The sequence below is a fragment of the Carassius gibelio genome, chromosome B25 (assembly GCF_023724105.1).
Source record: "Carassius gibelio isolate Cgi1373 ecotype wild population from Czech Republic chromosome B25, carGib1.2-hapl.c, whole genome shotgun sequence".
Classification (NCBI taxonomy): domain Eukaryota; kingdom Metazoa; phylum Chordata; class Actinopteri; order Cypriniformes; family Cyprinidae; genus Carassius; species Carassius gibelio.
The window spans coordinates 7,882,904-7,954,992 of NC_068420.1; the positions used below are offsets into that span (position 1 = coordinate 7,882,904).

General features: G+C 37.6%; 3 protein-coding genes across 4 annotated transcripts; 2 read left to right on the forward strand and 1 right to left on the reverse strand.

The window, feature by feature from the left end:
* Positions 1–524: 524 nt before the first annotated feature.
* Positions 525–7,287, forward strand: rag1 (recombination activating 1). 2 transcript variants are annotated; one of them, XM_052597086.1, is made up of 4 exons: positions 525–673; positions 1,807–2,133; positions 2,239–3,374; positions 4,254–7,287. In XM_052597086.1, the coding sequence occupies exons 2-4, from the start codon at positions 1,826–1,828 to the stop codon at positions 5,999–6,001; spliced, it is 3,192 nt and encodes a 1,063-aa protein (XP_052453046.1). In that variant the 5' UTR covers positions 525–673; positions 1,807–1,825; the 3' UTR covers positions 6,002–7,287. The 2 variants fall into 2 exon arrangements, with proteins under 2 accessions (XP_052453046.1, XP_052453047.1); XM_052597087.1 differs by lacking the exon at positions 525–673 and adding an exon at positions 717–867.
* A 203-nt stretch (positions 7,288–7,490) lies between these two features.
* rag2 (recombination activating gene 2) lies at positions 7,491–10,235 on the reverse strand. Its single transcript, XM_052596851.1, has 2 exons — positions 10,088–10,235; positions 7,491–9,357 (listed from the first exon to the last, which is right to left on the reverse strand). The coding sequence occupies exon 2, from the start codon at positions 9,340–9,342 to the stop codon at positions 7,750–7,752; it is 1,593 nt and encodes a 530-aa protein (XP_052452811.1). The 5' UTR covers positions 9,343–9,357; positions 10,088–10,235; the 3' UTR covers positions 7,491–7,749.
* On the forward strand, positions 9,584–20,490 carry iftap (intraflagellar transport associated protein). Its single transcript, XM_052596852.1, has 7 exons — positions 9,584–9,736; positions 14,228–14,370; positions 14,461–14,636; positions 15,762–15,836; positions 16,744–16,798; positions 19,406–19,545; positions 19,668–20,490. The coding sequence occupies exons 2-7, from the start codon at positions 14,238–14,240 to the stop codon at positions 19,776–19,778; spliced, it is 690 nt and encodes a 229-aa protein (XP_052452812.1). The 5' UTR covers positions 9,584–9,736; positions 14,228–14,237; the 3' UTR covers positions 19,779–20,490.
* Positions 20,491–72,089: the final 51,599 nt, after the last annotated feature.

Below are 72,089 nucleotides of genomic sequence, written 5' to 3' on the forward strand. Positions count from 1 at the left end.
TTTAGATATATATATTTTAGTGGTTGGGGTTCGTCTGAATGCTAATTATAATTAAAACAATAGGATTAAACTATATTTTGATGGCCCCTTTTAGAAATTCTGTTTTCTAAAGGTAACTACGTCAACTAACTCTTAGTAGAGTATTAGCAGACTGTTAAGTTATTGTTAGCCAACATGTAATCGCTAAATTACTTATTTTCAGTAGGATTTCTATAGTGCAAGCAGGTATTATGTAGACAGTCTACTAATACTCTAATGACTGGTAGTTGGACATGTAAAGTTACTTACATTCAACAGAATGTCTACAGAGGACCATAAAACTAAAATGTCATCAACAATAGAAGTCTATGTTCTCATTAGGTATCTTAGTAAAAGTGTGTGTGTGTGTGTATGTGTGCTTGTGTGTGACTGTGGTTAGCATTACCCCCCACCCCCCTTTCCCGAGACCTACCATCTCAGGTGCTAAAATGTGGCGGTTAAGGACCCCACAGAGAGGTATATATATGGAGAGACACAGTGTTTTATAGGAGCCCCAATTGACTGAGATCCAGCCAGGCACTCTTAGATAGAGAGCCTGGAAGACATCCGCACTCAAAAACGCACCAGGCCTCCCCTGTGCCCCCATGCGGAAAGGCCCCAGGAGAGAATTTGCCAGCTGAGACTCAAAAACAAGGTAGGACAACCCAGCTGACTGACAGACTGAATGCTCTCAGCTGTTTCTATGTATGCGTGTCTCAATAGTTCACTTCAGAGTTCATAGCTGGAGAGACCCAGGGTGCAAACACAAGCTGAGAGGGAGAAAAAGAAAAAGAGAGAGAGAGAGAAAGAGAGAAAATGCCAGCATGTACTCACCATGGGAGTGTTATGGTAAGCGTTTGTTGATTTATTGATCAGGAAAGAAAACCGTTTTATGTCCTCGCGGATGGGATGAGAGCGGAGCTTTACATCTTGACACAGTTGTTTTGAGAGTCTGCAAGGGTTTGACAGCTACTATTAGTCCGAGTGATATGACTTCTGAGGTAGTCCTTGTTTTTATTTGTATGTTTATGCAGATAACCACACTTTGGAGAGTGACATAGTTGAAACACAGGATAGAATCTGATTCATAGGGAATGGCTGGCATTACAATTCCCCTTCATCAGACTTCAGTCAGTGGCTATGCATCATAAGACTTGCCTTTCTCTCTTTCTCTCGAGTAATCCATTAAATGCCAGCTTGCTCCTCCATGGACTTAAACTTTGGGTTCAGCACAGTAAATGCCTATTATAACTGATTGACAGCCCTAGAGGTGTCCATTTAGCAAACTCTTGGTACCTGAGAAAGATAAGGGACAAAAAATTAAACGAAAGATGAGGGATAGAAAAAAGGCCATGGTGGGTCCCTGAGCAGGAGTGTTGGGGAGGAGAGAAATAAGTTTTCGGCAGCAGATCGATTTCTGAATGCTTGTCTCATGCATTTTACAGAGGTGCTAAATGCCACTTATGGTATAATGCTGTATTCTGGGTCAGATCAAAGCTCTCCCGTTTGGGCTTGGATTTCAAGGCTGCTTTTAATAAACTAGACTTGTAGACCTAAGTAAATCTTCCTGATTGTGTCTGAACCTTGGAAATAATGTTGTTTTGCTCTTCTTTTGTGGATTTGTATGCCTGAACCCCCCCCCATCCCCCCCAACATTTTCTATTATATAGAAAAATATTTATAATATTCCTTGGCAGCACCAAGCTAATCTCATAGTCTCATGAACTCTTGATTCATAAAGAATTAATCTTATTCCTTCTCACTTTCTTTTCTCGTTCTTGAAAGCAGCTGAGACTAAGCTGACGCCATGGAGAAGGGGAGGTGGAGTTCTGAAGATGCCCCCAGAGCCTCCATGCCTGATGAACTGTCTCATCCTAAGTTTTCGGAATGGAAATTTAAGCTATTTCGGGTCAAGTCAATGGAGAAGGCCCCTCTGCCTAACGAAACACCGGTGGAGAAGGAAAACCAGCCTGAGGTAGCAATTGAGGTGGCAGGCTCTCCAGGCAGTGTTATGAAGCTCTGTTTTGGAGGGAAGAGTAAGGAAAACATGGAGAGTGCTCGAGGGAGAGTGGACCTTAAGCTGCAGGAAATTGACACACATATGAATCTTCTCAGGTGAGTCTAATAATAATATTGAGTCAACTGTGTGAATTCTGAGTGTTGTTTTAACTTGCGCACATTTGAAACATGACACGATTAATTTACTTGTGTGTTTTGCAGATGCCTGTGTCGGCTTTGTGGTCTTTCAATACGGAAGACTAAAGGTCCGTCACATGAAGTCCAGGGAGACTTGGAAGTGTCCAGTCGGTGTGCCTTGCGTAGGATGGGCTGCAAGTTTCTGACCTGGCCGGAAGTGATCTTGAAGGTCTTCAAGGTGGATGTGACAACCGACATGGAGACGGTGCATCCATCTTTGTTTTGTCACAGATGCTGGACTGCTGCCATGAGGGGAGGAGGTTTCTGTTCTTTCACTAGGACCCAGATCCCAGACTGGAAGCCCCACACCTCCAACTGCGACCTCTGCTTCCCCAAGAAGAGCTCTTTTCAGCGAATAGGAAGGAAGCGGGCTAAACCACTTAAAAGTGCACACAGCCTTCCAAAGAGAATCAAAAGGGACTCCTCAGAATTCTCAGGGGCCAATAGAGTGTGGAGACAGACCACAGATAATACTGTGGGATCTGGTGGGAAAGAATGGTTAAAACTATCAGTTCAGAGAGGACAGTGGGTAAAGAATATCACACAGTGCCAGAAGGACCATCTGAGCACTAAGCTCATCCCCACCGAAGTCCCAGCAGACTTCATACATGCTGTTACTTGCCAAGTATGTGATCATCTGCTTTCTGACCCTGTCCAGTCACCATGTAGACACCTGTTCTGTCGGGTCTGCATCCTGAGATACAGTCGTACTTTGGGCCCAAACTGTCCCACTTGTAACCAACATCTAAATCCATCCCACCTGACCAGGCCAGCCAAATTCTTCCTTGCCACCCTCAACTCTCTCCCTCTGCTCTGCCCCAGAGAAGGATGCAGTGACTGGGTCCGTTTAGACTCCTTTAGAGAACACTGCCTTAACCACTACCATGAAAAAGAGTCTCAAGAAGAACAAACACCTTCAGACCAGAACATCGATGGTTACTTGCCGGTCAACAAAGGTGGGCGTCCTCGACAGCACCTTTTGTCACTGACCCGTCGGGCTCAAAAGCACAGGCTGAGAGACTTGAAGAACCAGGTGAAGGTTTTTGCTGAAAAGGAAGAAGGAGGGGATGTGAAGTCGGTCTGTTTGACGCTCTTCCTTCTGGCGTTGAGAGCTGGGAATGAACACAAACAAGCAGATGAACTGGAAGCTATGATGCAAGGTACTGCCAAGAAACATATCACCCACAATATGTGACTGTCAAAGCAGTCGTTGTCAGACAAATACAACTAGAATGAACAGATAATGCATTATTGACTTACTCACATAAGCTTGGGAGCCACCAAGAATAAGAATATATACAATTTTTACAATCTAATATATGGCATCATTATTTGTTTTCTAGAATGAACTAGTCTAATTTTCACCGCCTGACTGCAGATAATTGTACTCATTTTTCACAGAACAACAGCTTTAACGTGTAATTTTACACAATTATGTTCACATTTACTACCTGCAATAGATGCACAAAATGAATTGAACACGTCCACAAGGTTATCTACGAAACAAAAATTAATGAATTCTTTTCTTACATGCATCACTGTCAATTTAAATAGAATAATCACCACTTTACTGAATGTGTGTGTGTGTGTGTATGTGCACATGTGAGACTCAATACACAATAACAATTCTTGTAAAGAGCCTGTTAGGATGAAAACAACATCAGTAGCCCTTGTATCTGCAAATGACATAGATGCTGTCTTCGGCCCCAGGGGAACAGGGCCCAGCTGGTGTTTTCATCATCAGCCAATAGATCAGTATTTCCAGCCCAGCTGAGTCACCTCTCTTCTAACTTAAACATTAATAATCTTGCTTATCTAGAACAATTAAGACATATCACAATCTGCAATTACAATCAGAATTCCAGATATGCTGGCGCTCATTTGATAGTTCTCTGAAATCAGTCCACAAACACACATAGGCACATAATCACACATTCAGGCTCACGCTCTTTGAGTTTATTCTGGATAAACAGTTATATGAATTCAATCTTCTGATTCTATCTCACACAGTTTTGTTTTCCCTCTGTATTTTCTTTCAGGCAGGGGATTTGGGCTGCATCCTGCAGTGTGTTTGGCTATAAGGGTAAACACCTTCCTCAGCTGCAGTCAGTACCACAAGATGTACCGCACTGTAAAGGCCACTAGTGGTCGCCAGATATTCCAGCCCCTCCACACTCTACGTAATGCTGAGAAAGAGCTTCTCCCTGGGTTCCACCAGTTTGAGTGGCAGCCAGCTTTAAAAAGTGTTTCCAGCTCCTGGGATGTGGGCATCATTGATGGTCTCTCTGGTTGGACAACCTCTGTTGACGATGTCCCTGCGGACACGATCTCCAGAAGATTCCGTTACGATGTGGCACTGGTTTCTGCATTAAAAGATTTGGAGGAGGACATAATGGAAGGACTGAGAGAGAGGGAGCTGGATGACAGCATATGCACCTCTGGTTTTACCGTTGTGGTGAAAGAATCATGTGACGGTATGGGAGATGTCAGCGAGAAGCATGGAGGTGGTCCAGCGGTTCCTGAGAAGGCGGTGAGGTTTTCCTTCACAATCATGTCCATCTCCATCAGAGCTGAGGGTGAAGATGATGGCATCACCATCTTTCAGGAACAAAAGCCAAACTCTGAGCTCTCCTGCAGACCTTTGTGTCTCATGTTTGTGGATGAGTCCGACCATGAGACCCTGACGGCCATCTTGGGACCTGTGGTAGCAGAGCGGAAAGCCATGATGGAAAGTCGGCTTATTTTATCAGTTGGTGGTCTGCTACGATCCTTTAGGTTCTTCTTCCGAGGCACAGGCTACGATGAGAAGATGGTTCGTGAAATGGAAGGCCTAGAAGCATCAGGCTCCACTTATATATGCACACTCTGCGACTCAACCCGAGCTGAAGCGTCTCAGAACATGGTGCTACATTCCATCACACGTAGCCACGATGAAAATCTTGAGCGCTATGAGATCTGGAGGAAAAATCCTTTCTCAGAGTCTGCTGATGAGCTTCGTGACCGGGTCAAAGGTGTTTCTGCCAAGCCATTCATGGAGACCCAGCCTACTCTAGATGCCCTGCATTGTGACATTGGCAATGCTACTGAATTCTACAAGATCTTTCAGGATGAGATTGGCGAAGTCTACCAGAAGAGCAATCCGAGTCGAGAGGAACGCCGCCGTTGGCGGTCAGCCCTGGACAAACAGCTGAGAAAGAAGCTGAAACTCAAACCTGTGATGAGGATGAATGGAAACTATGCTCGTCGGCTGATGACACGTGAAGCTGTGGAGGTGGTCTGTGAGCTGGTTCCTTCTGAGGAACGGCGTGAGGCACTACAAAAACTGATGGACCTCTACCTCCAGATGAAGCCTGTGTGGCGTTCCACCTGTCCCTCCCGAGACTGCCCTGTCCAACTCTGTCAATATAGCTACAACTCTCAGCAATTTGCTGATCTGCTTTCCACCACATTTAAGTACCGCTATGATGGAAAAATCACCAACTACCTCCACAAGACTCTGGCCCATGTTCCTGAGATTGTTGAGAGAGATGGGTCTATTGGAGCGTGGGCCAGTGAAGGCAATGAGTCTGGGAACAAGCTGTTCAGGCGTTTTCGGAAGATGAATGCAAGGCAGTCCAAAACGTTTGAACTTGAAGATGTACTTAAACACCACTGGCTGTACACCTCCAAATATCTTCAGAAGTTTATGGAGGCTCACAAGAATTCAGCAAAAGCAATGCAGGCCACAATCAACCCAGAAGAGACCCCAGATGAAGTTGATATGCCTCTTGAAGTCCCAGATTTTTGAGTGTTTCTTTGATTGACTTTCTTTAATGGACCCTTTTTCTTGTTAATGAAAATATTGTTAAGTAATTGATTTTATTTCTTGAGATGAGATTTAATATCACATATAATGGCTTTATTATTCACTTCATTATTTTTTTTTTTTTTAAGCCAGTGCATAAACGTGGGATAAATTGTTTTATGGCAGAGATAAAATTGTATGGGCAGTCTTTTTTTCTCCCCAGCTTTTGGAGGCAAATTGTCTGTGTTTTATCTCTTGCTGCTTGTGAAATATGAGGGATTTTATTGTATTGCCAGGTTGTGACACCTTCACGAATTCATACAGAAGGGTTATTTATGAAAACGTATGAGGGAGTTGTAAGTCACTGAAATTGTGTTACAGGAGCCCCACATTTACGATGGCTATATTAATATATCACACAGGACAAAGACAAAATGCAATTAGAAAACTCAAATTGTCTCCTTTGCAGAAGGTCTTAAGAAAAAGGGGTTATTTTAGCAGTGCAGTATTTTGATGGTTTTCAACTGGTCCACAACTGACTATAAACACCCATAGACACTATGCTACAGCATTTGCACATTTACATACATTTACCCCATAATCTACCTCAGTCTTCAATCTTACAGGTCCCACAGGACATTTGCACCATGCAGCTCACACAAACACATTTTCAAATATTCTGGAAGAAATTAGCATGCGTTTTACGCCATAGCATCTATTGACTATTGTTGGAACTTCTTTATTGCTACTGTATATGTTACAGTTTAGAGATGTGTTGGCTATTGACTTAAACTTGTACCTCATTTTATTAATTACATTTCTCTTATTTTGTTGAATAGTATCACTGTGTTTATTATGCTCTCTTAAACTGAGAGGTTTTTGGTGATTTACTTTACAAATGTATTTAATTTTCTTTTTCAGCTGATTGGTTTCTTTGTGAATTGATTTTACTGGTTTCTTTGTCTTTTTTTTTTTTTGCTTTCTTTGATTCATCATACAACAATTTCAGATGCTAAGTTGTCATGTAATCTCAAGTGACTATTTAAATTGTACTTAAATTTCTTTATGTTCTTTTTTTATTTGAAATAAAAATGTTCTGTAGACTTGCACAAAGGCACTGGTAATGTTCTTGACCCATCATTAATTTTTTCTTTCATTTTGCAAGAGCATTACAGTGATTGTTGTAATCCATGAATTCATACTTTGTCTTTTTAAAAGATCGAGTATAAATGTTTTGTAATTAATTACATTTGATTTCTTTTCCTTTTGGGAAATAATAAAAATAAATAATCCAAAAAACTTTTTGTCCTATTTCATTTATCTATTTTTTGTAATATGTCATATAACAATATAATGTGTGTATGTATTGATATATACTGTATGTATATATAAATATATATATATATATATATATATATATATATATATATATATATATATATATATATATATATATATATATAGCATAAAAACACAGTTACAATATTTTCCATTAAAATTATTTCTCTTTATTTATGAAGAAAAAAGAACCACAAGCTTCCCCCATTTTAAAAAAGACATAAATCATCAGTTTAACAATATCAAACAAGTCTGGTAAAAAATGCTTTTAGTTTCTTAATACTGCTGTAAGCAAATTCATTCAATTAACGATAAATTTCTGTTATTTCTGTGAAAAAACGAAACCATCCAATTTCTGTTAATATAAAACAATTAAAACACATTTTTATGATATAACAGAACAGAACAACATTTCAGTCAAAAAGTCTCCGCAAAAAGCTCTTCTTAGCTGGGGTCATTTTCATTGAAACAGGAGCTTTGCGATGGGTCATTTTCATTGGGACTCTCTTCACTGGCATTATCTGGCGTGGTGGAGTCATCTCCTGCATGGGCAGGACTCTGTGATCCAAGCAGAAGTACTTGCAGTTGTCTTGAGAAAGGCGAAGCAAAAGGCTTTCAGGGAGCTCCATGCACTGGGCATGGACCCAGTGTCCACCTTCGCCTCTAGAGCAGAAGATCATGGCAGGTCTGGTGAGCTCAGTAGAGTAGTATGGCTCCCAGGTGTTAGGGTTCACCTGGCAGGTTAGACAGCACTTGATCCAATAGCCTGTCTGAGATTCATCCTCCTCGTCTTCCTCGTTGTAGGTGTCACCCTCTCCATCACTGCTATTCTCCAGCTCATGAGGTTCTCTTCCAAAGTATAGCTCCTCAGAGTCTTCCAAAGGTGCAGAGTCCTCAAAATCAGTGGACTCCTGGCTGCATCCCTGAGCTGATGTTTCTCCATCTTGTTCCTTCTGGAAGTTCACCTGATAGAAATGGTAAGCATCTGGTGGAGCTGGGTTTCCTTCAGAGGGGATTGCAATCAAGGCACTTCCTTTGCCCAGGCTGCCACCAAACCAAGTACGGCTGTGGGTTACCTCACTGGTCCACTGAGGAGGTTCACGAGGCTCCATGTGGACTCCGACATCATCCAGGCCAATGTATGTGCACTCCATGCGCTTCTGAGTCTCAGACTGGTAGCCGCCCAAAACTATGTACTCATGATAGCCAACAGGAGCAACTATGGCACTGGTAATGGTGAGACCTTCATGAAGAACAGTACAGGTGAGGATAGGGCTTCCTAAGAGAAGCTCTACACGTAGGCGGATCAAACGAGGTGGTCGGCAATCAGAGTTGAGAATGTGACCGCCAAGGAAGTAGACACAGTCCTCTCTCGCAAGAGCTACGTGAAAAGACTGGCCGTCCGTGAGCTCGGGGAGGGTGTGGGCCGTACAGCAACCAAACTCTAGGTCGATAAGAAAGACTTGTGGTGGACAGTCCACCACGCTGTTCCAGTTTTCCGTGGTCCTTTCGGTGGGGGGCATGTAGGACCTGCCGCCAAACAAAACGCAGGCGGTCTTCCCTCGGCTAAGGATCACGCTGAGGGTGTGGCCGTATCGAGCACTAGGAACATCTCCAACCAGCTCTTTTTCTTGACAGCACAGTGTGACTTTGCGATTACATCCTCTGCTGTCTACACTTAACATGTAGAGACTTGAGGACAGCTCATTGTTGGGTGTTCGGCCACCATGAATGAGGTAACACTCAGGACTGCCATCATGAGGCTCAACATGAGCTATCGCAGGACATCGGAGGGGAGGGAGATAACAAGAGTTGTTTGAAAATGAAATGGCACGCAGCTTAAGTTCTCCGTTTTTTATGCGTACACCAAATATTCCAGTTGGACATGAGCGTTTTGGCCAGCCCTTTTGACCAAAGAGGTAAACGTCACCATCCAGCTCTAATAAGGAGAAGCCTGGTTGCATAAGGCCAGCACAGTTCACAGCAGTCAGAGGCTGTAAGGTCATCTTTTTTGCAAAGAACTGTGTAAAATATAAATGAAAAACTAAAATTAATTATTATTCATTTTAGCAGTTGCAGAATATAAACATTTTGTAAAATTTACTGTAAAATGCATAGCGTGACTGTATTAAGACTAGCATCATATTAAGAGTCATATGATACGTTTTTTATTATTATTATTATCATAATTAATCAAAGTGATAAAGACAAGAAAAAAAACGCGGAACTATATATCCCTTTCCCTGTTTCCCTGATAACATAGAAACGTCCCCACAGGAAACTGGTTGTAGTTTTCCTTATTCCCGCTTCCCTAAGAGAATCCCGTTCATCTTACAATAAAACGACTACATTACCCAGCATTCAGCGCGAAACTGGCGTTTCTCGTACTACGTTTAAACGGTACGTCTGAGATGTTTCTATAAACTCTGAACGCTGTTATCCTCTTATTTGCTTCAAACTATTATCAGCGTTTCTCAGTTTTACACTTTTTTAGATTCGTTTTAATGTCTTTGTATAATCAATTTCGCAAGAAAAATCTTGTTAAACTAGAAAGCTAAGCTGTGACCATTAGCGCTAAAAATTGCCTAAAAATAAAGATACGTTTTTAAATCACTATATATTTATAATAATATTAGAAAAATCGTTATACCTAGCTGTTTATTTTCTATAAGGCACAACAATTTCATATACATTTCTAAATATTTAATTCATAGTCGTAGAATATTGATCTTAATAATATGTGTTTCTTACCTTTTGGTCAATGCACTCCGAAAACTGAGAGCTGTGTGGTGCTGCTAACTTTTATTTGAGATATTAAAGCAAATGGCTTAGTGACTGTGGAAGAGGTTCAGTGTTTGTGAAGGTTGACTAGCTCATCTTGAGGTTAACTGCCTGTAACTGCTGCTAACAACAGGTGTCTGAGCACAACTCGCACAAGTTTGAATGAAAACAAGCACAAACTCAGTGCATCATTGGTCTGTGTATTAATACAGACTTCATATTGGTGTTTTACAACTGATGATTTATTTGCCTAAAAGATGAATCCAAAAAAATCATACAAGAATTCACATGGATGGTCTTTCTTCCCAAATTAACACCAGACACAAACTTTATTATTTATATTTTGAAGGATTTTAAGAAAACCGTATTATGAATGCATTTAATTAATTTAAAGTGAAAAAAAGACAAACATTTATATTTCAAATAAATGCCATTAGTTAAAAACTTTGAAATAATAATCAATATTGCCGTTTTTCTTTTCTTTTTTCAGTAATTTTGATACTGATAGCACGGGTGATAGCACACATACATCACGGAGATGTCTGCATTTACATCTGCAAGATGTATTTGTATTTTTTTAGATTGTTTGGACATTTCCAATATTTCAAACAGATATCCAGAAAATGTATTTAAGATGTTTATGATTTAGAATGCATGTAAAACTGACATCTTAAAGACATCATCTTAGATTCTTAGATGCTTTCCAGATTGAGCGATCTTTAACAGACATCTTGCAGCATATTTTAGTTAAACCTCACATATCTAAAATAGCTAAATATCAAATATCTTTTAATGGGCTGTAAATGTGTCATGTTGCACAGATTTGTTTGATTAGGCCATGGTGCCATGGTGCAATCCCACAGATTTTTTTCATGACCTGCATTCGACACTATAATCACAGTCTTCATAATGCACCAGTGGCAGTGTGGCAAGTCTGTGTGTAATGTGCTGTTAAAATAGTCTCCTCTGTGTATCTGAGTGGTCTGTGGCGAGGAGCAGAATGATTCACTCTCATTACACCGAATACCGAATGCGTGAGTCACACATCAAATTTTGGCAGGAGGGGTAGCTCGGATTTGTAAAATACTCCTCATTTCCCGCAGGCTTATATTTGCATTAACTGTATGCTTGGCGGCTCTTTAAAGGAACGGGAGAAATTAGACGACTGTTGTTGAAAGAAAGAAAGAAAGAGAAGGAGGGAGGGAGAAGAAGGGAACAGCTGTGTCTGCCTCATTAGCATAATGTTTTTGTGTTTCGGGGCCCTGTGCTCGAGCCCTCGTGCAGTTGTGTGTTTGTTTTGGAGGCCAAAAGATGTGTGTGTGAGAGCACAAAACACAGACACGTAACCACGAGTGCCTGGAAGAACAGTGACAAACATAAACAGCAGAGCACCTGTGTCTGAAGAGCAGGGCCACGAAGAAGAGACTCAGCGGCTCCCCAGAGGCGCCACACAAAATAAAGAATTCAATCGGTGTTTCCAAGCGCACTGGAGAGCTTTATTCTACCGTTCAAGCGCACTTACACGCCGGTGTTCACACCTAGCAAAATAAACCTGTTGAGTCCTGAAACGGATTTGCATACGGTGGCGGCGAATGAATGCAGATGTTTTCCAGCTCTGTCACAATGTAACAGATGCGAGGAAATGGAGAGGGAGACTGAAACGCAACAAACAACAAAACTTAAATGCTTGCATTGTAATGGACGAAGATATTACTTTCAGACTCCTTAGCTGTTTTTTCAATGCAGAAGTAAGCTTTTTTCTGTGTGAGACTTCAGTTAATTAGGCGCAAAGTGCAGTAGCTAAACGGTAAAACGTTTACCACTACAAACCAGTGTGTTTATAATTAAAACAACAGGCATACATTAGAATAATATGCTAAGAAACACCAGTTAGCAATGTCATCAGCAAAACGCGCTGTTTTGTACAACTAAAAATAGCTGAAAGCGCATGACACATTCAATTTAAAAATTGCCGCGTCCACTTTTACCGAAAAATAAGGTGGATAGTAGACCCATAGACGAGTAGACCATGTAGTGTCTGATTGACGAATCAGTTTGTTCAGATTGCTAACATAACATGAACTTTGACCCTTTTCTTAATGCACATTCCTTTTACAAAATTGAAAAGGAAAACAATGTTTGTCTTTACAAACTTCCATTTCTGCTGATGTCACACAGGCCATGCATGCTATTGGTTACATAACTAAATATCTACTTGGGCAATGTTTTAGAAAAGTCACGGTCGGTATGTGACTTTTTGGATTGAATAGCCTATAAAAAGGCTAACCACATTCACTGATTTGAGTCATCCATCCAAAGTCTTTCCAGAAGTCCCTGCAAAAGTACAGCATTTTGTTTCAAATAATAATAATAGTTTTTTTTTTTGCATTTTGATTGCAGTGTCTATATTTGAATACAGTAGTTCTTACAGTCTGCTAGCGATTATTTTTGTTCATGTTCAAAAGAAGGATTCATTTACATATGAGACATCACTGCACCACTAGAGATACTGTATATTTTGAATAGAGTACTTGAGTACTGCATAGTGTGCATTTAGTGATGACAATTTCATGATAAGTATAGAGAAGCTCATTTCTCATACTGGAAATGTAAGGTCAGGTCAAATGTCATATACTACACTTCAGGGTAAATCTGATTGTTTTGTACAAATAGAAAATATGCATACTGTCCACAGTCTATATAGTACATACTGCAGAAATAGTAGTATGGTAGTATTCCAAGAGAGAAGGAATGGTGGGCCATCAGTACAGCTGAGGCCTGAAGCCATGCAAGGATTTGCGCTGTATTATTGATAGAGGAGAGTAATTAAACGCTAGTGTAGCACCTGTTTCTGTCCCCACTAATGTTGTGCCACCTGAAGACGTCTCTCCCTAGGGCATGTTCGTGATGAATGACATAGCAACAGCTCAGAGTTTCTCACGATCATCACGCCATTCTTCATTATATTTTAATGTCACGGCAATCACTGCCTGCCCCCCTTCCCAGCCATCATTGATTGTAATTGAGCTGAACTTCAAAAATGATAATTACATTCCAATCAGGGCTAATGCAGCTATAATGCATATCGCGAGTGATAAGTGACCTGTAAAAAAAGTGCACCCTAGCAGGACCTCTTCATCATTTATTTTTTATTTTTATTTTGTTATACCAGTACTTCCTCTTCGTTTCGTCTGGTGCAGGCTCTCTGGGTTTGCATGGTGTATGCAAATGTCTCTTTTAAACAAAATTTGCTTTATGTCGGTGGTAAAGCCCAAAGTATACTTAATTTTTTTGTATGTGTATGCAAGCGAACATGCACAGCTGAACACATAGCCTTTAAGTGTTTCCTCCATTTGATAGTGTTCTCAAATGCATGCGCTCTAGAAAGCTCATCAAATCCACGTTCATTAGTAGTAACCGCTGCTCTATGGGAAATCATGCACCTGATGGAATTTACCACTGCTTAGAGAACTGGCTTTACTGACGAGATGTGCATTAATTATCGGCCGATATTTATCGTGCACCCCTAGTAACCATATGTTGTTGTTTTTTTGTATTGATTAATATTTGTATAACCACAGTTTTACCACAAATACCCTGGTTAAACTATGGTTAGTGTAGCAAAGCCATGGTTAATTCATGGTTAACATGATTTTGCTATACTAATCATGTTTTTTTGGGGGGTTTTATTTGTAGTAAAGCTGTTACTACATAAATAACTGTTGGTTATTTTTCGTAAGGGCTCACACAAGCACTTGTCAATGCAGCCATCTATTGTTGCTGCTATTTTGTTGCTGTTGTTATTATTATTTTTTTTTTTGGAGTTTTGTTTTGTACTGTTAAACAACGGTCTGGGCCAGTGTTGCCACCTTGTGGATCAACTGATTAATGCAAAATAAGTTAGCTGCGCATATATGACCTACGCATACAAAGCATGTGTGGTTACTGTGTGTGCAGTACGAGCATACCATTCTGGTGACAAAATTTGTGTTTTGCACTGTACGCAAACCCTTGCATATGCGTAAAAACCGAAGTACACTTAATCGTGTAATGTTTATTGCACCAGGCAAATCTCTCTTTCTGTATCTATTTCTTTCTGAATGTGGATAGCTTTGACAGGATGCCAGGTTTAGTCAACGATTCAGATGTGGACGACCATGACCAAGCCATAACTGAAGCTCTGGAGCAATTCTGCAACTCCCCGGAGCAAACATATGAGCAGTTCCTTTCCACCTTCACGTATTTGACCCCAGGTGAGCATACTGAATGCCACATACATCTTCTTTTCTCTGATATGTGTGAGATCCTTCACCAGTGGTCTTTACTGTCGTATCCCATTGCAGAGAATGTGAGGGATCCAGGATTGACTGCTCCTGGAGGACATGAAGACCCGTCCCAGAGAGAGATGGACAGCAGCCGAGAGCGACAAAAAGACGATGAAGAGACAGAGATGGAGGAGAGCATATGCCGAAGGATGGGACAGGCGAATCGCTGCTCACCGACTGCTGATCAGGAAGAGGTCAGTACCTTATGGATCCGAACCACTCAAACTGAGCACGTTTTTACTGAGAGAGGTTCAGACAGGTCCTCTCCTTCAATCCTCTTCAATCAAAGTTAAAGTTTTCTGCATTAGCTCCTTCTCTGTTTATCAAACTTACACGTACAGGTCCTTCTTATGTATATTTGGCTCTTTTTTCCATCTGTCATTTTTGTCTTGCCTTTTTAAGTGGTGTTTCCCAAGGCTAACATCACTACTGCTCATACTCAGGATTAAGGGTAAGCACTATTTGTGAAAATAGGTGGGGGAAAAAATCCCATAGACTTGTATAAACCAACATTTAGACAAAAAGGTTATTTATGGAACCATCTAGACAAAAAAAGTTATTTTATAGCATTGTGAAACGCATATATTTTTAAGAGTGTAGTGCTAGCCCTTCTTGAACTCATAAAGATTGCATTGCAGTGCCTTTGTTGGGAAGTCAATGAGAACTGTCTGAAATTTAGTAAAATTGTCCAGAAAGGGTTGGATTGTCCACAATTTTGTGGAATTGTCCACAAAATGTGACTTGACACTGATTGTACTAAATATCCAGAGGCAGAAAAAAGTGTCTGGAAAGGTGACAATTGTGGTTTAATGTTATAGAAAAAATAAAAAATGGCATGGAAACCCTTAACAACTTAGCATTGTAGTGGTGTCTTTAGTATAAGCAAGCACCACTCAAAATACGACTCCCCATTTTTCTTTATGTTCTGTCTTGATATGTTTCTTCCTCAATTCCTTTGGAATTCTCCTCTCAGTGTATTGGATGGCTTCATTGCAATGTGTGTTTTGCTTATCTGTCTGTCTGTGTGAATGGTGCTTAAGATTCCCGCCTGGCTTGTGTATTGATCTCAATGGGGCTCTGGCGAGCCACAGCACTGGTTACTGTCAATAACGCAAAGCACATCAGCTAACATCCCAGGCTATTCGATGCTAAAAAAAGGCCTCTGCATTATTTAGCCCTGCCACCAGGAGAGAAAAACAGCTGTATTGATTATAATGTTGTTTTGATTGTAATCACACCGATTCGCATGGCTGCTGTCATTTCAGAGCATCATTAAATGAAATGAGATGGTGAGTTGATGAGTTTGTGTGTTTGTATAGGTGCTGCTGGATGGCGGCTGTGTTGCAGGAAGACTGGGCGGCCCATCAAACTCTGTTCCAGACAGACCTGTGAAGGTAAACCGTTACAGATGCCTAAAAATTGATCTGAGATGACTATAAATGTGCTTTTATTACATTCAAAACCAAAACCAAGCCTGCTTAATAATTATTTATAAGCTCATTACAGTATGCTAAGCTAACGCCAACATTATTTGGATCAACTGAGTTCAGTCTAAAAAATAAATAAAAAAATATTGCTATTGTATTTTAAGTTCATTAGAGTAATGTTAAACTGTTGGAGTCTAGACTTCAATTTAATAAAAGAATGACTATTTTACTCTACATTACTGAGCTGACGTTAACTTTAAACTCCGCAGTCAAGACTTCAGTCTAATAAAAACGAACTATTTTACTTATTGTGTGCTATGTATTTTTATGCTAAGTAAGGGTATGCTAAGTTAACATTAACTTTAAACTGTTTGAATCAATTGAGTCAGCACTTCAGTATAATAAAAATGAATGTTTTTCTTAATATTTTTGTGCTAATTATAGTATGCTAAGCTAGTGTTAACATTAAACTGTTGAAGTCAATTGTCTATTTTGCTTTTTTTTGTATGTTTTGGAATGTTACGCTAATTAGAACATGCTAAGCTAACATTAAACTGTTGGAGTTACTCGAGTCAGGATTTCAAGTTAATAAAAACGTTCATGTTATATCTACCTGTGCTATGCATTTTTAAGGTCAAGAGTATGCTAAGCTAGAAACATTCTGTAGTAATAGCTTAGACACATGTTAACATTAAACTTTATGGGAGTGTTGTTAGCTTAGCAAAGTGGTAACATCTAACTGCATTGTATAAAGCAGTTGTGAATGAAATTTGTTTGTGAAGGACAATGTTTTGTTGAGGACTAATTCGATAATTCTAATCAACTGTAATTGTAAAATAACTGTTCAAAAAATATATTTTCCCCCTCTTGGCAGTTTGATAATTATCTTGGAGATTCAGAGGATGAAGAGGAAAAGTCTGACACTACAGGTATTTATTACTCTAAAATATAACAACTGCAAATACTTGACACTTAACACAGTTTATGTAGATAACAGACTTTTCTCACGTAAAGCACATCATTTTTTTCATGTTTGACAGAATTGGAGCTATCACAAATTCATATACAATTCGCATAATACACATTGACATGTTGGCAACACCTATATGGGAGTGTTTTAAAATTGGCAATAGCGAGGAATACTGGCATAAATATTCTTTTCATGTGCATATGTAAAGATTGCATGGGCTCACCTTACCTTTAATAGGGTTTAGTGGATATCATGTGCATGCCATTTTTTGTAATTAGAGCTGTCATACAGCTTGATTTAAATATATTACCATTTATTACACATATTCAATGCATGCAAATTCCAAACCGCTCCCTCGTCATTAGAGCCGGGGGCAAGTGCTCGCTTGGCGAGGCTTAACGCTTGCTGTGCAGGCTTGTAATGAGTTGCTCTTTTCTGTAGTGCCAGAGAGGCTCATTTAAACTCCAATGACCAGTTTAATACAAAAATAAATAAAATAGTTGGAGGAATGAAAGCCTCTTTTGATTGGAGAGGCTTAACTGTTCAGAGCAGGGCTTCTGTGTTTTTTGGTGTGTTTGTCTGTGATCAGAGTGTTAATTCAGAGGAAAGGGTGTATGTAAAAGTCATTAGGTGGCGTGTTTATAATGGCAGGCTTATCCACTGAATAACAACAAGATGCATGCTGAACGTGAAGTTAATTAGCATGAATAATCATGCCACTGCTTCTTGGTGATGGTAAAAATATCCTTTGCCGTGAGTTGGAAGGTCGCTGTTGGCATTCTTATCTTAATGTTGTAGGTATTTGGTGTTATAACTTCTGTTAAATAATTGATTAATTTAATAATAAAAAAAAAACCATATATATATATATATATATATATATATATATATATATATATATATATATATATATATATATATATTATAAATGCAAAAAATTAGGCTAAATAAATAGACAAATAAATCCTTCCAAATGTTTGGTGCTACAACTTTGCCAATTGAACGAATATGTAAATTGAAGTGAAGGCCTGTAACTTATCCTTTGTTACCGTTAAAGGGATAGTTCACCCAAAAAGGAAAATTCTGTCATGAATTACCCAGCCTCATTTAGTTCCAAACCCGTAAGACCTTATGTTCATCTTTGAAATAAAAACTGAAGATATTTTTGATGAAATCCAAGAGCTTTCTGACCTTCCATAGACACCAACGCAACTACCACGTTCATGGCCAAGAAAGATAGCAAGGACATTATTAAAACAGTCCATGTGACATCAGTGGTTGTTATGAGACTACGAGAATATTTTGTGCACAAACAAAACAAAAATGTACTTTATTCAACAGTTTCTTCTCTTCTTGTTTTCACAAGAGTACCTACGATCTTACGAGTTTGGAACAACATGAGAGTGAGTGATTATTGACAGAATTTTATTTATGGGTGAACTATCCCTTTAAGAATTGCCTTTCCTGATTAACCTTAAAGTGGGTTGAGAGGAAGGCAGTTTTGGTCAAAGCAGATCAAGTCTCGAGCTACCGGGTATCTAGAGTTCAGCATTCAGATTCATTAGCGGCCTGAATCTTCTTCCCATGTTTCTTTAGCCAGCTGGTTAATTGTCTTGTTTTTTAAGACCACCTTGTTCTGAAGATTGTGGGTGTGTGGGGATTCTTCACTCACACTCACATATGTTGTTTGCATACACGCAAATAAACATGCAGAAATGCACGCTACACCCTCCGAAGCCTGGTCCTCACCCAGCAGCTGAGACTATGACTTTCACTGTGCCAGTAATGAGCTGTTTAATTAAGATCAGCATCAGCTGAGCTCTTGCCAGGCCTGATGTCTTTCTCTCACATACACATACACTACTGCAAAAAATCCACTGAGAGACATGTAAACAGCTTATTAGCACATCAGTCCTTCCAAAAGTGTAAGTTCATTCAAAATTGACTTATTCTGATGTTGTTTTAAACTTTATTTCTCTGTTGAACGCAGATGATGTTTTGCTAAATGTCAGAGTTGCTTTTTTCCAAATTAGGCTTTAATATATACAGAACAGAACATATGAACTCCTTCCAATCAGGGACATTTATATATATATATATATATATATATATATATATATATATATATATATATATATATATATATATAAATTATATATATATAAGTGAGTCAATAATAATGTATTTTTATTTTTAAAGAGACAGTGTTCATTAATCAACAGTCAAGCACTGTAAATAAGCCAGAACTAGACAAATTAATAAATTTTCATCGGTTGCCTCTTGTCAGACTTTAAGGTGGCAATCTAAAATGGATCACAAATGAAAATTAGAGTTGTTTACAGTTTATAAAACATGCATCAACACAGTAAAACTGTAGAGAAGACGAAAAGAAATGTACATATTTAAATGTACATTAGAACAGTATAATACCAAATACCAAAAAAACAGATGAATTCATAAACACTACCAAAGATAATAATGAGAGCGTCAGAGATAAGAAAAGTTCACACACAATCACTGTCAAAGAAAAAACAGTTTTTAAATGAATGTTGTTGTGTGTTGCCAGGCACATGTACGCTGCCAGGTGAGATTGAAGAAGATCTGATAGCTGTCTCCTCTTCATCGCTCTGTCACCACACACTGCTGGAGAGCTCCTCTACTTTCACAGACCAGAGGACACACACTCCCAGTGCAGCTGAGAACCAGGTACACACACACACACACACACACACACACACTCTCTCTCTCTGAGAGCAGTCAAGCTTGGGAAGAAACCCAGGGACTGATACTCTGTAAAATCCTTTATTAACTGTTTTTTGTCATTCTAGGATGAAAGCGAGGAGGTTGTTCCTTTCCATCTGGATGAGAACTTTGATTACGATAATGTTGTGCTGTCTTGCAAATACTCCATCCAGGAGCAGAGAGGCAGACCCTCTTGAGCTGTAAATGAGTGTAACTCTGGCAAATGCTTTTTAAAAACTCAGATTTTTACAGAGAAAATCCTTGTTAACATGATAGAAAGGTTTTGATTTCGCCAAAGAACCAGAGGGAAGACAGATCGGCTGTTTTGAGTGATAATTCTGCAATTTGTAGCATCTGTACTTCTTAATAAAGCATGTTGGTGTTTTCAAACACACTATTAAATTGAATAAACTCAGTCCAATTATAAATTTTACTGACCATTAGATGAGCAGGATAGAAATAAGCATGAAACGGTGTCCACAAACCATTTTTTCTTCCTTAAAGGGACTTCAGAGAGAAGACATGGTTGCTTTGAAGAATCCTTTATAGAAAGTAAATAGTCCATTTTAATTTTATTTTGACTTTAAAAGTACTTTAATTTGCATAAACAAACCAAAAGCTGCATATTTGTCTTTTAGTCCAAATCAAATGTCATTTATGAATATTAATGTTGTTATTATTTTACAACTAGCTAGGCTTAGACGTTTTAATTTTCTGACTCAACAGCTCAAATTGGTGACCTGTGGTGCAATTCTTTTTCTTATGTACTTGGAATAGAAATTAATTGCTCGTCCTGACTTATGCTGTTTTATTCACCGGAACATAACGCTCAGGGACGTTTTTTTCTGTTCTCTGTAAAAACCTCATAACCTGAATAAAAGGCCAAAACACTGTGGTCTTTGAAAAGAATTCGCCCCCCCTTTTTCTTGCCTTGATCGTTTATTTTGACATCTCAGAGAATGTCCATGTGTACCATAAAAGAGTTTCCCAGCATGTTTCCTCTCGTTACCTTGCCTTCATTTCCAACTTTTTTTGTCTTTTTTCTTGGTACTCTGTGACCCAGAGTTTCCAAAGAAAAAAAGAAAGAAAAATAAGTACTTTTACCTTTTTTTTTTAACATTTATTTTTTATTTAATTTATCTTTTTTTGGAAATGTTATTTCCCCAAACTTTAGTGAGCTGCCTGTGGAGGGAGTGTTGTAAGGCGCTTAAATGATTTTATACTTAAATACATTTAAAGGTATTTTTATGACTATTAATGAAATCTTATGAAATATATACTGATAATGGGCTATTAGAAAAATAAAGAACATTTATCATTTTCATTATTAATATTAGATTTTTCATTACGTTTTTGTAAATATATAAAAAAAAATATATAATTTATAATTGAAATGTAAAAAGCCTCTAAAATTATTATTTTAAAGATTAAAAAGTTAGCCTGTGATATTGGCTAATATTTGGCATATATATATATATATATATATATATATATATATATATATATATATATATATATATATCAGTCTCAATTTAAACATAAGGAACACGTCTGTAGTCCAAAACATTATTTGTTAGTGGATCTCATTTCAGATCATTCATGTATGAGATGCTGTGACTGTTAGAAGGAAGCTGTTTGTAGCGGACAGTAAGGCAGCTCGCTAGGATTTCGAACAGAGCTAAAGTAGGCATAGTGTCCTCTGTCTTTGCAGCCATGCATTTTTAATGTCTGCTTCTGTCACAGTAAGTAATTGGTGGACAGAGGGGTTGAATCGAGACACCAGAGACCTTTTCAGTGCACTTTAAAGAGCTTAACTGTTTTTAAAAGTTAACACGATTGTCAAAATATTTACCGACGGACAGCGGCGTCGGACTGGGGGTAAAACCAGTACTGATTACCAGGGCCCCAAAGGAAGAGAGGGCCCTTGAAAAGTCTGGAATATATATTTCCGGGCCCATTGGGAATGCCTATGCATATGATCTTGTGAAGCACCCCTGCCGACAGAGAAGCTTTTTCACGGTTTTAGGGTTTCAAAAAGACACTTTCTCCACATGCGATTCAATAGGTTTTCACAGAATGTCTTTATAAAGATTTTTCTTTTCCTTATTAATATTACGTGATCATGTTCACGCCTTTACAAACCCGTATTTTTCTATAAAATAGCGATGTTTGCTAAAATGGCTAATGTTCACCCACAAATCAAATGATCCATGCAAATTATTATGCATAACTCAATTCAATGTTGAGGCTGTTGACCTCCAGTAACCTTACACGGAGAAAAAAAATTAATAAATAATAATAATAATAATAATAATAATAATATATATATATATATATATATATATATACACACACACATACATGCATACATACAGTATATATATATATATATATATATATATATATATATATATAAAAATATGGAAAAGTTAGGCTTTGATATTTGATATTAATTGCCAAATATTTCATATTTAATTAAAATACTAAAGTAAACAATAAAATGATGTGCTGACACACACACACACACACACACACACACACACACACACACACATATATATATATATATATATATATATATATATATATATATATATATATATATATGAAAAAAAATCTGAAGTCATTTTGTTGTGTTGACTTAATATTAGTGGATAAATATTATTTTTAATTCATTTATTTATTTGGGAATTTATGGACTTTTGAATTTTTTTTATTTTTTAGATACAATAAAGCTATGATGAAGAACTTTTTTCTTTAGAGTTCCACAAAAAAATAACAGCACTGAACATCATAAGAGTTAAACAATTTACGGATGAACTTTCCCTTTAAAGACTTTAAACGCTCAGTTTCTACTTCAGTCTCGAACAATATGTAATCAAATAAATGTTTTATACACTGACACTGGAAAATAAGTGTTTATTGCGCACTTTGTCTTATTTTCCGTCCCTTGATTTGTGAAATCAGCTTAAAGCAGTTTCTGTGACTTGTCCTCCTTGTTGCTAAGCGATAGCAGAGCAGTGAAAATGAGCGTTTGGAAGATCGCAGACCACTGCGACGGCAGCACTTTATCTCGGCTCAAACCATGCCTGCAGCTCTGCATCTGTTCACGATTCGTTTCAGTTGCGCTCAGACCTCGTCCAAAAAGATTTCTGATGTGTGTGTGTGTGTGTGAGAGACTTTTTCCAGGCAGGGTTCGAGTGGCCTACCAGGTGGATGCTCCTGTTTGCCAGGTGGGGTTCCCACTGTCTCAACCTCAACTCTTTCAGTTAGAGAAACCAGAGAGATAGCTTGAGCGATAAAGAGGGCAACCCCGATCCCTCCCCCGCAATACAAGACAGGTGCGTGAGAACCAGAAAAAGAGGGTTTTGTGGGGCAGCAACAGTCTCTTCCAGGTGATAAAGTTAAGAAAGCGGTTAAGAAGATGTTTCTTCAAACTGTTGCTGAGCTCTAGGCTGCTTGCCAGATTCACAGGGCTTTTGAAGGCCTGTTCTACATCTTCAAAAATGCTAAACTCAATCATATGCCTAATAGCACATTAATAGGCTGTTTAAGTTTTGATTATCCATTAATTAAATTAAGGATTTATCAAGGACATGCTGATCAATGCATAATAAGGGATTGAGGCGAATAAAAAATAGAAAGTTTCGTTTGGATGTAGTAACTTGGCATTATCCAGTGCTAGCTGTACACATCAAATAATGGCTGAGTTTAAGATGTCAGAGTTTATATATATAAGATATATATATATATATCTGGGAATTTGATTGAATGTGATTTTATTGTATAAAAATAAAAATAAATAAATATTCAAATGAATTTTTGCTCAGAAATCTCCAGTTAATTTCCAATTCTAGTTAAATGTGGGAATGTAGAAAAAAATAAAATTTGTATGTGTGTGTGTGTGTGTATATAGTGTGTATAATGTCTCTATTTCATTATTATTACTATTATTATTTATTTATTATTATTTTTGGATAACTGATATGATATAATATGCATCTCTAGACTTGACTTAATACAAAGATATCTAAATATATAATGAAAATAATGAAGTTAAAAATAATATTATACAATAATATAAAATTACAAAATCAGTGTTATTAAATTCTATCTGTCTGTGTGTATTTTTTATTTTTTATTTTTTTTGAAGGCTCTTCACAAAATTTACAATGAATGAAAATTTAGGCTATATTATTGTGATGAATGTTACGATGATACAAAATAATTTGTTTCAGTTGCGCTCATCAATGCATGTTTTATATCTATCTATCTATCTATCTATCTATCTATCTATCTATCTATCTATCTATCTATATATATATATATATATATATATATATATATATATATATATATATATATATATATATATATATATTAAAACATTTCTTAAAATAGTAAATAGGCCAATTTTACTTCGACATTGTCTTTAAATCTATTTCTTTTTAACAAGGGTGAGAAGAACTAAGTGTGACATTACCTTCCGAGACCCCTCAGTGATTGATTTTCCCGAATCATTGAGCATATGCTAATTTACTGGCTTGTCCGGTCAGTATCAAAAGCAGCGTCCAGTAACTGTTGCTTTAATTGAACATGCCAATCATTTCTAAATTGCTCGAGCGAATCGGACCCAGCGAGCCTTTCTGCACTCTGCCTTTTCTTCCTTTTTTAACTTTTATTTCTGAGTGCTTGTGTTCTCCTCCTGATTAAAGCTGTCGTTCAGCATCCTCTTGAGTGTTCTTGGCAGCCATATGTGTTTTTGAGTGAGATGTGGGTTATATTCTTTCAGCGTTTCTCTCCTGAGGGTGTCACTGTTGTGTTGCTAGTTGGTCTCAAGACTGTTCTTGTCTGTCTTCCTGGAGCCTGGTAACCCACTGCAACACACATTGAATCTTTATATAGATATATATAAAGATAACATATATACTTGCTTTCTACTCACGAAATGAACAATAATTTGTAATGAAACCATTTTTTATTCAATTAAAAAAAAAAAAAAACTACTACAGCAAGATTTTTGTACTTCTACGTTTAGTTTTCTTGCCTTACAGGTGTTTTCCAAGGTCTATACCATTCAAAAAAATGTTTAAAAAAACGTTAAATAAAATAAAGGTTATTGGAGTAGGCCTAGCTACATTTAAAAATAAAATGCTATTTTAGCTTTTCTCCTTCTGAAATAAATTCAGTGTGTTACTTGCCATTTTTTGGTAATTGTGAAATTTACTAGCATTTTCTGAGTGAAATATGTTTCTACACCCGATTATTATTTTTTTGACAATATTATTTGTGAAAGTAAGCTATTTCCTGTAAATGCACAATACTTTTAGACTGTTTGATAACTAAAATAATATCAAAGTGCAGTAAACAGGCTACAAACTAGGGTATTTATGATTACTGTAATAAATGTAAATAAATGTATAACAAATAGTTTGCACTATCAAGCACCATAACAGACTAATAGCTAATAGCAGGAAGCAGCTTACGCTTCATTAAAGCACTCACTCTTACATTCAAATAAAGTGGATAATAGCTACAGCTACAAAAACCTAATCGTTAGCATTCCCATTCATCTCAATGGAAGCTGGTCAACTAGCGCAAAATACACGACTTAAAAACTCTGACATCTGGCGACTTTGACCCTTTAACCTCTTGTTTTCAGTACATATGATGCAACAAACCCCACTGCTACTACAAGGAGACGCTAAGTAGCTAACAACGCTTGCTACTGCTTCAGCTAGATGCTAACTACCAAAAACATGCTGTGTTTCTAAATGAGGTGATTACTGTAGATATTGTATTCTATTTTAAAAGTATTTGTTAATGAACCTAGCAAAATAAAATGGCTCTTAAAATGTTGGCTTTCATTTGAAAAATAAATTAATTAATAAAAATAAGATGGCTAAAATAAGCTAGCCTAGCCACAAATAGAAATGATTAGTAAATGTGAGGGATTTGTTTTGTGTGTCATTGAGTACTACTGTTCTTTGACCAGATAAATGTTAATATGGCTAAATGGCAAGCACCCCTTACAGAAATTATATGGTTGGATTATAATATAATTGTAGTAACCATGGTGAAGTTATTTTGACGTATTGATTACCATTTGTATTTTACTACAAAGTTTTACAAATACCATGGTTAAACTATGGTTAGCGTAGCAAAGCCATGGTTAATTTATGGTTACCATGGTTTAATTATACTAACCATGTTTTTTTTTGTTTTTTTTTATTTGCAATAAAGCCATGGTTAATTTTCGTAAGGGATGAAACGAATCAGTATTTTTATTTTTCAGTTTTTGGCACCAGAAGTTGTGTATGATGTTCCATTGAAAATGAACTGGAGCCCCGCAGTCATCACGTAGCATGTAAAACAACCTTAACTTTAAACACGCAAAACTACTGTAAAATGTTGCTTTTCTGGTCTTAGTTTTGCTAAGCTGCTGAAAATCAACCATCCAAGGCTAATCAGGTCAGTACAGAAGGCTTTAAAATTTGTGCCGCCCAATAAATCCATATAACGTATAAATGCTTCCTCTGGGGCCTTGACTAGCGTTCAGTGCCCTTGATGAATCATACCATTGCTGAACATACGGAGTACACCTCAGGAAAATCTGCTGGCAGGAGCTTATTCGCCTGAAAATTCACTCCGATAAGGCGGCCGACTAGTGGGCAGCCCGGTAGCACTGCTGGAACATTAATTCAGACAGATGCAGACACCAAAGGTTCAATCCCCTTCCATTTTCTCCCTTATTCTTCCACACAGCTTAAGTATGTGGAGCCTGCTGGGTATGGAATGGACGCCATTTGCATCCATGCACCGGATGAAATCACATTTAGATGCTAATTACTTACATACCAAAGGGTGCTGGTTGTCTGTACATGTGTATGCCACTGTTGAGGAGTTACAAACTTAAAGGAATAGTTCATTCCAAACTGAATATTCAGAATCATGTTGCTCTAAACGGGTATATTCATTTTGGTTTAAGTACATTTGAATTGTGTGGCAATATATGTTATGTCACTTTTTTTAGTAAAAGACCAGAAACTTATCAGATGACAATAGCTGTCTAAATATCATACACTGGACAGTTGTACATAGTTTGAGTTTAACTGTAATATACTATGTTATTTTGGGACATAACTTCTGTTTTAGTGAATTGAATTAATCTCCATAAACTGGGTTAAAGAGATTCATAGATTCACATTCAAGCTTTTTAGCCACCATTAGCACGTTAGCTTGTTTATTTTGATTCCATTCTGGCATGCCCAATTTTCATCGAATCAATTCATGATATGTAAAATCAGGTTCCACAGGCTGTTCCACTCATAAATATGTAACATGATAAAGTGGGTTGCAAATGTCTAATTGTTCTGCTATTTAACAAATGCTAGCAAATAGCTGGCAATGTAGTTAGCTACATTTTTAGTAGCATTTAGTATCTTGTAGAGTTTAAGTACTTTAAAGTGTAGCTTAGCTAGATACAATTTTATATTGTTTTCCCAAAGGAGTGGAGGAAACAAGGAAGAGTCATAAAACCCAAAATTAGCATTAGTTAACATTTCTGAACCTCAGGTTCCATTGTACCAATTCAGTGTTTTTCTTTTTCAGATGGGTTTTTAGTTAAATGCACAAGCTCAAGATATTTTCATGTTTTATTCTACAACATAAAACATGTCAATAGTAGCCCTTGTATGTGTGTGAAGCATTAACATTAATTAACTTGTCTTGAAAATGGTGTTTGCAAACAAGTGGATAAATGATATTACAGAGGTTTTCAGCCACATTATATGTCATCACATTAAACAGGTAAACTCATGATTTCACAGCCTGGTTTTGTTTACAGTCACTCTCTTACAAACTGTTATAAAACAGTGTGTGTAGTTTGTTTATCATGCAAATTTAGCTTTTTACTTCAGCTGATTGTATTTAGGCTTCAGAGCTCTAAATTGTTAACTTGTTAAGATTATCTTGATGAACATAACATTTTGTTGGCCAGAGTGCTTATTTTCTGCAACAGTCCTAAAGCCAGTGGAAAAATTCTATTGGCATTTTCTTGAAGAAACCAGGGTGATGCTAAACCTGGGTGACCTTCCGGGTTGGCCTACAAAAATACATCATCCCTGCAGCACTCTACTAGTGTGAACAAGAGCAACGTGTCTTGTGCTAAGACCTAAGCATCTTGAAAAGTAAGAAAAGTATCAGCGCACAGGGATTGTGTACTGTCATGACTTTCACGCCTTTGCCAATCTGCCACCATGAATAAATAATCTTCCAGGAACGTCAGGGAAGACAAAACTCGGCTGGCTCAAGGTTGAGTGCACTCCTGAACGGCGATATTGAGGGTCTTGGAAGAACAATGACTAAATTAACAGTGCAGCCTTTGAGTATTCTATTTTTTTCATCTTCTCCTCACTGCATTATTGAAGTAATGGCTCTTGGTGCCAAAGCCCTTGATGGATTCCTGTGGGAGAGCTTGGATTAATGGAATGGCGGTGCTGAGATTTATGCCGGTTTCCTTTCATCAGGTTTTACAGTGGAGAAAAACAGGAGTTAACACTGTTTGTGTGTTATTCGATTGTATTCCACCATACGCGATTCCATGCCTGTGTCCGGCGCTCAGGTTGCATTGATTTACAACAGGCGAAATCACGGTGCAATAAAAGCCTTTGATAATAAAGCATCATGCCGCAGGGGAGAGAGAGAGAGAGCGAAAGACAGTCAAGAGATAGAGGAGGGGAAGGGCTGATGATCTCCAAAGCAGTTTATGTAAATTCTCTCTCATCCCCCTCGGGGGCGGCAGTCACCTTGCCAAGGCCCAGTTAGGCGACGTTGGCCTGGCCGCCTTTACACGGCCGCCCTCCACAGTTGGAAAGAGAGCGACATGGGGGCTCAGCACCTCCATGAGCTGGGATTTGGTGCCGGATCAGTCCTTGTGAGCTGGGGGAATGCGTCACGCAGTATGTGGCGAACTTCCGAAACTCTCTCCCCCATTCTCGCCACTTCCCCGCAGTCTCAATGTGAAAGGAGGACTTTGGGGAAACTGTAGAGTTTGGAAACCTTTGAGTTCGGGGTAAAAACAGACAATGTAATCTTGAAGAACCATACAAAAGCACATCAAAATAAATCCGGTAAAAGATAAAGTCTCGGTGGCATTTGCTCAGCGGCTACGGGACAGTCTCTCATCTCTATCCTGAAGACAACACAACCTGCTTTTTGGTTTTTCATTGGTTTGTTGACCTGTTTCGACCAAACTGAAGTTTTATGATGAAGTAAGACCAGTGAAATATGGACTAAAGGGTTTGTAGCTTCTGAAGTGTATTAGCATTTCATTTTACATCTGAAGAGATGAGTACTTTGACAAATGTTTAAAAATGATGTAATCATAAAATGAAGACATTTTGAAGATGTCATAAAATGAAGAGTCGTATCAGTGTCCTAGATAAAGCCATTTCATTTTATATTGTGGAATAACTTCATAATTACCACAATTAAATATTAGCTTATATAATAGTGGATGTTTTACCGTGTGCACAATTTCAAAAGGTTAATAAAGTTTTATGCATTTTATACATGTGTGTGTACATGTATATATACACCTTAATATTTCATTTATATTATTCTTGTGTTAATTAATAGTTTTCTTGCAAAACATAGCATGCATTTAAACATAAACTTGTTTTTAGTAAATGAGAGCTAGATAAACATCTTATATACCTCTTTCTATATCATCTTTCTATAGACCTGTATTCTTTCATTTTCTTCAAGCAGATGCTAACGTCTCGCTGTTTCAGGGTCACACATCCCACTTATTCGTGTCACAATTATAAACAGCATATTTTCTCTTATGGACCTCATGAAAGCAAAGCGCAGAAAAATTGCATCCAGTTTAGTGATTTGTATCAGCTGCATATATAATCTCCCGGGTCCCTAACGGTGAGTCGAGGGGCGCCGTAGCGCACAGGAAATGAGAGCAGATACTTTTTCATTTCCCTACTTCAGCAGTCCCCTCCTCCAAACTCAATACAGCCCATGTTCAGGCCGGCATTTTGGTTAGATTTCGCTGTTCTGGTCCCATCGAGTTTGGACCGACTCTGTAATCACATATCTAATTTGTGTCATATATGTTATATGTGTATGTAATATCTGTTGGTAAATGCCAGGCACGCAGACTGCATGATTGATATCCCGGATGGGGGATTTATTCCTGCCCTCGCTATGGCTACTGAATAAATGGATGAGATGATTGACAGTTGACGGGTTTTAAAAGGGCTGGACCTGAATGATGGGAGAATGGGAGAGATGAAATTGCGTCATGCTGAGAGAAAGAGAAAGAGAGAATCATAATACATACTCTCCTCTTTGTGCTTATATTATTCACCCCCACCCTTTCCTTAATTAACTGGCTGTATCTGTCATTCTCCCACATGGTATCCGATAGTGCGGAGGCTGAGATGTTCCTCATCTAGTTAAGTAAATATAGAGTCCTCAAGTCCCCCGTCCATTGATTCCTCCTGATATCACATGACAAATCCCCTCCGACCCTTAACAGCCGCTTACATCCCTCAGAAAGGGGACTGAGGTGGAAAATGAAATATTACCAATTTTCATATCTTAATTTATCATGCAAACACATATCTGTGTGTGTGCGGAGAGCCAGAGACGCTTATCTTCAGTCTCTTTCTTGCTCTATGTTGGTCTGTGAAACTCAATTTAGCTTCATTAGCATTGCATACTTAGACTGGGGTCAAAAAGGAGATAGGGTGTTTCAAGCCTTTCATCAGCACTTGGGCACAGGCCTCCCATCAAAAATATCTGTACATTTTTAGATAGTTTTTGGATATAAAACAAAGTTCTGTCATGAAACACTAGGTGGCGCAGGCTATTTCTAATATAATCACATCTTCATTCACATCAGCAGCCAATGAGTTTGCGGCTCAACATTCAAATACTTGGCTAAGTGCTTGCAGCATGCTTCAGAGATCCCCCACCTCCCCAGCTCCACCTGTATGGATCTGCTGCAGGTTAATGCCAGAGTAGCACATCTATTCTGCCAAGACCAAACACATTAAAACCGTCATGTACTGTACATTACCATGCTAAACTCTCCAAGAGTTGTTGTGACAGAAATTAACATAAATGATCTTTACCTACAGCACAGAGTTGTCCACAAACTGCACACGCAATAAATAGCTGCTTCGTCGTTGACAAAAGTTAGAAGATATTTGTAATTTTTATTCATTTGCAAATCTGGCATCACTAGTTCTCATTATAAACGTCATTTTTATTTTTCATTTTAAAAGTTATTGCTGTTTCCATGGTACCCAATACAATTAAATCAAATGGAACTCTAACAAAATCTAAATGAATAACAGACAAAACAGTTCTTCACCGTTTGTGTGTGTGAAAGAGAGAGAGAGAAATTACACACATTTGCAGAGATTCTGTCATTTCTATATCTCATATATATATATATATATATATATATATATATATATATATATATATATATATATATATATATATATATATATATATATATATATAAATTGTACAAATATAACATTCATATTTTAATATATGCTTAATTTTTTTGTATCAAATTTATGTCTCTGATTGATACGTGTCAAAGGATAAGGTGATATTTTGAATTAGGAAATAGTCTGAGAGGTAAAGAGACGGGGAAGAAAAGCTGTCAGGCAGACAAAGAAAGAAAAGAAGCTGGACCCTCTTAAGAACCTGATTGAGAACAGGAGAAAATCAATCAACTGAGCCCCTGTGATTGACAGGCTGGCAAGGTGTTTTCTGCAGAGGTGTCAAATGCTGCACAATTGCGATTTCTCTCCCCCCTCCTTCGCTCTCTCCGTCTCTTTAGTGTCCGTCACCCTTTTATTCACATATCATCATTCCGTCCATCTCACCCAAATTACTCTTCTATCTCCTCCACAATGTCTCCACTCTCTGCACTTCTCGCTCACACTTCTCTGCATCCGCCCTTTGCAATCTCTCTCCTCTCTTGTTTCTGGAGAAAGACTCTCGCATTTAGGGGTGCTGACTGACACTCCTTTAATCTTGTTGCTCTGCAACCTTCATGGGAGAGGAAGAGATGCGTTCTTCACACATATGCACGAACAAAGCAGCAATCCTCCCCTCCTTTCTGCTTTCCGAGTCTATTTGTTTTCTGTAATATCACACTGCACCGAGGAACAGAGAAGGAAATTGCATCGTATCTCGAGATTCTGCCCTTAATCTTGAAATAACACCTAAAGAAATGTGATGGAAGATATGGACATTTTAATTTAACATATTCCATTTCCACCTTTCCTTCTGTGAGGCCACTTTGTAGTACACTTTGTACTTTAAGAAACTTTTCTCTCTCCCATTTTGGCCTAAAACCCCTGCATGCTTTCATCCTCGCCTAGAGCAATAACTGAGTGACATCGTTCAGGTTATGTGTTACATGATTTTGTCAAAAGCCTTAGCTTTCACGCTTTGACATACTGTAGTATTTGAGCTTTTATTGAAGTTAGCTTCCAAAGGCTTCTGATATCACACACGTAATTGTCATTTATCTGACTCTCTGATCTAAAGTGACTTATATATTAGTACAATTAAATATTAAAAGATATCTTTGACATTTCAAATGATCAAAAGAAACCAATTTTGAGAATGCATTTTTTAAATATGTCAAACAAATTGTGCCTCCTGCCACCAATTTGAATGATAAATCCTTACCTGATGACATAGCGATGACATACAGTGGGTATCGAAAGTTTGGGCACCCCTTGCAGAATCTGGGAAAATATGAGTCATTTTCAAAAAATAAGAGAGATCATACTAAATGCATGTTATTTTTTATTTAGTACTGTACTGAGTAAGATATTGTACATAAAATATTTTAACATTTATTCCACAAGACAAAAAAAAAATGCTGAAATTATTAAAATAACCCCAATCAAAAGTTTGGGAACCCTTGGTTCTTAGTACTGTGTGTGGTCACCTGATGATCCTCGACTGTCTTTCTGTTTTGTGATGGTTGTGCATGAGTCCCTTGTTTGTTCTGAACAGTTAAACTGAGCAGCGTTCTTCAGAAAAATCTTTAAGGTCCTGCAGATTCTTCAGTTTTCCAGCAGTGACTTTATGATTTTGAGATACACCTTGTCACACTGAGGACATTTGAGGGACTCAAACACAACTATTTAAAAAGATTCAAACATTCACTGATGCTCCAGAAGGAAACAAGATGCATTAAGAGCTGGGGGGTGAAAACTTTTGGAATTTGAAGATCAAGGTAAATTGTACTTAATTTGTGTACCGGGAAACATACAAGTATCTTCTGTTGCTTACGAAGGGCAGACCTAAATGGAAAAAATTATATTTCAACAAAATAAGACAAATTTGGCCATCTTCATTGTATTCAACAGTTTTCACCCCCCAGCTCTTAATGCATCTTGTTTCCTTCTGGAGCATCAGTGAATGTTTGAATCTTTTTAAATAGTTGTGTTTGAGTCCCTCAAATGTCCTCAGTGTGATAAGGTGTATTCCAAAATCATAAAGTCACTGCCGGAAAGGGTTCAAATATGCAAAGATGCTGGAAAACTGAAGAATCTGCAGGACCTTAAAGATTTTTCTGAAGAACGCTGCTCAGTTTAACTGTGCAGAACAAACAAGGGACTCATGCTCAACCATCACAAAACAGAAAGACAGTCGAGGATCATCAGGTAACAGAACACAGAACTAAGAACCAAGGGTTCCCAAACTTTTGAGTAGGGTTATTTTAATAATTTCAGCATTTTTTTTTTGTCTTGTGGAATAAATGTTCAAATATTTTATGTACAATATCTTACTCAGGACAGTACTAAATAAAATATAACATGCATTTAGTATGATCTCTCTTATTTTTTGAAAATTACTCATATTTTCACAGATTCTGCAAGGGGTGCCCAAACTTTCGATCCCCACTGTATATATTATATAATATTTAAAAAGTAAAAAAAAAAAAAAAAGATTTGACTAATTTTTTTTTTTTTTTTTTGTGACAATCTCAAGATAAATGGATGCCATGGCACATTAATAATAATAATGATTGGTATGTGGAATATTTTTAGGATGCATCTGAAAATGTATTATTTAGTAATAATAATTCTTTACCAGTCTTTTCTACTATCAAACAATTGTCAGTTTTTAATAATTTAACATATAATCCAATTTAGTATGACCTCTTATTCTATTATAAATTTGAAGTATGTTGCTTTATTTTTACATAAATATATTGGTTATTTCACCCATATCATGACATTTTATTTTCACAAACGTTATTTGAAAAATTTACGCATATATATATATATATATATTCAAATGTGTTTTATTTAATTTTTTTAATATGTTAACATAAATACAAAATTAAAACGTGTTTTGAACCTGTGCCTTGTTAGTAACTACCCCAGATCTGTTAAATTGGAACATAAACAAGAATGAAACTGCCAATTCTTCCCACTGAACTTTTTGGAATTATTGATGTCATTTCAATGCTAATTGAGACATCTGCCCTTCGTCTCCATCTAAGTGGGCCTGAAGCGTGTCCACATGCCAATCTGCAACTCATGATGCTTGTAATATGGCTTAAGTATATGTGTAAAACCCCATCGCTCTTTCTGTTGTCTTTTCTTTTTGCATCGGCGAGACACAAAGTGAATGCACAGTGGCTTTTGCAGTGCATTTATCCTGTCAGCCGCTAATGGCAGAGTCCTCTGAGCGGCTGCTTTTGAAACCGAAGGACGTTGCGGCGTCTCAGTTGTTATTGCCAGACTTCCTTTCCAGCTGCCTTTGCTCTGTTTAGAACGGGATGGAAAGGGCTTCTGGCAGCTGTTCCGATTGTATCGCTTGCATGAGAGACCTCTGAGCTTGGCATCCGAGGATAACATCTGTCACTCATCCAGCACTTTAAGACAATGAGTACAAAGAAAATGTATTGATTCTGAACGTGGGGTGCCCTTGCTGGCTGGACCCATGACGGAGGAAAAGTTTGCGGGACTTATGGCATGTATCATTTTTCCATTTAAAGCTAACGTAGAGACGTTATCCTGCAGAGACCTGAAACCATTGAATTTTGAGTTGAGGGCTGAATGCAAAGCGATATAACTAGGCCACCGATGCTGTTTTGTTTCAGAACGTGGCTTAAATACTGCATCGGGAAAAAGAATCTGCTTCCTGTAAGGGCTATATTTGTTTTTCTTAAACCTCTGAAGCCCATTTGACATTTCGATAAAGTTTTGATAAATGCTTAGGGGTGCGGATGGTACTAAGCTGACATCTTCCTTCCTAAAATGGATCAAAGCAGGAAAGTTTGCCTTATGAGCTTCCTGTGGATTTGTGTTTTAGATTTTTTGTTAAGAGCCTTGTGAAACCAAAGAAATTATATATGAGAGGTGACTTAGTCTTTGGTTTTTTAAAGTTGTAAACACCAACAAAAACATCCAACCCACCAGTATGACTGTACTTGGCCCTATTGCTTTCCTTGATAAATGAAACTCTTTGTTTAAGTTTTTTTTTTTTTGCATGTGTTTTTGCATCATCCTCAAGAGAATGAGAATGATAAGAGAATGTCCTTTCGCCCGTGTGCGGTGGCACTTCGCTGTGAAATTGGAATGAGTCACTCCTTTGCATTTACCAGATGTCACAGCTCAGTGGTGATGTGACTATAGCACAGTCCAACTTGTTTAAAAAAATAGTTCAGTAGTGGAACAGACACAAAAGAAGAGCTTTGGCAGGATGTTAGCACTGCACATTGTGCTACATGTACTTCATATTCAACATTTGAACACTTGTGAAGCTATAACCAATACAGTGTGGTCTCCAAGTGGTAAACCAACCTTACATTTGTTTGATCAAAAATACAGCAAAAACAGTTATATTGTAAAATATTGTTGCAATTTTAAAACAACCGTTCTCTGTTTTAATAGATGCTACAGCATCATTACTATAAAATTACATGTAAAGTCCAATACAGTTTTTCACCGTATATAGTAGGGGATTTTACCGTAAACCATTTAACAGGTTTTTACTGTGGCATTTTTACAGTGTTTTTCCGTTAAATTCACAGTCATTATTTTACAGTGCAGCCTTCAGTATCACAAGATCCTTCAGAAATCATTGCTGTTAATAGTGTTCATCGTCTGTTTGATGACATCTTTAATAGATTTTTATGATACATTTCTTCCATATGTACATCAACTTGACATTACTACTACTAAATATACTGTAATTATAACGTAGTTTTCTGTAAACCTGCTTTCGCAACGATCTGTAATGTGAAAAGCGCTGTACAAATAAACTTAAATAGTTTTTTTTTTTCAGGATCAATAGAAATTACAAAAGACCAGCAGACAATTGAAAATAATTTTTGTTGTTTTTTTTTTCTGTCACTTTTGATCTATATATATATATATATATATATATATATATATATATATATATATATATATATATACTGTAAATGCATATGTTGTGCTGCCTAAATTTTACGCCATTGATTGGTTTAAAGTGAAATTATTTTTCTTTGTTTAGACAAAATAGTATTGAATTTTAAGGAAAGTCATTTATCATTTATCAGGCATAAAATAATTAGTATTGAGTTGTAAAGCTTGGAATTTACATTTAAGGTTTTTAAATCTCCATTTGTGTTTCTTTTTTCTTGTCAAGAAAAAGCGGATTGGAATGACATGAGTAAATAATAACAGAATTTGAATTTTGTCTAAACTATTCATTCATGTTAAAGGGAAAAGGGACAAACAAGATGACAAAATGATGAATGTCACCAATTTAAGTGACCCATTTAACTATTAACTCCTATTTTTGCACAAGATTCCGTAAACAAAATTTCTCCCTTGTATTCATGACAAATGCTCTCGATTGATTGCAGATTTCAGCACACAGATTCAAATGCATTGTCCTAGGTCTTGTCTTTGGACAGGGCTCCTATTAAATACCTATTTTGTGGAGCCTGAAAAGTGTCATACACTGATAACATGCTCTGAAAAGACAAAGGCCTTGAACAAAAGACGGTCGCATTTCCCGCTGATTTGAGTTCCTCGGGTTGGAAAAAGCAGGCGCGCTGAATGTTGCCGCATTGACAGAGAAAGCGAGTGCGAGGGACAGAGCTGTAATTTTGGAACGTCGTAGCTCTTTTCACACAACCCCAGAGTAACAACAATGACGAAAGGCTATCTGACGCTGAGGGTGCCCATGCTGACAGAGACGCACATTCGGGTTCTGCACATTTTCAAAGGGTTTGCAATATAAAATAAATGACACTGCTGAGGTCAGTTTTAAGGAGGCAGATCATGCAGAGAAGAAAGGGAAAGAGAAAATGTTTGTATAAAGGAGAGTGTACTGTGATTATTGCAAAATGAACCCAGACAGGCTGATGCAAGGGTTCAAATCATGTTACTATGGGAATAAAGAGCCAGTGAGTCACTTATTATGACATTTTGTGATAATACACAATATATATAAAGAGCAAACTGGACTAAACTCTCTTGTGTGAGACATGAAAGGAGCACAACTACCAAAAAAAAAAAAAAAAAAGTCATAGCCTATGTAATACTTTAGCTGCCATTACCCCAGCATGCACACAACATCATAAGATGTTCATATTTGGTAAAATTTTGGTTGGGAGGTTGGGTCACCAAAATTCAATGTCAATTCAATGTTTAATGTCAATGTTAATTCGATGTCCAGTACTGACGTCAGCTGACATTGATGTTTGTTGTTTTTAGGTTGTGCAACCAAAATCCAACGTTAAGTCAAAGTCAAATTGGCGTCAAAAATGACGTCAACCCGATTTTCGTTCTCAACCATAATGCAACATCTGTCCGACCAGCCAAAATCAATTATTCCAGTTGCTCATGTAAGTGAGTTTAAAGCATTAAGAGTCCATTTGTGACCAGGGGCGTTGTACAAGATCCCGGGCCCTATGCATAGGCACCCCTGATGGGCCCCCCCACGAAAATATACAGGTAAAATAAAATATATTCCAGACTTTTCAAGTCCCCTGTCTTCCTTTGGGGCCATGGTAATCAGTACTGGTTTTACCCCCAGTCCGACGCCCCTGTTTGTGACTGCTTTAAAACTGCAGCTGCTCGCAATAAAAAGGGGAAATTAAAAAAACGCTAGCATAACAAGAAATAACCATCATTTTCCTTCTAGAAATCACACATGTGGTTTTCATTTTCACTGTCTCTGTGTTAATAACAGCAGGTGGTCTGCTTTGGCTCTATAGCTGATTAAGTTACTCATTGCAATAATCCGATACTGTGTGTACACTATTCATCATGTGAATTTACTACGTTTGCCTGTCGACGGCGGGCGTTTATGGTAATCTGTCATTCTCTGAGATGGCTCGTGCTTGTTTGCTGGAGTTGTGATGTGTTTGTGTGTGAGCTTTCACCGTGTGCAGTCGCCGAACCTTCATCATCGAACCTTCATTTTCTCAGACCGTCAGCCAATTACATGATGCATGTCAGCGTCTTCATCTGTGCTTTGGTGAGCTTTTGCTGGCGGGTGAGAAGAACATACTATTTTGTCGTAATTTTCCCCCCCTTCATCTCAAATACAAATTCCACTGTTGCAAATGACATTTATTTAAATAGCGGTAATCTCGTTTTCTGCACCTTACAGTGGGAAAGAACTGTATACGGTCAAGATATGGACGTAGCTTAGGTGAAAAATTTGCATATTAGTATTAAATTATGGGTGGACTAAAAAAGCAAACAGTTAAATGTCTGAACTTAAAAGGCAAAACATATCCATACCTGAAAATTGCATATTGACTTCTAAACAAGTCGAGCAAATACTGGAGAGTGGCTGTAGAGAGAGAGCGATGTGAATGTTTTTCATTATTTATGCTCCTGCTTTCACCTTGACATTGTCACCAATGACATGTTGGTCCTGTGATTTGCAGACATCAGCGTGGGTTGAATGTTCTCTCTTTCTGAGAGGGTTTTGACTCTGTACAGTGAGGGCAGATCTATTTAAAGATCTATGAAAGATCTTTAAATAGTTGTCTTTCATGCCTTTCTAGTCAAATCACTCCAAATTTGCAGTCAAGGGATGTGACAATACATCATTCATTGCTACTATAATGGGATTTGTAGGTTGCTCAAAGAAAGTCTGCCTGGCTGCCTCTATTTCTGTCTGCCAGTTTCTGTTTAGTTTTTTGGTCCTATTTTGGCTTTAGTTCAAATTTATAAATGTATTATTTATATATTAAAATTTCTAAATGTATACAATACTGATCAAACGTTTTAAAAGAAGTCTTTTTCTCACTAAAGCTACATTCATTTGATTAAAAATACAGTAAAAACGGTAATATTGTTAAATATTGCTACAATTTAAAAATTGTCAATAGAAAATTGTTAAAAACACAATCCTTTATAAATCATTTTAATATTCTGATTTACTGCTCAAGCAACATTTCTTATCAATTTTTACAATATTAATAAAGCTAAATGAAACAATTAAGTAGCTTTTACAAGAACATACTATTTCAACCCTTTTTCTTCAAAATTTATTTTTTTTATTTAATGCGTTACTTGGCATTTCTTTGTAATTACTGGTTAAATTTACCACAATTTCTGGAAATAGTTTCTAAGGTCTTTTTTTTAATCATTATTTTAGATTTTTTCTCAGTGCACTAACTGCACTTTGACAGCGTGATGCATATTTTTTGTAGGATTCTTTAAAGAAAAAGTTCCAAAGGCGAGAGTTTATTTAGGAAAAATAAATAAACAAGTAAATAAATACAAATTGTATGTATTCAGTTTCATAAGATTAATCTACACATATTAATATATAATAAATAATACATTTGATAATTCAATATTATATTATTAAGTATGCAAAGTGTTTAAGTAAGTAATCTAAAATCACGGTAGTGTGAAGTAATTCAAAGAATACCTTCGTATTAGCATGATGCATTTTGAATTATGTGGTACTTTGAAGGATAGAGTGAATTGGTGAAGAAGCGTTTCTTCAGTGGGCGTGTCCAGTGAGAAGGACAGTCTCTTGACCACTGCTGTGGGCGGAGTCTGCTCTGACAGCCCTCCCCCCACCTGAGTGAGTGACATTAAGATCACATTGTGGCTCTTAATGTAATTTATACATTTCATCAACTAATGCAGTGCAAATCCACTTTCCCTTCTCAATCCTGAAGGGCCACATACATTAACTTGATGGTGAGGCAGAGTCACAGAGTCCAGCTAATGAGGCTAAATGTAATTAGAAGTTGTCTCTCCCCTTAACCCTCCTCGACAAACACCACAGCTCGGCTTCTCCACTCAGATAGAGGACTAACGTGAAATGAAACTTCAACTAAGACTTACCTCTAGACTTACCTTTATATATATATGGTGACCCCAGAGAATATGTAGAGTAGGCTATATAGAGAATAATAGTTTACATAAAATAAATTGCATTGCAAACTTTGTTCTGTAGATTAAAAAGTAGAAATTGTGATTAATGTACCTGCAGTTTTTCCCCCTACAAAACTGAACCTTAGAGGTTTCAAAAAGGATATAAAAGGAACCGGATATTCCTTGATGTCCTTGGCACTTTCATCATGAGAAGAGTAAGGATGTCTGATGTGAGAATGAATCATGATCATCAGCTGAACTGATTCAGTCCACTCAAATGTAGCTCACTGACTCGATGACGTGGTCGTAGTGGTTAACAAACAACATTATCAGTGAATAACTTCTGACTATACACAGTAAATAATGCCAACATATGAACTATTAAAAATTATAAAACTTTTCGATTGCTTTTGCATAATTTTTTTTAAAGCTTTGAAAGCTCCAGACCGTATGTATTTCACAGAAGAAGAAGAAAGAAGAAGAAAGGTTTGGAGCAGCAACATGTGACTGATAAATTATAGAAATTTTATCATAGCTGAACTGTCCCTTTAAATTAGACTTAATATATGATTGTTTTTGTATTAAAAAATGGATCTATCTATCTATCTATCTATCTATCTATCTATCTATCTATCTATCTATCTATCTATCTATCTATCTATCTATCTATCTATCTGTCTATCTGTCTGTCTGTCTGTCTGTCTGTCTGTCTGTCTCTATGTATTAATTCTGAAATGATAAAACAATTGTAATACTGTTCAAAATGACACCAGCTGATTAAAAGTAAATGCAAAAATGGTTAGTTTGAAAAAAGTTATCTCTGACTAAAGCTTGTCCATATCTGTTTGCAGATGCCACTTGCTTTGATATTTTTTTTCTTTTAATGCTATGACCTTCATACTTTTTGGAGTGTAATTTAAGTGTCCAAATACTTTTTGGGGTCATTGTAAGTTATAAGAATTCTGGCTAAAAAGCCCCTCCACAGCTGTTTCTCAATGGCAATATGTTCCTAAGTCTCTCTGCAGAGCGAATTGGTAAGGCTCATTGGGAACATGTTGTACAGAAGCCCCCAACCATCAGGAGGGAGGCTGACTGCAGCTTGGCTCTGGGGGTAGATGCTGAACATTAGCCTCAGCTGGAGCCAAATTCTTAATTTAGACTTTTTTGTGTTTTATATTTAATTTTTGCCAGTTTTTTAATGTTATGTGCTCCAATGGTCCCTTATCTCTTCGTTTAAGAAATCACTTGGGAAAGAACGACCGGAGACACTGAGTTTGAGATCTTTAAATAATTATTTATGTTTTGGGTAATGAATTATTAAAATACTTTGTTTATTTATGGTAGATGTCAAGTACAGATTTTTTTTTTTTCCACGCAGTGGACAGTTCATGCAAAATGAAAAATACTTATGGGTGAAAACTAATGCATGATTAATAAGCTAATGTGAATGTATAACTCAGCTGATTCAGTAATCTTATCACATTACACAGGCATGGAGTTGCTTCTACCATTCTCTGATCCAGACGAATCCAGCAGAAGAGTGTAATTACTGTCTGAAGGAGAAAGGGGAGGACGGGGCGCTCTTTATCAGAACAGACACTGGTGCCTCAGGTGACTTTTGATTCCCAAATTCTTTGTTTGATCTTTCAAGGAGGCAACATGCAGTTTCCAATTACCCCCCCCCCCCCCCCAACCTATTTCCAAAAACAGCAACTGTAATGCAACTTCTTCCTGTGCTATCTAACTTGAAATTGATGTTTATTCCTGAAATAAACGATTTAAGACTTAAACCTCTGACTTCCTCTGAAGTTTAATGAGGCAAAATATACAGCCTTGTTGTTCCCTGAATGCAACCTTAAGTTCCCACTTCTATTCATCACACAGAGGAATTTATGTGGCCCGACAAATGCAATATCTCCACACAGAGCAGAAGCCTTGTTCTATTCCCCGTGTGCTGCCTCTGAAAACAAAGCGTCCACTTGCTAAACTTTTATGTGAAGTTTCTGATCTTTTTCACACAGCGGTATTTGGCCTACTTAACAATGCACTTGTCTAATAGCAGACACCAGACAAAGGCAACAAGAAAGAGGAAAAATACACAAGAGCAACCAGCTGATTTGGAGTTGTGTTCTCAGATGCAGGCAGAATGTGGCTATTACTGAGGCCGGTTATTCATATATATATATATATATATATATATATATATATATATATATATATATATATATAACTTCAAAAAAATTAATATATATTTAAATTTATCTTCTTATCAAGGCTGCATGCATTTATTTAATCAAAAATACATTAAAAATTGTGAAATATCATTACATTATTATTTTAAATACCTATTTTCCTACTTTTCTATTTTAATATTGTTTAAAGTTTAATTTATTCCTGTCATGCAAAGCTGAACACAGTGTCACATGATTCTTCAGAAATCATTATAATAAGCTTATTTGGTTCTCAAGAAACATTTATGATTATTATCAATGTTGAAACCAGTTGTTGTGCTTTTTTTCCATAGTTTTATCAAATAAATGCTGCCTTGGTGAGCAGAAAAGATGTTGAGAAGTTTTAACCGGTATATATGAAAAAGCATTTTCAGACCGTTTTATATGTATATCTACATTTATTTTCACAGAGAAAAAAGGAAAAATATTATATTCTAAATACATTTTTCAAATATTTTATAAATAGGATATTTAATAAATTTAGGATTAAAGCCATCCTGACAGAAGTGTGATTGAACGTTAGGCCGGTCTCTTATACTTTAAAAAAAACGGATATTCATCCACCCGTTCTTTTATATATATATAAATATATATATGTGAAAGAAAAGGTGGATGGATATCAGTAGACACACACACACACACACACATTGCACACACAAAACATGTTGTTTTCATTTTTCATTAATGCATTGGGTTTAAATGCATTGCATTCAGTAAGAATAGTGTTTTTAAACAATATATATTTTTTTTATTTAAAATGTGTTTAATGCAAAATAGATAGATAGATAGATAGATAGATAGATAGATAGATAGATAGATAGATAGATAGATAGATAGATAGATAGAGGAAAGAAGATTTTGATTTCATAAAAAAAAAAATACTTGCAATAACTCCCAAAAAATCAGTGTGTCCTCCCTCCCCACTCATTTGAGTCTCTTTTTTCTTCTCCTTTGCACTCCTTCTCTCCTTCATTGGACTGTCTCTCCCGTGGAGTGGGTGTTGTGGTGGAAGGTGTTGGCATACAGCTGTCAGAGGTAAGAATGCTCTGCTGGGCTGCTCTACAGGAGGTGACAGTCTGTGCTGGTCAAACTGTGCAGGCCGCGCTTCAGACCCTCAGCCAACACACTCCACTCCTCCTCACGCCTTCCTCACATATCCTTCCATTCAGCCCCATTGCCATGAACCGTGAACAAGCCTCACTCAGAAAAAAAACAAAAAAACAATGCAATATTCATGACAATTAAAATTAAAGATAATATCTAGGTAGGTATCAGATTGCAAGTTATTTCCTTTTATTTTCTAAGATATTGAACAAGATATTCTAGAATTATTATTTTTTTCATAGCTTATCATACTAAATTAGATATGCAGTCTTGGCTGGTGTAAAAACATACAAGCGATAAATCTGATTAGGTATCTGTTCTGAAAAGGTTTGTGTTTTGCCAAATACTCTCATTCTGGCGAAATCTTATCAGTCCAGAGGTTGGGGCTAAATGTGAATATAACAATGTCAAGTTATGGTTCTATTGGCATGTTTCTTGGTGTTTATTGGCATCTTTTATTGTGAGGTGCTCTTCAATTTAAAGAACTATTCTATTCTAGAAAATTTTAAGGTACAGGTTTACTCAACCCCCCATGTCGTCAAAGATGTTTGTGTCTTTCTTTCATCAGTCGAAAAGAAATTAAGGTTTTTGAGAAAAAATTATAGTGGACTTCAGCTGGGACCAATGGGTTGAAGGTCCAAATTGCAGTTTCAATGCTGCTTCAAAGGGCTCTATATGATCCCAGCCGAGGAATAGGGCTAGCAAACTAGCAAACAATCGGTCATTCTCCAACATGATTACTTAACGCATGAATTCATGGACGCACATTGCAGAGCTAGTTTTTTTTTTTGAGAATGGCCAATCATTTTGTTTGATAAAACCCTTATTCCACAGCTAGTGTAGAGCCCTTTGAAGCTGAGAAAAATCCTGGAATGTTTCCCTTTAAAAACCTTCATTTCTTTTCGAACTAAAGGAAGAAAGACATGAACATCTTGGATTAGTACATTATCAGGAAAATTTTATTCTGGTGTGAACTGATCCTTTAAATGGCCCATGTTAATCCATGCTGGTTAACATGAAGCAGTATTTTCAACCCATTTTACTCATGTAATGTAGTGCATTTTCAGAGGGAAAACTTGAAGTAAAAGTAAAATAAAGTTAAGTAAACATGAAGTAAAACATGCAGCTTTGAAATAAAGTCGAGCTTCATGCTAAAATACCATAATAGTCCATATTGCTTTCTCTGAATTGTCAAGAGAGAAACATGCACAGATAAAGCACCGTTTACAAGCAAAAATACTGTAGTCTGAAAGAGTTGGAGAAATTTAACATTATATCACTTGATGTCCAGTGGTTTTTAGTGTTTGCCAAACTATTTCTTTCAATTACTGCCATACTTCAAACAGAACTTGTTTCAAGATGTGGAGACATGTATTTCTTATTCATTGGGATAATATGCTCTGATGAATCGTGCATAATAAGACCAGGAGCATAAAGTAAATATGACATTTTAATATCATGTTGAATTTATTTGAAATATATTCCCCCCCAAAAAGAGAAGTATAAAAACTGCTTCAGATCAAGTTGTGAGCTCATTAAAATGGAGGTGAAGAGAAGGCCGTCTTTGTTTGTTTTTCTCACTAGGATGAGCATTTGGTCCTTCGAGGCACCAGAGGCCAGCGCCGTCCTGGGGAGTCTGAGCTTTCAGAGCGGAACTCTGTTAGTGAGGGAGAGCAGAACCCCTTTAGCTCTTCTAAAGTGCTGGTTTCAAAAACAGGGCCAACTAATCACCCGTGAACGCAGAGGAGGGATCCTTGTGGAGCTATGAATTTATTCACTGGCACAGTCATTCATAAATCAGTATTTCCTTTGTCTTGCTTTTCATATCTAAAAATCCTTTAGATAAGAAGTTAAGACTTGCTTCATAGAATACATATTGAAGTTTATATTTTTAACAAATCTGTGATTGAATTTATGCTAGAAACAAACAAAAAGCCATTGGGGCAAGAAAATAAATTATACATTTTATAATGACAACACATGCATGTATACACACTACTGTAAAGTGTGAGGTTGATCCAATTGTAAAAAAATATTTTTGAAAGACGTCTTATGCTCACCAAGGCTGCATTTAAAAAAATAATAATAATCTAAATTGTAATGGCAATATTGTGGAATATTACTACAGTTTTCAACTTTTTCTTTTTCTATTAAAATTTATTTTAAAATGTAATTTATTCCTGTGACGCAAAGCTGAATTTTCAGCATCATTACTCCAGTCTTCAGTGTCACATGACCGTTCATAAATTATTCTAATATGCTGATTTTCTACTTAAAAAAAAGTATTATTATAAATTTCCAAAACAACTTTTTGCTCAAGTCTTCTTTATGCACCTCGTTTTAAGCAGGTTTATATGTTTTTACTGTTAAAGAAGACAAAAATCCTGATACTGATTTTTTTTGCTGTTTCTAGACTGATTCAAGTTGTTGTTGGATTTGTGTTTAAGTGTCTCAGTTATTCATCCTTAGTGAGTGAGAAAATAGTGTTAAAAGAGGCCTGGTCATTTGAAAACCGTCAGTTGGAGTCAGACATCTCACTAGATTGGACTGTGTGTGGACTGAGCGGTCAATATCAGACCCTACAGCGCTGCGGCTGACCACTTCCTTTAAACTCTCAGTAAGTGTGTGTGTGTGTGTGTGTGTGTGTGTGTGTGATGTGGAGGGATGCTGACATCACTAAATACACGCCTGCTGAGAGGAACTTAATCTGCCTAGACAGCTCCTGCTAACACACATGCCCTGAGAGAGAGAGCGAGAGCTTGTCTTCTTAGATTACTTGTGTCATTATGCCATATGTGTAAACCAAAGTGAAGGTGAATCAGTTATAGAGGTGTCTTGAAACCTGCTTTAGGATACCCCCCCCCCCCCCAAAAAAAACTATTTTGTTGTAATTTATTTAAATTCCCATTCTCTCTCATCCTTAAAAACAGCCATTCAAACTCACACAAAATCGTTTTCTGTGGTGGGGTGGGGGGGAGGGGGGTTGGTCCATTTAACTTTCATTGTTTTTGAACTAATTATATTTTCTTTCTACATGCACTCTTAAAAACAACCAAAGGGAGGTTTTTGCAGTGACCCCATAGTTCGCTAAAGAACCTTTCAGTGAACCGTTCTCAAGAGAACCATTATTTCTATATCGCGAAGAATATTTTAATAATTTAAATAAGCTTTTGTGGAATGGAGAAGTTCCTTGGATGGTAAAGTTTCTTCACGGCAGGGTTACTATAATGAACTAAAACTAAATCTCAAATTAAAACTAATAATAAAACAAGCAAAAAAAAAGTAAAAAAAAAAAAAAAAAAAAGAACATTAAAAATTATAATTATAAAATATATGTATATATATTATAAAAATAATATTATTAAAAATAATGCAATCAAAAATTGCTAAATGTGATTTTGATGCTGTTGTTTTATTTATAAATATATATATTATTATATATAAAATAATATAAGTCTTCAGGACCTTTCTGATTGTATTTATGATTCATTTGTTCAGTTATATTGCATAGGCTATTATGTGATTCATTGCTTTAAAATCTTTAATTGATTGGCAGACCTAATTATCTTGTATTTTTATTAAGCTATATTCCTTATTTGATCCAAAATGTAATTGATTGGCAGGCATAATTATTTGCTATTTTCTAAAGCTTTATTTCTTTCCTGGTCCTCACAATCTGCTTTGAGTGATTTCAGGTTTTGCAAGCCTTGCAGGGACATTTGGTCCCTACAGTGTTGGCAAAACCTAACCAACACACTCACAACCCCTTTATTTTCCTCCATTACTAATATGAAATGGCACACATCAAGCACTTAGACACTGCTCTGTTGGCCAGTATCAACAGAAGGTAATGGTAGTTGATGAGCACATATCACAGTCGACCTTTCACAAAGCAATGGCCATATTGTCACATTCTCTCTCTCTCTCTCTCTCTCTCTCGCCCCTCTCTTTTTTAAAATTCCATTCTTTGTCCACACATTTCCCCCTTTTTGGTGCAAGACCTGGCCCATAGCTCCGTCCGTGGGCTTGAGAAATAGCGCGGCTGTCACTTCTCCACAGGAGCCGTGGAATAATGAAAAAATCCACACCAATCCTGGAGCCAGTCAGGCAGAACGCCGCTGATCTCAAGCCTGAGGAAAAGAAAAGATCCAGTCAGCCGCCCTCAGGGAGCTGGCGAGCATTTCTGTCTGATCTGCGGTCAGTAATGCAGAAGGTCTCGTAATAGTTTCAGGCTTCGGATAAATATGGCTGGTCCCAGAACAGCATGTAAAAGAAACAGTAGATGTGAGCCAAGCAGGGATGTTCCTTCAGCCGCGTCTGACAGAAAGAAATGGGCAACATCTGTAATTAGGGGCACTGTATTGTGCGCAGCATCGCCGACACTGTCAGTGACTCAGAATACCTACGTGACAGGTTGGGAACACACTCAGATAACAGGGCGGAATAACGCGTCAACAAATTTTCTCATACCGTGAATACCCATGGTAATTTGATGGATGATGGAAATTCAGACAGCGAATCACTTGAAATATGTATTTCTCCCTCCATCCTTGCTGGTATGAGATGGTCGCCCACTGAATCTGACGGCGTGGGCACTGTTGGTCAGGAAACAGGAGTTGAGTTTCGGAGTTGAGCTTTCTGAATCACTTTGTTTCGACAAAATCTCAAATTTCGGCCGTGATGTTTGGATACTGCACTGTAGTATCCAGTTTGTTTGCCCATGAACAGTGTGTGTGTATATGATACCTTTGTCCCATTACTTGCTTCAAAGACTAATAGAGACACAAATCCCATGTTATTGTTGCGGGAACTACTAGATGTTAGATTATCTATCATCTACTATCTATGATTTAACAAAAAATATAAAATTAACTTTCTATGTAAAGGACATGGTTTTTAAACTAATTTAAATTAAATACATTATGTAATTAGACAGAACCAAAAAAGTTTTGGCCAGTCCCAGAAATATTTCACCCAAAAGCCAAAATTCTGTCATTAATTACTCGCCCTCATGTCTTTCCAAACCCGTAAGACTTTAATTAATCTTCTGAACACAAATTAAGATATTTTTTATGAAATCCAAGAACTTTCTGACCCTGTTTAGACAGCAAAGGAGACCACGAGAGTACCATGAGACACATTTGCATACCTGTCGTTTTTTCTTTTTTTTCTTTTGCACACATAAAGTAAAAATTAAGTTTGAACCTTTTTCTGGGCCTTGAATTTGGTAGTTCCCTAGCTGTCATTGGGAGGGTCAGAAAGCTCTCTGATTTCATTAAAAAAACCTTCATTTTTTTGTTCTGATGATAAACAAAATTATTATGGGTTTGTAAAGAATTGAGGGTGAGTAAATAATGACAGTTTTTGTTTTTGGGTGTACTATGTCTTTTAATTAATACCAGTTTTATATAATTATAGTTATATTTATTTATAACTTTAACATTAGGGTCAACATTTGTTGACTATTTAGCCTGTTCAAGGCGGTCCCAACACACACACACACACACACACACACACACACACACATATACGTATATATATATATATATATATATATATATATATATATATATATATATATATATATATATATACATATATATATATATATATATATATACATATATATATATATATATATATATATATATATATATATATATATATATATATATATATATACTTCAAACATTTCAAAATTTTCCTTTAAGTGTTTCATTTAATATTTAGATTATTATTATTTTTTTAATCCAGACAACACGGCTTTCAATGCGTTGACCCAAACATTCGCATCTCCGTGCTTGCGTAGAGTGTGTTTTACACCAAGCTCGTCAAAAGAGTGCCGACTCAGATTCCGTGTGCTTGTTTATCGATCCTTCTCGTCAAGGTCCATAAACACCGCAAATGCACAACAGAATTCCCATTAATTAAGCATTGCTTTACCGTGAAAGTCAATTACACAGATATCTGAATCCGAAGCCTATGAATGTTACAGCAAGGCCAGAAATCATTTGTTCACTTTTTTGTTTATTCGCCGTTTAGACTTCGACCCTCATTACATGACAAAACCCCAAGATTTTTGCCACTAATTTATATTGGTATTCGTAATAGCGATCAATTTGCTTTGCTCGGAGGCTCATTCATATTACAGTCTTGCTTCATATGTTATCTGCACTACATTCAATCAGCTTCTATTCAGTGGATGTATGAAAATTAGAGGTCCATAATCCATTTAGTGTGATTAATCATTGTCCCCGCCAGTACATATTCTGACCTTGTTGAACATGGTGTTTAATGTAAAGGCATTAGTGCAGGCCCAGGTCCGCCGTTATGACGGCTCTGAGATCTCTGCTACTGAATCTTTACTAAGCCAAGCTGCGGTAAAAGACGAGATATTAGCATTGCTTGTAGCACTCATGCCCTCGCTTTTGTTAAAGTACCTTCTTTTTTTCTGTGCCTCACTCTCCATCTCTCCTTGTCCTCCCAATTTCTCCCTACCGCTCTCCCTGCTGAGCTGTCAGTGTGTGTGTTTGTGAGGGTTTGTGATTAATGTTTGCTATGTGTGTAAGCAATCATTTCTCAGTTGCGCTGGCTCCGTTGTCCAGGAGTGACAGCGGTGGCCGGGCAGACGTTACCACGGTGATGCGTCCCAGTCTATAAAGATGATTTCAAACAGGGCAGGCGTCAGCGACGGTGCCATGTAAGGACTCTGCCTGCCATGGGTGAGTGAAGTGAACAGGCTAAATAGTTTGTGTGTACGTCTCTGGCTGACTTAGAATAAATTGATCTCTTTCACATTGTTCTCAAGACATACTTTTCTTCTACTCTTTCTTTCGCCTCCTCTGTACATCACATTCTCCTACAGGATTTCACAATGAGCCACATTTATCCTTGACTCGAACACAAAGATTGTAAATTCTTGGTGTTATTTCTTCTGTTGTCTGTCACTGCTTGGGTATAATAAGTCTAAAGGCCCTTTCACATGACTAGAGAGACAACAGATAAAAGGGAAAGGCGGTCTGTTGGCATTTTCATTTATTTCAGTGGCATTTTGCTGTGTGCACTTCCAGCTTTTTTGCTACGAAATAGTCTCTTAACATCACATTTTCATGATTCTATCATGTTTGAAAAAACTGATCTAACTTAAAGTGGTTAGCTTGCATCCTAGCATGCTAAAGGTTTTTAGGCTTTGAGGGTTTTGGACACCAAATGGTCTGACTAGCTAAACCAGGTACTGTAAATACCACCTTGGTGAGGCTAAGAGGGAATCTAGACAAACTTAAACCAGCTAAGACCAGCAGACCACCTTAACTTGGTTACTTTTTTTGAACAGGCATGTGCAATGCTTTTATTGGTTATGTTGAAAACCTGATGTTAATCATGTAAGAGGGAATTTAAGTCGGTTTGTTTTTATTCAAAGCTGACAGGTTTGTTCCTTTTCTCGTACTTTTGTTCTTTCTATCTCTTTTGCTTTCTCTCCTGTCAGATTTCTATCTCGCTACCGCTCATAATCTGATGCTCTTTCAGTTCATGAGGAAATATGGCTTGCGCTTTGAACCAAGAACGACGGACCTTCCATCAAGAGCTTCGCTGCGGTCATAGAGGATTGAATTATTGCACCACTATCAGTTTTAACAAAACATCTATAACGCTCAGCGAACAGCTTTTAGAGTCATGTTTACCCAATAAATTATCATAGACTTCCCTTTGCCACTTATGCCAAACAAGCTTTGTCATTTTTTTTTGTAATGAGTTTCAAGCTCAACTATATAAGCTGCTCTCAGATCAGTACTTCCCACCACACCAGGCATATTCTACCGGAGATCAACCCTAATTGTAAGCCTCTTTGTCCAGCATCCTCAGGGGACTCAATGTTAGATCAGAGTTAATTGTCCACTTGATGTATGTCATGTGGTACGATTGATCCACTCTGAAGGGTCCTAATGTAATGACATTCACCCAGGGAGAAGGGACACAGACGGCATGAAAGCCTCTCACTTAGCGAGTCATCAGCGAAGAGGGAAAACAACAGGCTTCTTTTTTTCACTGTGAAGTCGATGGACTGAACTAGAAAGTCCATCTGTTGCTTTCCTGTTTGAGAGAAAACAAAGGACATTTTAGTAATCCATGGCATGTTTTACAGATTGGAGGCTTGTTTTGTGTCAGGATTAAAAATCTTTATTGCTGTCAAAAGTTCTTTTGCATAAAAGAAATGAAAGTTCTTTTTACTTTGGTTTTTCTAGATTAAGACATACAAAGTAAAAGGATGTGTGTAGGAGGACCGGAGATGGAAGAAGCTTTTGTATCTTCAATCAGACGCCGCTCAGCGATTCAACGCACGCCATGGTCATCTGCTCATAGAAACCTTTGAAGTCTTCAAGACGACATGTACAAATGCAATTATCATCTTATTTAATGTGAAAAAAAAGGATGAAGTTCTCATCATAAAACTTTCAAGTGCTCCTGGAATATTTTTATTTTCTGCACTCGCATGGTGTCTTGATAGCCAGAGATTTTAACAAGAGATTTTTTCCCCCTCAATACCACTCACCTTCAAGTAAGATTTATAGTCGCTACTAGCGGTTTTTCATTTATGAGTGAAGATTAGGATTTGGACGGGCCAGAAAACAGCCCTGCATCCCATAAAAATCTAATTCTGCCCATGGGTGGCTGCCTGGCTATGCAACAGTCTCCTGAAGGGTTATGAAGGTAGTGAAAATGGGATAGTACTGTAGATACGGATCGGAAAGGTTGCAGGTTCACTCCTAGTTTTAAGTACCTGAGTAACTCGCCAGTTCCAGAGATCACAATCCTACTCTAGTCGCTAATACAATTTTTGCCTTGAAGCAAGGCACTTAACCACTAGATCATCCATTGGGACTATCCCTGGATTTTGTGTACAGTAAATTGCTTGTGTTAAACTGCATTATAACCATACAGATGGGGCTGGCTCCCTTAGTGTTGTCTTCTAAAAACCTACAGGAAACGGGGCAGTGCTAGAAGCAGGAGCTTTTGGCATTAAAAAACAGGCTTTTTTTCTTCCCTCATTCATCACTGTGATTGCCCAGATCAATTCACATTTGGGATTTACCTGGCTCTAACTCAAATGCATTTCACCAGAATGCTATAAATAATGGTACATAGTTGCTATCCCTCCAGCTGGGGGTTTGCTGCAATCTATGTGATGTGCATCAGTATCTCCTAAATTGATTGTGGCTGTTCAGAGCTTTCAGAGGGAATCAGGACCACTGGATATGGTTTCCTGTTATCTTCTCCGTTCTTCTTACAGAGTTGCAGTACCAAGCAGACCTGCTAGGGGGCAGCACAGCACTGTGAATGACAATGGAGTGCTCATGATGACGAGAACATCTGCATGCTAGCTTCTTCTGGATTCCTGTTTAACACATGCTTTCTGACTCTGAGGGATAATGTGCAGGCTCTTCTTCAGAGTGGAGCTTGTGCGAAAGACAAAAACAGACTCTGAACAAGTTGAGACATCAATGCAGAGTTCATCTTCCTAAATGTTTTACATAAAAAGTATCAAGAACATCCTTTATTAGAACATCCTTTATATCTCCTTTAAAGGTGTCTCTTATTTTCACAGAGGTATTTGAATACTGTTGAATCTATGTTTAGGGATCTCTTATCTCAATATTCTTTGTAGCCATGTTTCTCCAGAACCCGTGCTCTCTCTGAATGAGAGCCTGTGCTATCCAGATTGGGGCAATATTTTAAGGAGAAACTTAATCAATGGTGACTGGCCATTATTCATTGGTGTTGGACCTGAACAACAAAGCTGCCCCATTGTCGGACTTCTGCCACTTAGCGGCTTTAACCTTCTACCTTTTTGGCACAGAATCATAGCTGGGCTACGTTCTTCCTCATCACCTTCATCTTTTGTCTTCACACTCGCAAACATCCCTGTCAAGTCTTCATTAGCGAGGTGGAAGATGATACATGAGGAAAAATAAAGAAGACTCACCTCCATAGCAAGTAATTACCCATTACTAGACAGAGCAAGTCATCCTTTGTCCTCTCTGAGAAGGCATGCCCATTAATCACTACTTGCAACAGCCTCAAATTCTCTGTTTTTCAGAATGCTTAGCATCCACTCCATTTGCCTTGGCTTTCAGCGTGAGCTTAACTTCCACTTATGCATTGAGACTTTCAAAGCTGAGAGTAGCTTCGGTCCAGTTTCAAAAATTGGAACAAAAAAGCTTGGACTTCGTCCCTCCCCGTTACACACTGCTGGTAATCAACGAACAGACAGGCCTGCCAGTTATCGAGCGCTGCTAAGAGGGTGGATGGATTAAACGCTCCCTGGAGGAACTATACCTCCGTTGCTAGCTGTTATAGCCTACTCCAGCAGAGGTACAGTAGTTCGGGCTAAGCTAGTTCAACCCCTCATCCAGTCCCATTTGCAGGGAATTGTGCTGATCTGTCTTGGAAAGCTGTTCCTGTCATCCCCGGCATGATTTGCCATGTGCCTTATGCCCAGCTAATGCTTAGCTACCATGTCAAACGGCAGAGGATCCTCATGCTAGCCTTTGATTAACCCCAACCAGCCATGAGCGCAGTCCTGAAATGCCCTGATCCTCAATTCTAATTTTGCTGAGACTAGCAAGCCATTAGCTGATGAAATATATGGCAATTCTCTGAAAATGAATGATGATGAAGTAATTTTGAGAACACATGTGGCTATGGCCAGCCCACAATCTGCCAGATCATGAGTCCAGCTGTTTTTCTGCTCTTGTTGCTAGCTTTGCTCAATCGTAAAAAAAGGTTAGTATGCTTAAATTATTATAAAGACACTATAGAATGATGGATGCGTTTATCGAGGTCGATCATGTTATTCTAGGAAATCTCTTGCTTTCCTCCAGATCTAGGAAGCACTTTCTGTGGATTCAATTTTAGATGTGCAATCCTTATGAAATCATGCAACTGTATTTTCCGCAAGTAGTTGATTCTAGTAAACTGATTCAAATGGATTTTATGAAATTTCATGTAGTACTTTCAACTTTAAGTAAAATGTAAGACCATGTTTTAGCTTGAGTGCCCTGAAATCCTGAGGTTTTCCCATGAAGTCTATCATTTTGTTTGGTACGAGTAAACAATTTCGGGACGAGGGCCCTGAACTCTTTGCTTGCCCCCTGGCCGTTTCACAATAAAGCTGTTAGCACTAACTGCCATACAAAATATGACTGACGCTGACCTCTGACCAGCAATAAACGGAACAATTTCCCTTACACTGCAAAATTCTGAACTAAGCCACAAAGTGGACAATTACATTAGAGGCTTGTTTGAAGAGTGTGCTGACTAGTTTGCTAACAGCATCAAAGGGCAAAATGTACAGATAGTCGTTTTCACATACAGTACAGTACACTGAATCGTGAGACTTTTGACTGCTAGCAAGGCATGCATACTTATAGGTGATAACCCAGTAGTTGGCAGTTTGAAATAGGACTACCTGTTTGGTATTTTGTATTTTAATGCATAATTGAAGAAGATTTAAAAAAAAATTCTCCATTGTTGTTTTGGAACCCAATGACTTTCTTTATGGAGGAAATAGTTTTCTTTTGTGTTCGCAGAAGAATTCAGGTCATACAAGTTTAGAACGACATGAGGATGATTAACAAAGACAAAATCTCCATCTTTGCATTAACCATCCCTTTAAATTCAAACAGTTGCACCACAGTGATTGATTCCCTGCCTTGTTGGACTGGTAAGGCCAAATTGTACAAAATTAGACAAAAATTGCTTATTTTACTGTTAATGGGGAAACGTTAAATCACATCACAGGCTTTACCAATGGCGAACAGCTTAGGAGAGTACAGTAATTAGCACAGTGGGCCGCTTAGTTGAAATGGAATCAAGGCTTCCCGAACCTCATTTATTTGAGTCCCCGAGGTCTGCCCAAACTTAAATACTCTCCCCTGTGTTTGTGGATTTAGGTGGTGTAAATCCGATTCAATCCAATTCTGAGTTGAAATCACACAGTTTGGTGACTTACACAGTTGGCTGAGCTGCTATGACAATGAGATATGGGTGTAAAGAATATGTATTGATCCACAGCGCAGCACAAGGCACGCAGTTTTCTCAGTGCATGTATATAGTCGTGTTTTCTAATTTGTTTTAATATTAACCCATGGTGCTATTAATAAGCAACTTTCGAGGCATGACACAGCGCTTTTTATTTGTCAGGGTTTAGAACTGGAATGGTAGCAGCCTAGTAAATTTACTCTAGGATAGAAAACTTGTATGCACATTTTCATTTGGTCTTACGTGCCGTTGCATTGACAGTCTCTTTCCATTTTCCCACACACGGTTTCCTCAAGAGAGACGAATGTAACCCTTTCTCATCCCACTCCTGTGAAACGTGAACATATGCAAATACACTTGTAATTGAGTCTGCTGGGGGACTTGGCACTTGAGTGACAGTGAGGCCATGTCTCCTCTGTTGATTTCAAACGAGTACTTTTTTCCTCGCTGTAAACAAGATACAAAACATTCAGTCGGTGCATATGGCATGGTGGGTTGTTCTTATTACAGAGAATGCAACACCTTCAATTGTGAACAAAATTGTTTCAAAGGAACATCGGTGTTGTTTCACATGCTCCGCCACAAATACAGTGCGACGCCGTACATGGATAACAGTTGTTTCTTTGAATCTCTGTCACTGCAATTCACCGTGAGCATTGCACTACTTGAATCACCCTGTAAATCGTGTGCGGATCAATCCAACCAATGAGACTGATGCGAATTTAAATCCTCTCACATTTTATGTCTGTTTTGACATTTATCCGAGAGAAGCTGTATTCCTGCTGCTTAGCCATACAGTATGTATGTGTGTGATTATATCTGTTCTGTTATGGGTAGTGTTGAGAATTTTTCCAATCTATTGCTTCACCCAAGCAAAGAGTCATTTAATCAAACAGTAATGGCTTTTTCTACAAATGCTGTAAACTTTGGTGTGCCATGACATGTTGTTGTGAGATCTATTTGATATTTTATATTGGAATATATGTTATAATATCTATTTTCAAACATAACATTAATCCAGCTTGAGGAGTATCAGTTTTCTAAACTTTTAGGTGAATGGGGAACATTTATTTTTTTGTTTTCTTTTTATTTAATAGATGATTTAAAAACCTTGCTATGTGTACTGCATTAAGCTGACTGAGACTTATTACAGCACTTGCATATCATTGCTTTTTTTTTGATTTTGATTGCTTCCATTGTCCTCATTTGTACTGTAAATCAATTTGGATAAAAGCATCTGCTATTTTACTAAATGTAAATGTAAAAGAAGTAGTGGATGAAGTGGATATTTACCTTGGATCACTTGAAAGAGAATATTAAAATGCATCAGGTCAAATGCATCAGGTCAAATGCAAAATGCAAGAAATGATAAGGTCTTTTTCAAGACCAACCAACACCTGCACACATACAGGTTGTGAATGACTTTACACTGCAAGTGAAGACATTTTATCGAAACACTACTTAAAACACTAAGGTACCACGATGAGCCAAGTTAACTTGGTAATTTTATGGGGTTCTTTGAATTAACATATTATGTACATTACTGTTCAAATGGATGGGGCGAGCGAGTTATTTTTAAGGATGCATTAAATTGCTCAAAGGTGACTAAAATCTTTTTCAACAAATCACTAAAAATAAGAAAAGTGCCTTAAATGTAGCGAGCTGCATGTCTCCTCTAATGTGTAATTTGGCCTTTTCAACATTTTGTAATTTAATCTAATTTAGTCCAAATTCATGCCTTATTTTTGTATCCCATTTGTGGCCTATGTCCAAAGTATAATTGAGGTCAGAAAGTGAAATTTTCTAACATGTAAGAAAATACCGTGTATTAAAATGTTTCTAAAATGATAGAGAACTATAATTCAATTAAATTAATTTCACTGACTTCTATGTGAATAAAACATACTACACCGTGAATGAGAAAATAGCAAGTTTCACAGTAGACCCAAATGCTTTACAATTACATGGAGACACTGAATTGCTGATCATTATGTGCAAATATAAATGTTTAAATTAGACACCCTTTGGTAGATAGCCTCTACTTGTGTGCAGCAAAGTAAGATACATAGTTCATTTTTAGCAACAGACATGCTGTCATGATGCTTTTTTCTAAGGAGTTTTGTTTTACTAGTAAAATAAAAGTGAAGTGCATATAAGCCTCCCTCTCTGTTGATGTTTGCTTGTTCTCGGACTTTGAAAAAAACATGAAATGCTAATTACTTTTCCACACAAACTTTGTGGAGAGTGGTTAGATCAACAGTAAATAAACTGTGGAGATAAATAAGATCCTGTTTACATTTCTGTTTACATGCTTTCAATCTTCACTCCACATGCTTTTGGTTCCGATAAACACATCCTTGGCTTGATCCTTGACCTTGATGTAATTAATCTTTGTCTGAGCTCATAAATCTGGACTGGACCATTCAATTAGGCTTAGGTATTTCAATAGTGGCTTGTTTTTGCTTAAACCTGATCACCGGTGGGTCCCTTAGAACCTTTGGTTTTTAAATCTAGGTCCTCTACCTTAGCGTGACCTGGTACTTTTCAGCTGCGGTGCTTATTTCATCTGGGTGGTACTGGAAGGCAGAGAGTGGTACAGCCCCAGTGCTACTCCCATCTTAATTTGCAGCTTTTAGTTGTTCATTAGCCTGGTAATTAGGCTGCTGGGAGATGCAGAGGCAAAATTTATACCTGACAGTTTCAGTGCATTGCGTATGTTGCGGCGGGCATGCAGGGGGGCATGCAGGCAGAATGTGCGTGGGTGCGCATTCGAGTCTGGGAGGGGTGCAGGATGCTCGTTCCTTCTAATGAAGCAGAATTTTTTGCTGAAGGCAGGCCTCCGTTAATGGAATTTGATCCTAATTATTAGATTGCATTACATGCAAACATAGGGGACATTTTTCAGAGCCCGCTTCCTGCCATTATGGTCTCTGTTTATCTGTTTGTGTCGTTCGAGTGTCTCTTGCTCCTGTTTTTGCTCTTTACGTGCTATATCAAAATTATCTTTGGTGTCACAGGACAGATGGATTGTGTTTGAGGGCACCACACTGGTTGCAATGGCCCATGATGATGGCGATAATTAGGATGGAACTGTGGATAATACTCATAAATATGACCCCCTGACAAATGCATTTACGCAGCTCAAGTTGTTCCATATACAGATTTCTGTCTTCCCTTCATTGTTAGGTGAAAAAATAAGAAGGTAATTTTTCCTGTTTATTTCTGTGAATATTTGATGTCTTTTGGATTTACGTTAGGGAGTATTACTGCGTATTAAACCTTAAACCACATATATTCTCATCACCGACCAGCCAATCAGGGTTTTAATGAGATTTATCGATAAACAGTTTCCATTGCCGTGACACATTGCAGATCAGCCTTGAGAAGAATTGTGAGTAATGTTTTTGTCTTTGTCCGCTCTCTTTATGTGTGACCAGCCATTTACGTCTGAGGGAACAGGAATATTGGCCGAGCATTCTGTATTAATTGAGTCTCAGCTAGCTTGTGCACTTACACAAAAAGATTTGCCGTGGATTAATATTAGAGACATGCATTTTCTGTAAAGTTGCTTTGAAACTTGTACATGAATTTAAGTATCATAATCTTTAGGATATCAGAAATAAATCATACTACTGACAGAGTGAATTAATATTGTAATTCAGTCACAGATTGAATGCATAAATATTGTTGTTACCAGCGCCTAACGCCAATAAAAATTTCCCTCCTCAGGTTTTGGATTCACCCGGCTGTCATAAAATACTTCACCGCTTTTGAAAAACAAGACGTCTGCTCTGCTAAGATAATTGTTAGCCGGCCCCACATTTGGACACCCATCTCTCTCCGTAGATGACTGCAGCAATAAGGTTGTCAAAACACTCTTCAGCGCTATTTCACACTCTTCGTGCCTAACTGCGACGTCACAAAAAGCAGCTGGAGTGGAGTTGAGTGCTGTTTCTAGACGATGGACAAACAGATACAAGCGCTAGACAATACCAGAGTGCAGAGGCCCGAATGATGACAAGGGGGCGATGGACGGCTTTAAGTGGCAATTTCCATATTTTTCTGCATGGTTTCCCCTCTGGCTGGGTTACCATGGTGTTTCTGTCAGTGCCAATGATGAAATCTGCCAAAGACCTCTTGCTAACGCACCGGAGAGGTAATTTGGGGGACAGCTGCTCTGGGTGAGGGAGGCTTGGCTTCATCAATGTGGCTTTTATACAAAAAAGCATCTCTTCCCTGGTCCTGAGGCAAAGAACCGCTGCGCAAATGGATGCGTGTTGTGCAAAATGTGATATTAGGTGACTTGCCGGTGGAGTGTTTTTGAAAAAAGCATGTAATATACAGTAGATGCTACATTTAGTTCATTTTGGTGCACGTTTCTTTGGAAACGCTAAGTTTGGGTTTCATTCCAAAATACAGGTCCATCTTTGGGTTAAAAAAGAGCTTGCGGAATGTTTGATGGCATGGATCATTGACAATGACAAAATGCGAAAATTGTTTGGAGGAGCGTGTTAAATATTCATGAGGCGGGCTTTTCAAGGTGGGCAAAGACAGGGGAATCCATCAATCGCTTCGAAAATGCAGTGATGCTATTAAGAGATAAATATTTATTACAGGTTTATGTACGCTGCAGCTTGGGAAAACAGCTGACCGCCAGTAGGTAACTATTGGAGAATCTGTGACACATCCAGTTTCATTAAACCTGGTGTCGGCTGTATCCGTACAAGCAGGGTCAAAGAAAATACCTGATGTACTTCACTTGAAGGCTCGATCACTTCCTCTTTTCTATCTCTTCACTTTCGACTCATCAGAGAAGTCTTATTGTGTCCTCCACCGCTCTGGGCTTTCTATCTTGACCGCTCTTTTTCTGGGCTTCATTACACAGGCTGTCCAAGTCTGAAATTGAGGTTACTTTGGACAAGGGCACAATCATTCTTTTGAAGCACGCTGAACTCGCGACAGCCCCGATCTTCTTCGTTTTTGTGTTTGGCACTTTTTGCACTTGATAAAAGACCTGCAGACGTCTTCAGAGTTGGAATGGAGCACCTAACGCCAAGAGTCCCAGAGCAAGAGGGGTGCCTGCGACCGCAGAGAGGCTGTCAGCTGCAGAAATGAGAAATCTTGCACTCCTGGAGAGAACTCTTAGGTGAGTTGATATGTTTTCTGCTCCGCCTCATCCATGTGGGGTGTTTTCTCGAGATGTGGGCCGCATCGGTTTGGCCGACCTTCAACAGGAAAAGATAATGGATGTTTCCTGCTGGCTGCTGTGGAAGTTCACCAGTGAATTTGCTGGTGGAGAACATCCATCACGTCCCTGTTGCATGTTTTAAACATGTATGAACTGTGACTGATGCTTCCATCCAATACACTGATCCTCATTCTGCTGTGATCAAAACTGGGCTTGTCCTCTCTGAGGTTTATAAACATGAGTAATGTTGTGCCAAAAATAGAACCGACCGGATCTCGTACACAAGCAGGTATGGGGCGTGGGACACGAATAGATTATGGCAATAAAGAAAGGGCGACTGAAAGGGTTAGACGACCTGGTAATGACCTTTTGATTAACCAATGAAAGAGAAATAAATACAAACTTCAGGTGGACATAAAAACGTCTGCTCAAAGAAGAAAGGGCAGGCACCTCTACAGATTTGGTTTGTCAAGACACCTAAGGGAATAATAAGGTGTTTTTCTTAACCAAGATTAATTCTGTTCCCAGTTTCCTTCCACATAGGATCCATCAAGAGCTTTTCGATCTTGACATTTCAGTTTTTTCCTTTAAGGAAAGTCAAGAATAAAGGCAATTTTACACCCAAACCACTGTGGAATTCAATTAATTAGTTGTCCATATGCACTTGAGGCCTTTTCCCTAGAAAGTAATTATGAACTGCTATCGATTTCAGTCATTACCTTAATTAATTCACTAAATTTATCATGTAAAAGATTACAGAAGATTAGAGATTTAATTTTTTGCTCGATGGTGTATCTTCTCAGCATGCGAGGTGTTCTTCGGATCAGTTAAACGAAGTGGCGACTGAACTCTTTTCTAAATGTTCGTCTTTGTCCAGTGCGCAGTAATTAATGTGAAATGCTATAAAGGTTCAGTGCAGGTACCAGCTTAACAAAACAATCAAGTGGTGTATTTCGAGATAGGCTCTAGCGTTAGCTTAGCTGCTGGGGCATGAAGTACTTATCCAGCTCTTGCTCGGCCTGCCAATTCCCGTGGCCCTTGAGGAATCGATAGTGTTTGAACCTTCGCCATCATGGCAGGCCTCTGCCACCACACACATGGTACAACAGATCAATTCTCCTCTCAGCCAGCCCAGAAACACAGCCGATGGGCTTTATTTGTTAGGGTATATCATTTCACTGGTCTACTACTTACTGAGTACTGTGTGCTCTGTGTGCTGCCCACTTAGTAATGGTATCTCCATTATCAGTGGAATTGCATGTCTTGTTTTCCAAATATTTATTCCCCAAAAGTACTAAAAGAATCAATAATGGAATCATCAAATAACCAGAATCATTGTTTGTTATGACTCCCATCCCCAATCTCTGTTAATGCCAATAGTTTTGAAATCTTCAGAAAGCACATATGGCGGGTGTTTGAGTGTCCACTGTATTGGCAATACAGTGATATGATTCCATTAAGGCACGAAAAATAAAACTCCAGTGATGCATCTTGCCTTTGAAAACCATTTTTAAAGAGCTTTTTTTCATTCCCTGGTGTTCCTTGCAGTGCAATAGTCATCGAATGTCTCGAGCAGCCGACCTCCACGCATTTGTCATTCCTACACCCTCCACGTCTGTACTGTACCTCTGAGGAAGGAATGTTTTCTAGATCTCTTTTCTCTCTTTCAGCAGACAGGTGTGTGTGTGTTTATGTGTGGGAGAGAGCTGGGAGAATCCTGTTGTGATCGATTGACGCCGTTGACAGATGTACGCCAGTGAGGAGAGTGCTAAACAGGGCTGGCATTACTAAATTAACACTTCCCAAATTGATCTGCAGGGGCAGCTTTAAGACACCGATCTTGGGCCTCCGCAAACATGAGTGTCATCTGCAGCCATCTTTCCCATGTACCCTCTGGGAATAATGTGCCAGAATCGATGGGGCGGATTCTGGCGTCGAAGCCCTCCCTCCTCTCTGGTTGTATTAGACGAGGGCAGGAATGTGGGAGGAGGAAGAGAGGGAGAAAAGCAAGACTGAGAAGGCCATTATGGAACGAAGAATGTATCCTCGTGAGCAGGCAGCGGGGTCGGAGACGGCGCAAATGAGAGAGCCGACATGGCCATTCCTGAGGCCTCATTACCTTAATGGAGAACCATCGGTTCTGCTAGGGTTTCTCGAAAATCTCCCCTGACACGATTGCTTTCCTCTCTCCGCACAGCCTTAACGGTGTCAAATGAAGAGGGAGAGAAAGAAAGAAAGAGACAGAAGCAAGAGCTCGCCGAGCTGTTTGGTGAATTGCAAGGCAAGATTTGTGCATTTGGTACAGTAATAAGGTCTTGATTGGGACTGGAATCTGCCGTCGTACTTTATAAAGTCGCCTTTGGTTGACACTGCGGACTTAGACGATGGGAAATAGTGTAAGCACAGGTTTGGATTTCTCAGAAAAGGCAGAGAACAACCATTAGGATAGATTTAAAGCACTATGATGGACTAAAATGCTTCATGGTTTAAAGTGTTAGTTCAACCAGAATTCAAAGTTTTGGCATCAATTACTCACCCTAACTTTCATTCGAAACCCATTTGATTTAGATGGAGTACTAAATAAGATATTCATCAGAATGTTGTGTGTCCTCTTTTTCAATTGAAAGAGGACAGATGCTGCCAAGTTCTAAATATGAACATGATAGCTTTGTGTATTGCATTTGGTTTTCTGTGATGTTTCCTGCATTGCAATTTGGCATGTAAAACAAGTAATAATAAGAATCTTTGTTGATTATTATTTTTGTTTTACATTATTATTTTAAATAAGTTTTATTTATTTATTACTTATTCTAGCAGTCTTGAAATCATTAGTAAGAAAATTTGTTGAAAACATTTATTAAAATGTTATTTACATTTATTCATTTAGGTCATCAGAACATCAGATCACCAAGGGGCAGAAGGGGTGTTACGGGCTGGTTTATTTATTTATTTATTTAGTGCTCATTTTAACTGAACAAAATATTTGTAAAGGAAACTTTAAATTTAATGGTAATTATTCACATTTTGTTGGAAGCATGAGTAATAACCTGTAGAATTTTATATATGTACTGTATGCATGTATTTGTTTTTTTTCTTTATTATATATTCTAATAGCATTAAAAGAATTAGTAAGAATCCATTTAAAAATAATTAAAAACGTAAATATATATTTTTTATATTTGTTAATCGATTTAATGAACAAAGCATTTGTAAAGTAAAAATAAAATAAAAATAATAGCTAAAAAACAAACAAACAAACAAACCAAAAAAAAAACAATCTGAAAACAAAATTAGTAAACATTACAAATGTGTTGTATGGGAGGGCAATTTTAAAACAATTAAAATTTTATACCTGCTGCAGAAATCCTTGTGCCACGTCGTTGTGACATTCTACTATACTTTTCCTTTTGTTTTCCAGAGAAATAAGAAAACCGCATAGATTTAGGGTGAGTAAAAAATTACTGAATTTAATTCGTCTACCCTGGAACAGTTAGAGAAAGTGACATTTCAGTGCCCTTTTAGAAATGATTTGGTAAATTCATGCAATGGGAAGTGTCAGAAATAATGATGTAACTCATCCTCACTTTAGCGTGCATTTATTGCTTGTCCGTGCTGTTGTTGCCTGCGAGTCAGCTGTGTTTCTGCAGGCCATCTTCAGCTGGTAGATGTTGTTAAGCGACAGCGAAATGACATCATAGCACACAATAAGCCATTGATTCGGGGACCCGGACTCGAGGATGTTTTTGTTTCTTCACTTACATTGTCAAGGGCATCTTCTATGTTGTTATCTGGGAAAGAATGTGTCATTTTTATCAACGAGCTTCCCCACTACACATTTTGCCCCACAGCTTTAAACTTGGACCCAGCTGTAGCAAACGAAAAAGAAAAAGAGAACCTTCACAGCGCGGTAGAAGTCCTTGAATGCTGGCCGTTGGTTTTCATTTGGGAATTTCAGAGAAGATAAGAGAAAACTACTTGGCGGGGAATGAAAAGAGAACAAGTTCTTGCAGTTTAGCAGTTTATAATGAGCACTAATGAGGCCTGCATCTTTTTTGTGCAACTATAGAATCATTTCACTCTGGGTAACAGACAGTAACCTTGGCAAACATGATATATATTTAAGGGTGTTATGATTCAGGACTTCAAACCGAAGCTAATTAATGCTGCTTATGGCCGTTATATATCAGTGCAAATAAGGATGTGCTCACCTTATTGTCTCTCTCGGCATTGATCTGAGTGTTTTGGATTACCTTCAGTTTGATTTAAACAGGCCGATATGACATCATACACACATAAGCAGGAAACGGCCTGATAAATCAAGGTGTTGTTGGCACCCTCAGGGGTTTTCTTAAGATTCAGACTCGAGTCGAATGACCCTGTGCTTGCTCTCTCTCGCTGAAAATTTCCCCGGTGTAGTCTCCCCCCTTACAATACAGCAGCATCATCAATAGTCATTTATAGGTAGGGACGCTTTCCACACCGATAGATGCAATGAAGATTCATAGCTGCCATTTGAATGCAGATGCGGGCAGGTGTGTGTGCGCTATGGAGATGAGGAGGAAAAATGGTACGCGTGTGCGTTCGTGCTCTTCTTTTTTTGGTAATGTGGTCTTGCTTGTCCAGCGAAGGCAGAGAGAGAGGGAGAGATTTGTAAAGTGGGAATAAATCTCTGTTGTGTTGTACAGGTGTGAGGCCGGATTTGAGGGTGATGTGGAGGTCTGTTGAAGGTCAGTAAAAGGTCATGCTTACACCTGCGCAAGCATCCATTCCCAAGAAACATGGAGCCGTGTTCATCTAATGGCACTAAAGTGGTAGATGCCCTTTAACATTGATTCAGAACAAGCTACCTTTCCTCGCTTTCTGAATCTTCTTTTTTCAGACATGGCAAAAGAAATCACATTTTGCTTGAGCTTTAAATGTGAGTTTGTAGTTTAAATTGAATGTAATGGGATAAAACTTAAAATTTATTGGTGGTTAATAGTGTTTCAATTTGATTTGATTGTCGTTAAGAGCTGCAAAGACAAACATACAGTGTGATCTGAGTAGTTCGAACTTGTGAGCAGATCTAACTACGTCCACACAAAGCCTCTTTCCTCATCTCAAGAAATATCTGCGTTCACACAAGACCATTAAACGATGTAGCATACGTGCCAGACCAGCATGTGGCGCTGTAATTCTGCCACAGAGACACACTAAAAACGGAGAAGAAGACTTGGACTATGCGCATAAACCTTGCACGCGGTATACAAATGAACATGGAACAATACGTTTATTAAACTGTGTTAATCTTAGTTAATAAAACCACATTCCTTCAGTGTTTGTTCATGTTTTGGTTGCTGTTACGTGACGTAGCGGTGTCTGACTAGGGGCAAGATGTGGGCTGATGATGTCATCGTTTCAGGAAATATACGGATTGGCTGTCTACACAAAAACGCAAGGGCGGCGTTTTCAGATTCATTCACTCTGGGACCTGGTTAAAAAAAATACCAGCTTCACTCTCCCAAAACACTGGATTAATATGCACGAAACGCCTATATGATACAAAATGTATGCGTATACAGCTAAGTGCATATCCCAGTGGACCGAGGCCTAAAAAATGCAACATTATGTTTTTATTCCGATTCACGAACAAATAAATATTGTGAGGCGGTTAATTTTATTAAATGAAAATATGCAATTTTATTTATTTAGTCTGGTTCGTTAACAAATAAATATTGTGGACCAGTTCTTTGTAGTGAATCAGAAATGTTTATCACAATCAGTGTAGTCTGTTTCATGAAACATATGAATCTTGTGATATGGTTATTTTGAAGTGAATCAAAAAAAAAAATAATAATAAAATACGTTACCATTTCAGTCTGATTCATGATTATTCAATAAATCATTCTAATAAGATAGTTCTTTTTGGTGACTCAAAAATATGCAACATTGTCAGTTTAGTGTGTTTTCCAAACAAATTTATCTAATGAGCCAGTTCTTTTGAATAACTCAGAAACATACCATGCAACAGGTTTAGTCAAAACCACAAACCAAAAAAATCATGTTATTCAGTTCGTTTTAGTGAATCAAAACCATACAACAACTACCAATGTAGTCAACAATTTTTTTTTTTTTTTTTTTTTTTACAAACAGTTAACTCATATAAGCCTTTTTTTATTGAGTGAGAAACACTCATTTAAAATGGTCTGATAAGTCCATCATTGAATTAAATGGATTTGCAGTTCTTATTTTAGATACAAAAGGGGCCATTATATTGCATTATAGTGTAACATGTTAGGGGCATGAAGTGGACCTCAAGGGGAAATAAAATGAATAAAAACATGTATGAAATAAGCCTTTTAACTGTGAATAACCAATTCAACCAATAGCTTAATTGGCCAGAACATCCTTTATTTCTCTTTCCTTTTATTATTCCATTATTCCTTTAAGTGAATCATAAACTCTGGCTCTAATATAAATCGTCACCGTGAATCATCTACTGTATGAACTGTTGAAGGTGGACACCTGAGGCTCTGTTGCCAGTGCTGTTGAAGACGGTTTATTTTTGTATTTTGCCAAGGGCTTTCTAGATCTGGAAGTATTAAACTCTGTGATTTTAGACAGGGAAAATAAAGGAGAGGAAATTGGCATGTGAGAGATGATGCATCTCTTTGATAGTGTCTTCTCTGCATTGTTTTTATAAGGTAATATTGTTTTCTAAAACAAACATACATTTACAGGTAGGTCTACATCTGTATACATAAGCTGTATGTTAATGTATATCTTTATCTGAATAATCTCGCATCATTTTCAAATCAGAGGAAGCATTGATATACAATAAGAAGAAAACAAATATGTAAAGATGTGTGGATTGTAGATAAGTATTCTTGCCACTATAATACATGCAAAACAACAAACACTTTTTACTTTAACAATGTTGTTTGAAATAAAGCCAGCTGGAAGCCATTTCAGAAGCAATCTCCAGCTGCTTTTTACATTCATAATGAAGCTGTGTAAAACACTGGTTTGATCTGGTTTCAGGTACAGCAGGAATACTTCTTTCTATGTTTATATTTTTATGATTTTTTTTCCCCAGTTCTGTTAATATATGGAAGCTTGTTTTTGTCATGGAATAAAATAAACACGAACAAACGAATAAATAAATAAGTGTACTGTTTTGTACAGAATTGTAAAAAAAAAAAAAAAATTCAGAATCCTGTTTTTCTTTTTTTAAGTACAGTAATTATGACTTATCTCACAAATCTAACTTTTTTTCTCTTGTAACTCTATCAAAATGGTCAAAGTTGTGAAACTTAAACTCAGAATTGTGAGGAAAAAGTCAGAGTTCTACATTTTAAAAAAGTAATTGTGACTTTATCTCACTATAAATCAAAATGTATCTTGTAATTCTTTCAAAATTGTGAAATATCAACACAGAAAAAAAATTGAGAATCCTGTTTTTTTCTTGTAATTATATCAATTTTGATCATCTTTATTCTTGTAAAACTTAAAAATTTGACAAAAAAAGTACATTCTAAGTATCTCTCTCTCAGGCATCCATTCATAAAACTGTTTTATGTGTGTGTGTCTGTGTGTTTTAAGCAAATCTTAAAATGAATATTCATTATTATTCTGTTACACAATGGGCCCTATTTTAACGATCTAAATACAAAGTGTAAAGCGCATGGCGCAGGTGCACTCAGGTTGTGTCCAAATCCACTTTTGCTATTTTATGACGGAAAAACGATTGGTGCGCCCGGGCGCATGGTTTAAACGGGTTGTCCCTATTCTCTTAATGAGAAATGGGTGTTGCTTAGGCGTAACGTGCAATAAACCATTTATAGTCTCATCTTTCCATTCCATTCCCTTCCAAGCGCCAGTTGTGCTCGTGCCATTACAGATTTGCTATTTACATGGCGGAATTTGGCAAGCGCAAAGACAGAACACGTCTCAGAGATGAAACGGAGCTGTTCGTGTGCGAGCAAAATAGATTCCTAATTCTGAAACATGCGACGACTATCCACTGTGACATGTAAGCATTTATATATATATATATATATATATATATATATATATATATATATATATATTTAATTACAATCCTTTAATTTATAATATTCGGCATGTTTGTATGCTGCTGTGCGTCCCTGTGTTTAATAAGCAGCATGTACGCTCTTTAAATAACAAAGAAAAAACATTGCACCAGACTTTAGACCAGGTTTGAGTTGGTCTATGGTGCAGTCTTTTTTCAGCTCCTAGCAATGCGCCATCAATGCACCTGAACACACCTCTTTTTTAGACCAGCACGGCCAAAATGAGTGCCAAAAATGCCTTTGCTAATTAAACGATGTGGCGCTGGATGGGAAAATGCGAACGGCGCCGGACTAAAAAACTAGCAAACACACTTGCGCTGCATCTTGCCTCGCATTGCGCCGGGTGTATTATAGGGCCTAAAAATGAATAATACTCCATTATGTTATTTAATTACTTGAAGCATTTTAAACAATTGACTCCATTTTATTTCTATTATTTTATTTTATTTTCATTATATTTATTTCATTATATAGACAATATAGTTTAAAAATATATATTGTATTGAACAAAACACTTATAGTAGAATGCTAGTATGCTTTTGATACCATAGCCATAGGAAGTAATGGACAGGGTGGCACTATCTAAATCAGCCTGTTGTTATAGACCTGCCTGTGAGAATCAAGCTTGAGTGTGAGTGTGTGGGTTTGTCAGCTGGTTGCGAGAGCAAGCTAAATTTGCATTCAGCACTCTTTACAGCACGCACCGCATAAGTGCACGAGACTGTCAGAGCACTTCATCACACAGTCATTTTTGGTAAATGCAAATGCAGGGCTTGATTCTCCCTCGTTCATGTGTCACCCTCTTCAAGAGTCAAGGTGAGACGGGGAAAGGCAGGCAGGAAAATTAAGAGCCTAGGCCAGAACGAGCCCTGGATAAGATAGAAACCTGCACCTACTGGAGCCCTGGACGACATTGATAAGGCTTTTTTTAGGTTCAGTTCAGGAGCTTTATTTTATTTATTTACTCACTACAGTTTATTCTTGTCTTTAAATTTTAAGAGTAGGCTGATCTAATTTGCTTTAGTCGCTATTTGTACATAAAATATACACACAGCCAACATTTTGTTGACGCTGGTATAATATAAATTTACTGATATTTAAAATGGAGATTTGTTTTTACTTTAGATGTGTTGTTTTGTACATATGTTAAAGGATTAACAATTTTTATCTTTTCTACTTATTTTCACGCTATAATAAGTTGGTATTAAATGCTTTTCACATGATATACATGAATACATGTTTTTCATGCATCAATTAAAGGTTTTACATTTCCGTGGTTCAGTACATTGATATTGTATAATTTTAATGCGTATGTTTGATACGTATACATTTTATCTTTTTAATATGATAAATGGTTTGTCTTTTGTGTATATAGTCAGTTGGTTCAACAGCTGCTTTTATAAATTTTTCATATGTTGAACAGTTTACATGCCTCAACACTGTTACAGTGTCAGTACCTTGATGTGTTTCAATGTCAGTCTAGATGTACATAAACTACATTTATGTTAGAACCACACTGCAAGGATGAATACTAATGAATACTAATACTAATGACACATACAAATAAAACATTGATTATATAGCCTACAGAGGCATGTTACTTTAGCTCTTTTACATAGACTGCTATCATTTCTCATCTTCCTCCTGTATTTGAGAACAGGCTCATCATCCAGCTCACTGTAAATGGAATTGAAGCCATCAAAGAGTGAATTCAGTCTCAATCAAATCGATTTTTCTATTCATGGAACAATAGCTGCTCTTTCATGTAATCAGCCGCTGTGTCATCTTCTTTCTTTCTCACAGCGAAGACCCGTTATGTAATCCAAACCGCCGCTGCTGAGTTCATCTGCAGTCTCATTGTTCAGTGAAGCAGCAGCTGATTGGCTCATGCGCATTTCTTCAACCTCTGATTGGTGCTTTTTTGGCCAACCAGCTTGTGAGGAGCCGAAATGAGAGGTAAGAAAAGGTTACTAAAGATAAGACAACAGCTTGTTAGGCATTATTGAAACACTGCTGTAAAGATCCTTGCTAATGTAGTATAAATCAAGGAAGATTTTGACATTTTATTTGACTTAACGACGCCAATTACTAAAACAGGCACATTGTTTTTCAAGGGCAAATACTCTATTTGTGTCCATCAAACAAAATGGCAGGGCAAAAGTCGGCTCGCTTGCTGACGTTCCTTATTGTTTTGGAATAAATGACTTAAAATGCAGTTTATCAGTGCACAGATATCAGGCTGTTATGTTGAAACGCTAAATATAAGAGTTAAAGACAAGAATATACTCAAGTGTGAAGAAATCAGACAGTCAGCATGTCATAAATATTGATATTAATGCAGGAACAATGTGTAAGAGTGACTTTGGAGGTGCACCTAATGCCCGGAACACACCAAGCTGAAGGTCAGACATCGGGCAGTTTTTCTCAGTGTGTTCCGCACCGTCTGTTGAAGTTGGTTCTCGTCTGCTTTTTTTTCGGCCGAATCGGCATCGGACCTCATCGTTCAGTCGGGCTATCTGATCATTCAGATCAGCTGTTCAGCTGGCGAACCAGTGCATGAGAAAAAATGGAGAATGGACATGTTACTTGGCCATCAGGTGCGGAGAATCATTTTGGTGTGTTCCGGGCTTAAGGGGTAAATGTGTGTTTTTACGTATTTTTCTTAAATTATGGTTAACTTTGGGTGCATGTCATACAATTTATTACTTGCCAGAGCTGTTGAAACCAGATATTTCATTCCAATTCTAAATGATAAAACCAAATAATCCACACATACACACCAATAGGTGCAATAGTATCCAGCGCAAACTTTTGGCGTTAAAAAGTTACTTTCAAATTAGCGCTGAAAAGGCGTGGACACAGTCATTTTTGCACCTGATCGTATTGAATATTGTTGTTCACTTGTTGGTCTGATTGCTTCTATTGCTCTCATTTGTAAGTCGCTTTGGATAAAAGTGTCTGCTAAATGATTAAATGTAAATGTAAATGTAAATGAATATGCATTTCTAACAGTTTCCCTTTCCGATTAAAAATTTATGAGTGGAGAGTTTTCAAATGAATTATGCTGCACACTGCAGAGAACAGAGGGTGTGTGGTAGAAGGGAGAGGATTTTTCCACATTATCCAAACATATGTAATGGAGGCCAGCGAGTAGGTAGGTTGGATTACTTGTTAGTGCGTCCGCCTCCCACGCTGGAGACCTAGGTTTGAGACCCACTCTGAGCAGGTGAGTGGGACCCATTACATTGGTGCCGTGACCCGGATGGATTTCACAGAATCCCATCCCCCTTAGTTACTATCGCTATTTCCTGAAAGCCATGCCACTCTCAAGCCACACATCATGCTCTCATGCAGTGAAAAATACTGTACATTGCAGAGCACAGCAAAAGCTGACAGAAAAGATAGAGCAGGTTATTTCTGGTATGAAACAAGATCTGATTTTTCAAATGGTGTCCTTTTGAAA

Bases quoted from the DNA above. Each gene is read 5' to 3' on its own strand.
- rag1 (XM_052597086.1), top strand. From the start codon at position 1,826: ATGGAGAAGGGGAGGTGGAGTTCTGAAGATGCCCCCAGAGCCTCCATG. The intron at 2,134-2,238 runs GTGAGTCTAATA...TGTGTTTTGCAG, and splicing joins ACACATATGAATCTTCTCAG to ATGCCTGTGTCGGCTTTGTG. The intron at 3,375-4,253 runs GTACTGCCAAGA...ATTTTCTTTCAG, and splicing joins ACTGGAAGCTATGATGCAAG to GCAGGGGATTTGGGCTGCAT.
- rag2 (XM_052596851.1), bottom strand. From the start codon at position 9,342: ATGACCTTACAGCCTCTGACTGCTGTGAACTGTGCTGGCCTTATGCAA.
- iftap (XM_052596852.1), top strand. From the start codon at position 14,238: ATGCCAGGTTTAGTCAACGATTCAGATGTGGACGACCATGACCAAGCC. The intron at 14,637-15,761 runs GTCAGTACCTTA...GTGTTTGTATAG, and splicing joins CGACTGCTGATCAGGAAGAG to GTGCTGCTGGATGGCGGCTG. The intron at 15,837-16,743 runs GTAAACCGTTAC...CCCTCTTGGCAG, and splicing joins TTCCAGACAGACCTGTGAAG to TTTGATAATTATCTTGGAGA.